Source organism: Mustelus asterias, chromosome 25, assembly GCF_964213995.1.
Source record: "Mustelus asterias chromosome 25, sMusAst1.hap1.1, whole genome shotgun sequence".
Lineage (NCBI taxonomy): Eukaryota > Metazoa > Chordata > Chondrichthyes > Carcharhiniformes > Triakidae > Mustelus > Mustelus asterias.
Window position 1 is genome coordinate 52,180,579 of NC_135825.1, and position 72,089 is coordinate 52,252,667.

General features: G+C 49.4%; 1 protein-coding gene across 1 annotated transcript; it reads left to right on the forward strand.

The window, feature by feature from the left end:
• The first annotated feature begins 22,457 nt into the window (after nucleotides 1-22,457).
• On the forward strand, nucleotides 22,458-30,182 carry LOC144479174 (uncharacterized). Its single transcript, XM_078197779.1, has 2 exons — nucleotides 22,458-22,761; nucleotides 26,401-30,182. The coding sequence occupies exons 1-2, from the start codon at nucleotides 22,658-22,660 to the stop codon at nucleotides 26,837-26,839; spliced, it is 543 nt and encodes a 180-aa protein (XP_078053905.1). The 5' UTR covers nucleotides 22,458-22,657; the 3' UTR covers nucleotides 26,840-30,182.
• The last annotated feature ends 41,907 nt before the right edge of the window (nucleotides 30,183-72,089 follow it).

The window sequence follows — 72,089 nt, forward strand, 5'->3', positions numbered from 1 at the left end:
ATTCATTGCATAAGGAGGTGGAGACTGAACTTGGGTGATGAGAAGATTTGGGCACCATAAAGCCTGTGCAATTTGTGGGGTGGGCAGTTCCCATTGTGCCGGTCGTCAAACCCAATAACACCTTTGCAAATATGCAGAGACTACAAAGTAACAGCAAACCGGGCAGTGAAATTAGACAGGTAGCCTGTACCAAAAATAGAGGACTTGTACGTAAAGTTGATTGGGGGTCTACCATACAGCAAGTTAGACATGAGGCATATATACCAGCAGCTGGAACAGGGTGATGTTTTCAGGCAATTGGTCACTATTAACTCACATAAGGGCTGTAACAGTACACCAGATTGCCATTTGGAATCTCCTCTGCTTGTGCAATTTTTCAATGCACAAGATTTGCCGAAAGTAGTTGTTTACTTGGATGATGTGTTAATCAGGGAGCCCCAGAAGAGGAGTATCTAACTCACCTGGACAGGGTTTTTTAACATTTCCAGAAGGTTGGAGTAAGATTAAAGAGCGAGAAATGTACTATTCAGGCTCCTGAGGTGACTTATTTGGGATTTAGAGTGGATGCACAAGGATTGAATCGATGGAAGACAAAGTTAGGGCCATTAAAGAAGCACCAGTCCAGAAGAATACATCCGAGTTTAAGTCCTTCCTGGGAATGGGAGATTAATTCCACACGTGTCTACGATGCTGGAACCTCTTATTAAAAAAACACCAAAGGTGGTACTGGAAGACACAGCAATACGAAGTCTTCAGAAATGCAGCAAACCTGCCTTTTAGTCCACTTTGGTCCTTCCAAAGAAAGACTCACTTGTGAAGCGTTGCCTTATGGAATTGGAGCTGTTGTGTTCCATAAAATGAATGACTGTCAGAAAAGCCCATTGACCATGCTTCGAGGATTCTAACTGATGCAGAGACGGCATACTAACAGATTGAGAAAGAAAGTTTGGATGGGGTTAAAAAAATTCTACCAATATGTTTATTGGCAGCATTTTATTGTATCTTACCTTGAATTTTCCCGATACATTGCCTGTGTCTATGCAGCAGGTCAAATACTGGACTCAAAGAGATCCAATATCGTCCAAAGTAAAACTACGTGTTTCTTCATGACTGGCATTGTGATAGAATGTCTGAACAGCTAAAACCCTTTCAAACAAGGAAGCATGAACCGATCTGTCCTTCTGTGGGGAGCGAGGGTGGCTGTCCCCTTGCTTGGCAAGGAGTTGTTACTTGAGGAATTACACAGCACCCACCCAGGTGTGTCCAGGATGAAGATGTTGGCTCTCAGGTACACTAGGTGACTTGGGATAGATGCAGACATAGAGAGTGTGCTTAAGCAGTGTGACCAATGCCACGTGCAACAAAAGGTACCATCTTCAGCCCCAGTGCACCCTTGGGAATAGACAGGTTGGCCATGGGTGAGACGTCACATGGATTTTATAGGCTTTATGGGTACAATGTTCTTACTTATAGTGAACACAAGCTCAAAATTACTGGATATTTATGAAATGAAGTCCACCACCTCTTTTACAAAGTTAAGGCAAACCTTCGTCACCCATGGGTTGCTGGAGGTGTTGGCTTCAGACAATAGAACAGCATTTAGCAGCGAGGAATTCCAAAATTTCATATCATCAAATGGCATCAAACGTATTCCATACAGCACCTTATCACCCCTCACTGAGTGGACTCTCTGAGAGGCCTGCACAAACATTAAGGCAGCCATGAAAAAGCAACCACCAGCTTCCCTGCAGACAAAATGAGCCCATTTTCTCATTAACTATAGGATTACACCCCACATAAACACTGGAGTGACTCCTGCCGAGTTGCTGATGGGGAGGAGTTTGAGGACCAGGGTTGGACCTGGCGTTTCCCAAATTGGCGGGGAGGTTGGAGGCAAAGCAAAGTGTTCAAAAGAAGAATCATGATCCAACTGGGATCCAGAGGACATTCAAAGTGGATGATCTAGTGTATGTCAAAGATTCTGGGACCAGGCCGAGTGGGTCCCAAGTGTTTTCGTGGCCAGAATGGGCCCAGTGTTATGTGAGGTGGAGGTTCAAGAGAAAAGCCTGAAAAAGCATTCAGATCGCTTGAGAAGAAGGGGGACACACAGAGAACCAATGGGACAGTCTGCTCCGATTATACCTGTCAGTAATGTTGCTGTGGGTGAAAGAGGTATAGAAGCAAGTCAACCTGAGGAAGGGCCGAACAATGTTCCTGCAGGAAGTGAAGAAATAATAAGCACAAATGCTCCTTTACAAGTTGAAAGTCAAATTTCTGAAAGCTATATCAAAGCGACCTCTGCTGCAGATACCACCTGCTGGACTGTGCCATTCCCAGAGGTGTCTCTAACCGACTGACAATATGTGTTTGTCTGAATATCTTGTGCCAGATTTTATTTGACAGAAATTAAAAAACTGCCTGATTCAAGTAGAATCATAAAATCATACAGCGCAGAAGAGGCCCTTCAGCCCATCGAGTCTGGACCGAGACATTAGAAACATCTGAACTCCCACCTAATCCCATCCACCAGCACTTGGCCCATAGCCCTGAATGTTATGATGTGCCAAGTGCTCATCCAGGTACTTTTTAAAGGATGTGAGGCATCCCGCCTCCACCACCCTCCCAGGCAGCGCATTCCAGACCCTCAGCACCCTCTGGGTAAAAAGGATTTTCCTCACATTCCTCCCGAAACCTCCTGCCCCTCACCTTGAACCTGTGCCCCCTCGTGACTGGCCCTTCAACGAAGGGGAACGGCTGCTCCTTATCCACTCTGTCCGTGTCCCTCATAATCCTGTACACCTCGATCAGGTCGCCCCTCAGTCTTCTCTGCTCCAACGAAAACAACCCAAGCCTATCCAACCTTTCTTCATAAACTTAATGTCTCTGAGACTGGCAGCGTGTTATTGAGTGTGATCACTGCTGTCCGTCAGCTGCTCTGTGACTGCAGTTTTGGTTCCAGACTCAGGCACTGAGCAGTGATCACCTCTGTGCCAGGGCCTCACTGAAAATGTTCCTGTGTTTTTTTTTATAATTCTCATAGAATCATAAAAATCATAGAAACCCTACAGTACAGAAAGAGGCCATTCGGCCCATCGAGTCTGCACCGACCACAATCCCACCCAGGCCCTACCCCCATATCCCTATATATTTTAGCCACTAATCCCTCTAACCTACGCATCCCAGGACACTAAGGGGCAATTTTAGCATGGCCAATCAACCTAGCCCGCACATCTTTGGACTGTGGGAGGAAACCGGAGCATCCGGAGGAAACCCACGCAGGCACGAGGAGAATGTGCAAACTCCACACAGACAGTGACCCGAGCTGGGATTCGAACCCAGGTCCCTGGAGCTGTGAAGCAGCAGTGCTAACCACTGTGCTACCGTGCCGCCCCATTCTTTCATGGGATGTGAGCATCGCTGGCAAGGACAGCATTCGCTGCTCATCCCTTGAGAAGTGGTAGGAAACGAAGGTTGTGTGGGTAAGGGCAATCTCCACAATGATCGTTAGGTTCAGGGTGTCAGCAGTAAGATGCTCTTTCGGTGGGTTGATGCAGACTCGATGGGTTGAATGGCCTCCTTCTGCAATGTAGGGATTCTTTGGTTCTGTGGTCACAAGAGCTGGATTAAAAGATGAAACCAGGGATTGTCTTGGGGCTTGCCAGCCCCAAGTGAGGGTCATGAGGGGGTAGGATTGGGAAGGCAGGAGAAGGCACATGAGAGTGGGTGCACCATTGCTGGGACCCTCCATTAGACTTTGGGTGCTTGAATTGGAGGGACCCCTTCCTCCAGCCCCTGTCAAGGGATCACCCGGCAGCCTCACTACATGGACTGCACCCCCCCCCCCCGCTCCCCCCCCCCCCCAAACCCCTCCACCTCCCCCAAACCAGCAGCAAGTTACCAGCACCGGTGGAAGGAGACCCTTCAATAGCCATTGATTTGCTACATAAGAGTTTCGATTGGCCGAACAGATGTCAGTGGGCAATGGGCATAGTGCCCCTGCCATACCACCCAATTTTACGTGGGTTCCCTCCCACTGGGGGCATAAAACCCGACCCAATATTCCAGCTCAGTGAAATTGCAGCAGAACAAGAAACACAGTTGTGTTAAATGTTGAATCTTGACAATGAAGCGAACAGCGATGTAAATCATATTTACACCCAGACATGTGATCAAGACTCAGTGATCAGTCCTTAATTTATACTTGTGTGTGAATAAATTAAGTTCTTTGAGCTAGCTTTCATCCTGAAGTGGTATATTTTCTGACCACCAGCATCTAGAAAAAGCACGCAGTTATTCAATAGGAGAACATTAAGTGTTTGTTCCTCCCTTGTCCCATCTGAAGGTGGTCTTGTGGCGCAGTGGGTTAGCGTCCCTGCCTCGGAGCCAGAAGCTCCAGGTTCGAGTCCCACCCCAGGACTTGATGGCCAAGGAAGATATGCTCATAATGTGGTCAAACAGGGTGACTGTTTAGCCTTCTAAATTCCAACGAGTACAAACCCAATCTGCTCAGTCTCTCCTCATAATCAACACCCCTCATCTCTGGTATCAACCTGGTGACCTTCTCTGCACTCCCTCCAAGGCCAATATATTCTTCCGCAAATAAGGGGACCAATACTGCACATGAGTTTTGAGTCATCTAGACTCAAAACCTTGGCTCCATAAGTCCTTCCAAACATGCCAATGGTAAGGGTAGGAGAGATTTCTGGTCAGCCACACTTGCTGTAGAGTGGTGTGCCTGAGCCTCTGGTGACAGACTAGAACCTGTTCCAGGAAAAACCTCGATATGGAACAGGTGAAAATCTGCCTTGTGCACCGCTAGGTGCGGGAAGAGAAACAACAACTTATATTTATATAGCATCTTTAACATATGGAAATGGATTTTATACAACGTTAATTGAGAGTTTTACTCCATTTATTCCTCACACCTCAGTTTTCCAGTGCAGTTCTAGTTTGTGTGACAGTTTTGGTCATTTCTGTACGTCCAGGTTTTATCTCTAAAGCTTCATGTTGTGCAGTTCCTTGAGATGGGGCTTAAATCTGCAGACTCTGCTTAAATCCGTAATTATATTTGTGCGAGAAATAAGGTTATTGTGGAATTTTTTTGTTTGTGACTGCATCAAACTACAACAATTGAACTTTGCCCTAGACAAAATTAAACAATATTAAGAAAAAGATTTGCAGTTATACATTGTAGTGCTTTCCATAACCACTAGGTGTCTCACAGCTCCTTAAAGCAAATGAAGTACTTTGTGAAGTCGCTATCCGAATGCAGGAAACACGGCAGGCAATTTGTGCAGAGCAAGCTCCCACAAACAGCAATGGAAATGACCAGATAATCTCATTTTTGTGACACTAACTGAGGAATATATTTAGGTCAAGACTCCGGGATATCTCCCTCGTACTTCTTCAAAATTGTGTCAAGGGGACTTTTACATCCACCCAAACAGGAAGATGGGGTCTGTAATAACTCAGAAAGCCAAAGGAAAGGGACAATGTTTTATTACTCAATACACGAGTTAAACCACAAGCCTGTGGTGCATGTACGTGAGTCCCATCTGGGACGATAGATCATCGTTCCATTTGGTTCGGCAATTTCCTATTACCATGGGAACTTCTACGCCACAGGGTCCCACTGGGAGGTCAATCAGGAACTCCCTATGTAAATCCAGGGGGTCATCACAGGTCTGAGTTTAATATCTCATTCAAAAGATGACGCTTCCCAACAGTGCAGCATGCCCTCAGTGCTACACTGGGTGCCAGCATAGATGTTTGTGCTCAAGCTCTGGAGTGGGACTTGGGCCGAGAAATGTGTAACTCGGAGACAAGGCAGCTGACACTCGAACCAGGCACCATCTGTGGAGAGAGAAACAATCAAACAGCTAGATTTTAAATAATCTGATCTGCCGGGAGTGGTGGTGAGAGGTTTGATTTGGTTTGATTTAGAATAGAACATAGAACAGTACAGCACAGAACAGGCCCTTCGGCCCACAATGTTGTGCCGAGCGTTGTCTGAAACCAAGATCAAGCTATCCCACTCCCTATCAACCTGGTGTGCTCCATGTGCCTATCCAATAACCGCTTAAATGTTCCTAAAGTGTCTGACTCCACTATCACTGCAGGCAGTCGATTCCACACCCCAACCACTCTCTGAGTAAAGAACCTACCTCTGATATCCTTCCTGTATCTCCCACCACGAACGCTATAGTTATGCCCCCTTGTAATAGCTCCATCCACCCGGGGAAATAGTCTTTGAACGTTCACTCTATCTATCCCCTTCATCATTTTATAAACCTCTATTAAGTCTCCCCTCAGCCTCCTCCGCTCCAGAGAGAACAGCCCTAGCTCCCTCAACCTTTCCTCATAAGACCTACCCTCCAAACCAGGCAGCATCCTGGTAAATCTCCTCTGCACTCCTTCCAGCGCTTCCACATCCTTCTTATAGTGAGGTGACCAGAACTGCACACAATATTCCAAATGTGGTCTCACCAAGGTCCTGTACAGTTGCAGCATAACCCCACGGCTCTTAAACTCCAACCCCCTGTTAATAAAAGCTAACACACGATAGGCCTTCTTCACAGCTCTATCCATTTGAGTGGCAACCTTTAGAGATCTGTGGATATGGACCCCAAGATCTCTCTGTTCCTCCACAGTCTTCAGAACCCTACCTTTGACCCTGTAATCCACATTTAAATTAGTCCTACCAAAATGAATCACCTCACATTTATCAGGGTTAAACTCCATTTGCCATTTTTCAGCCCAGCTTTGCATCCTATCTATGTCTCTTTGCAGCCTACAACAGCCCTCCACCTCATCCACTACTCCACCAATCTTGGTGTCATCAGCAAATTTACTGATCCACCCTTCAGCCCCCTCCTCTAAGTCATTAATAAAAATCACAAAGAGCAGAGGACCAAGCACTGATCCCTGTGGCACTCCGCTAGCAACATGCCTCCAATCCGAAAATTTTCCATCCACCACCACCCTCTGTCTTCGATCAGACAGCCAGTTACCTATCCAATCGGCCAACTTTCCTTCTATCCCACTCCTCCTCACTTTCATCATAAGCCGACCATGGGGGACCTTATCAAATCCATGTATATGACATCAACTGCCCTACCTTCATCAACACACTTAGTTACCTCCTCAAAAAATTCAATCAAATTTGTGAGGCACGACTTGCCCTTCACGAATCCGTGCTGACTATCCCGGATTAATCCGCATCTTTCTAAATGGTCGTAAATCCCATCCCTAAGGACCTTTTCCATCAATTTACCGACCACCGAAGTAAGACTAACCGGTCTATAATTACCAGGGTCACTTCTATTCCCTTTCTTAAACAGAGGAACAACATTTGCCATTCTCCAGTCCTCTGGCACCATCCCCGTGATGTGGAGATGCCGGCGTTGGACTGGGGTAAACACAGTAAGAAGTTTAACAACACCAGGTTAAAGTCCAACAGGTTTATTTGGTAGCAAAAGCCACACAAGCTTTCGAGGCTCTGAGCCCTCCATCCCCGTGGACAGCGAGGACCCAAAGATCAAAGCCAAAGGCTCTGCAATCTCATCCCTTGCCTCCCAAAGAATCCTAGGATACATTTCATCAGGCCCAGGGGACTTATCGACCTTCAGTTTATTCAAAACTGCCAGGACATCCTCCCTCCGAACATCTATTTCCTCCAGCCTATTAGCCTGTAACACCTTCTCTTCCTCAAAAACATGGCCCCTCTCCTTGGTGAACACTGAAGAAAAGTATTCATTCATCACCTCGCCTATCTCTACTGACTCCATACACAAGTTCCCACTACTGTCCTTGACCGGCCCTAACCTCACCCTGGTCATTCTTTTATTCCTCACATAAGAGTAAAAAGCCTCGGGGTTTTCCTTGATCCGACCCGCCAAGGACTTCTCATGTCCCCTCCTAGCTCTCCTAAGCCCCTTTTTCAGCTCATTCCTTGCTAACTTGTAACCCTCAATCGAGCCATCTGAACCTTGTTTCCTCATCCCTACATAAGCTTCCCTCTTCCTTTTCACAAGACATTCCACCTCTTTCGTGAACCATGGTTCCCTCACTCGGCCATTTCCTTCCTGCCTGACAGGGACATACCTATCAAGGACACACAGTATTTGTTCCTTGAAAAAGTTCCACTTTTCATTAGTTCCTTTCCCTGACAGTTTCTGTTCCCAACTTATACCCCATAATTCTTGCCTAATCGCATCATAATGACCTCTCCCCCAATTGTAAACCTTGCCCTGCCGTACGGCCCTATGCCTCTCCATTGCAATAACAAAAGACACCGAATTGTGGTCACTATCTCCAAAGTGCTCTCCCACAACCAAATCTAACACTTGGCTCGGTTCATTTCCCAGTACCAAATCCAATGTGGCCTCACCTCTTGTCGGCCTATCCACATATTGTGTCAGGAAACCCTCCTGCACACACTGCACAAAAACTGCCCCATCCGAACTATTTGACCTACAAAGGTTCCAATCAATATTTGGAAAGTTAAAGTCCCCCATGACAACTACCCTGTGACCCCCACACATATCCATAATCTGCTTAGCAATTTCTTCCTCCACATCTCTCGTACTATTTGGGGGCCTCTAGTAAACTCCTAACAACGTGACCGCTCCTTTCCTATTTCTAACCTCAGCCCATATTACCTCAGTGTGCAGATCCCCCTCGAAGTGCCTTTCCGCAGCCGTTAAACTATCCTTGATTAACAATGCCATTCCTCCACCTCTTTTAACAGCTTCCCTACACTTACTGAAACATCTATACCCCGGAACGTCCAACAACCATTCCTGTCCTTGTTCTACCCACGTCTCCGTAACGGCCACAACATCGTAGTCCCAAGTACCAATCCACGCCCCAAGTTCATCTACCTTGTTCCGGATGCTCCTTGCATTGAAGTAGACACACTTCAACCCACCTTCCTGTCTACCTTGACCCTGATACCTTCCCCAATACCTCACCACCCTCACTGACTTCCGGGCTACAACTCCTTTTCCCATAGCATCATAGAATCATAGTATCCTACAGTGCAGAGGGAGGCTATTCGGCCCATCAAGTCTGCATCGACTACAATCGTACCCAGTCCCTATCCCCATAACCTTGCTAGTCCCCCTGACCCTAAGGGGCAAGTTACAATGGCTAATCCACCTAACCTGCACACCTTTGGACACTAGGGAGGAAACCGAAGCACCTGGAGGAAACCCACTGGAGAATTGCAAATGTTACGCACTTGTTCAAAGAATGTTACAAGGATAACACCAGCAATTACAGGCCAGTCGGTTTAACATCAGTGGTGGGCAATCTTCCAGAAACAATTATTCAGGATAGAATTAGTCGTCACATGGAAAAATGTGGGTTAATTAGGAAAAAAGACATCATGGATTTCGAAAGGGGAAATTGTGTTTAATTAACTTGCTGGAGTTTTTTGAGGAGGTAACAGCAAGTATTGATGAGGGTAATGCTGTTGATGTGGTGTACGTGGACTTCCAGAAGGTTTTCGATTCAGTGCCATACAACAGACTTGTGAACAGAGTCATAGCTCATAGAATAAAAGGGACAGTAGCAATGTGGATAGAAAATTGGCTGAATAATAGGAAACAGAGAGTAACTGTCTGTGGATATTTTTCAGGCTGGAGAAAGATTTGTAGTGGTGATCCCCCAGGGAATGGTTTTGGGACCCTTGTTTTCATGTGCAGGGAACAATTTCAAAGTTTGCAGAAGTTAAACTGTGAAGAGGACAGTGTAGAACTTCAGAAGGACATAGACAAGTTGGTGCAGTGGGCCAATAGGTCGTAGATGAAGTTCAATTTGGAGAAGTGTGATCCTTCAGGTAAGTCCTGACAAAGGAGCAGCGCTCCGAAAGCTAATGGCATTTGCTACCAAATAAACCTGTTGGACTTTAACCTGGTGTTGTTAAAACTCTTAATTTATTAATCAGGGCATAGAATACAAGAGCAAAGAAGTTATTCTGAAATTATGCTCGACACTAGTTAGACCTCAGCTCGAGTATTGTGTACAGTTCTGGGCGCCGCACTATAGGAAGGATGTGAACACATTGGAGAGAGTGCAGAAGATGTTTGCAAGAATGGTTCTAGGGATGAGAAACCTCACTTATGAGGATAGATTGGAGAGGTTGGAGAGAAGAAGGCCGAGAGGAGATCGAATGGAGATGTTCAAAATCATGAGTGGGCTGGACAGAGGGGATAGGGAGAAACTGTTCCCCCTCGTAAAAGGATCGAGATCGAGAGGGCACAGATTTAAAGTGCTTTACAAAAGAAACAAATGTGATGTGAGAAAAAGCTTTTTCACGCAGAGAGTGGTTTGGGAAGTGTGGAGGAGGCGGGTCCAATCGAAGCATTCAAGAGGGCACTAAATGATTACTTGAATAGAAACAATGTGCAGGAGTACGGGGAAAAGGCAGGGGGAATGGCACTAGGTCATGATGTTCATCTGGAGAGCTGGCATGATGGGCCAAATGGCCTCCTTCTGCGCTGCAACAATTCTGTGATTCTGCTTTGAGACTGATTCATCAGCACCAGAGACAGTTCCAGGAGTATCAGATGTTTCCTGAATAACCTTTTGATGCCTTGCCCAGCATAAACCAGGACAATTAATGATCGCAATGGGCAATCTCAACTATGATTCAACAGGTTCCCGCCTGATGTTTCTACTCATACATGTTCTAGTACTGCGCTAATGATGAGCAAGAAGGATATTTTCCCCTGTCGCTAACTCAGAGACACAGAAATTAGCCATAGCGGCCTCAGACTGAGGTCTGCCAACTGCACTGACTTTGGGCTCTTTTTCCACCCCTCTTGCTCAGTATTTGTGCTGGCAATTAATTCAGGAGGAGCTTGTGAGCTTGATTTTGAATGGGAAAGAAGTTTTCGAAGCTGGGACAAGAGGACAATCTGTATCACTTACACCAGACACGGGGAATTTTCCTCATCTGCAATCCATTGCGTACCGCACGTTCCCACACATACTGTACACAGTGTACAGATAAAGCACTCCGGATGCTGCAGTGCTTCTTTTAGCAATCACGTTTAATTTATATCCTCTGACAGCGAACAATCTCTCTCTGTCTACAATGCCTTGATCCTTCATGATTTTGAATACCTTTATCAAATCTCCCCCTCTGAGGAGAACAACTACTGCTTTTCCAATCTATCCACATAACACAAGTCCCATTTCATAGAATCATAGTGCAGAATGAGGCCATTCAGTCCATCGAGTCTGCACCAATACAGCATCTTACCCAGGCCCTATTCCCATAACCCCATATATTTACCCCACTAATTCCCTTAACCTATACATCTTGGGACACTAAGGGGCAACTTAGCATGGCCAATCCATCCAGCCTGGAATGTGTGGGAGGAAATCGGAGCACCCGGAGGAAACCCACGCAGATGTGGGGCGAAGGTGCAAACCCCACACAGTCACCCAAGGCTGGGACTGAACCCGGGTCCCTGGCGCTATGAGGCAGCAGTGCTAACCACTGTGCCGCTGTGCCAGTAGTAGTTAGAAATGGTCCAGCCCATTTTTTTCAAGTGCTATGTGCACAAGATTGGGCTTAAAAACGCACCCAAAAAACAGATCTGCAACTCTTTCATTTTCACGCTAGCTGGACACTTCGAATCATTCTCGTAAAGTTCTGCCCTGGATCTTAGTTCATCTCCCCTGTACAGTTCCAATGTGTGGAGATGCCGGCGTTGGACTGGGGTAAACACAGTAAGAAGGAAAGACTCGCATTCCAACCATTATTTTGTAAATTGAGTTTGTGTGTTTATATGCCCCGTTTGTGAACACAACTCCCACTTACCTGATGAAGGGGTAGTGCTCCGAAAGCTTGTGGCTTGTGCTACCAAATAAACCTGTTGGACTTTAACCTGGTGTTGTGAGACTTCTTACAGTTCCAATGTGTCAGGTGATGGCCAGATGTTCAAATTTCAGCTATCTCAAAGATTTGTAAATTGTGTCTTTTCCCTAACTTTAGAATCCCTACAGTGCAGGAGGCCATTCAGCCCATCAAGCCTGCACTGACAACAATCCCACCCAGGCCCTATCCCCGTAACCCCACTTATTTACCCAGCTAGTCCCCCTGACACTAAGGGGCAATTTAGCATGGCCACCTGCGCATCTTTGGACTGTGAGGGGAAACCGGAGCACCTGGAGGAAACCCACGCAGCCACGGGGAGAACGTGCAGATTCCGCACAGACAGTAACCGAGGCCGGAATTGAATCCGGTTCCCTGGCGCTGTGAAGCAGCAGTGCTAACCACCGTGCCACCGTGCCACCCTATTTAAAATCCAACCGCTGTGGTGCGATTTGAACCCTTGTCCGTAAAGCATAATCTGGATGATTAGTTCAATGACATTCCCAGTATTCCATTGCTCCCCTTTATTTCCTATCTCCTCACATCATTTTACATCCGCATTTGTTACTGTCTTATTCTGTGTGTCTGGAGAGACTTTATAGTCTAATAAGATACTCTCATAATTTCCTTCGAACAGAAATCAAGCATCTCTATTTAATTCCAGGCATTAACACATTTTGATTCTTGGCCCTTGGTCCCTTAGACAATGATTTATTTCAAAGATATTCCACTAGATTATTGTACCTGACTTCCCTTGAAATTTTTAAATCGCTTCAGCCAAGGTTTTGAGCTGTTTACTGTAACTCTGACAACATTTTAAATACAGTAAAAAGTTTCACAACACCAGGTTAAAGCCCAACAAGATGGACCTGTTGGATTTTAACCAGGTGTTGTGAAACTTCTTACTGTGTTTACCCCAGTCCAACGCCGGCATCTCCACATCATGACATTTTAAATAAACAGCTCCTATTGTGCGCGAGATCTATAGTTCAAGCTGTCATCAGGTCGAGTTAACTCCCTTTTTGTGTTGTGGGCGAGCCTAGTTCAAAGTAGCTCTTGTTCCTTTAGAACAAAGAAGAACAAAGAAAATTACAGCACAGGAACAGACCCTTCGATCCTCCAAGCCTGTGCTGATCTTGATGCCCTAACTAGACCAAAGAACCTTCTGCCCTTAGTCCATATCCCTTTATTCCCTCCCTATTCATGTACCCATCCAGATGCCTCTTATATGTTGCTCATGTGCCTGCTTCCGCCACCTCCTCTGGCACCTACCACTCTCTGTGTGAAAAACTTCCCCCGCACATCTCTCTTAAACTTTCCCCCTCTCACCTTGAACCTGTGCCCCCTTGTAATTGACACTTCCACCCTGGGAAAAAGCCTCTGACTATCCACCCTGCCTATGCCTCTCATCATTTTGTAGACCAGGTCTCCCCTCAGCCTCCATCTTTCCAGTGAAAATAATCCTAGTTTATCCAACCTCTTCTCATAGTCAACACCCTCGAGACCAGGCAACATCCTGGTGAACCTTCTTTGCACTCTCTCCAAAACTTCCACATACTTCTGGTAGTGTGGTGACCAGAACTGCACAAAATACTCCAAATGCGGCCTAACCATGGTTTTATAAAGCTGCAACATGATTTCCCAACTCTTGTACTCAAATTGTCTCCTTGGTGAGTGAGCAGCTCTGCCTCTGACACAGATCAAGGTAACATTTACACAGAATCGATGGGCAAAATCTTTCCAAAAAATGAGAATGTGTTGTTTCAGAGAAACCAGCTGGTTTTCTCTCCCTGCCAAAGAAAAATCAAGGAGGCGTGTTTCACGCTGTAATACAGAGGGGCAGTATCTCAACACTCTGACAAAACCCGGCTGCTCAGAGATCAGGCGCCATCTTTAAATGGTGCCCTGATCAGAATCTGAGTAAACCTCCCTCTCCCAGTCCACCATGGAGATCTCAGGGGCCCCCCTCCCCGCTCCTATCAGAGTCAACACTTCATCAGAGTCACCACCCCCCTCCTCAATCATTGGCCCCTTCTCCGCCCCCTCACACGCCCCATCCAAAACAATTGCCCCTTCTCCCCAAAGGCCCTTCAATCATCAGCCCCTTCTCCTCACTCCCCAAAACATCAGCCCCTTCTCCCCACCCCCCCGGACATCAGCCCCTTCTCCCCACTCCCCAATCATCAGGCCCTTCTCCCCACTCCCCCAATCATCAGCCCCTTCTCCCCACCCCCCCAATCACCAGCCCCTTCTCCCCACCCCCCGAACATCAGCCCCTTCTCCCCTTCCCCCCCAAACACCAGCCCCTTCTCCCCACCCCCCCGAACATCAGCCCCTTCTCCCCACCCCCGATCATCAGCCCCTTATCCCCAACCCCCCCAATCATCAGCCCCTTCTCCCCACCCCCCCCCGATTACCAGCCCCTTCTCCCCACCCCCCCCGAAGATCAGCCCCTTCTCCTCACCCCCCCGAACATCAGCCCCTTCTCCCCACCCCCCAAACATCAGCCCCTTCTCCCCCCCCAATCACCAGCCCCTTCTCTCCCCCCCCAATCACCAGCCCCTTCTCCCACCCCCACCCACCACTCCGATCATCAGCCCCTTCTCCCCCCCCAATCACCAGCCCCTTCTCTCCCCCCCACAATCATCAGCCCCTTCTCCCACCCCCACCCCCCCTCCGATCATCAGCCCCTTCTCCCCGCCCCCCCCCGCCCCCCCCCCCGCCCCCCCGATCATCAGCCCCTTCTCCCCACCCTCCTGATCATCAGCAACTTCCCACCCCCTCCCCAGTCTGAGCCACTGCCTAGCCGAGTCCCTCTTCCCCGGAGCTACTCCTGCCTTTGTGCCCCGGGGAGACCCCCACAACAGATTCACGTCAAGGTGAAGCTTTTCAAGAAGGGAGACCAGCTACAGCTGAGAGTCCTCACAGGCTGAGAGCCACTCTTCACTCTGCTGTCACAGCGGGACCGCCTGGTGAATGTGCCTCTCTGTGAATCCCCATATTCCTCTTGTCCATCTGCCCACCTTCCTCGCCAGCCGGGTACAGCCACAAAGTTGGGAATTGCACCGAGGTCAATGATGCCTTCGGAATTTGGACCTGCAAACGGCAGGACACAGTGACTCAAGCTGGACGGTAAGGGAGCAATCCTCCACCTTCCTTCCAGCTCCACTTTCAGGGGAAGACGCGCTGACCTTACCTACAGCCGGCAGCCCGAGGTTTGCCGTTCCTGCGGAGAATCCGGTCACGTGGCAGCCAGCTGCGGCATTGCCACCTGCAAGAAGTGTAAGCGAGAAGGACATCAGGCAAAGGACTGCGAGTGGGTTAGCGCTGCAACCTGTGTGGAAGGGTAACCCCATCCCCACAAGGCCAACCCCAAATGCTGCCTCACTTATGCACAGGCGACAAAAACCAAGAAGGGCTAAGCAGACAGAACTGCGAGCGTGAGTACCGTCAAGGAGGTTTGTAAACCACCACCCATCAATGTCTGCAGAGAGCAATGTCTGCTAAAGGAGGGCAGACGGAGAGAGAGAGAGAGGAAGGAAAAGAGTGAAGCAGCAGATCGCCAAATAGCAGTACCATCCGCTGAACCTGGCACTTGTCAGCAGGCCGAGTCACTGGAACAGGAACCAGCAGAGGGTCAACCGGTGAAGAAAACCAAAACAAAGAAGGAGCCAAGAAGGGACTAAGTCACTGCCCAGACAGCAGCGTGAGGTGACTCCTCTCCCATCCCACACAGGCACTGCTTATCTTTTGATTTTTTGATTTTGATTTTGATTTGATTTGATTTATTATTGTCACATGTATTAACATACAGTGAAAAGTATTGTTTCTTGCGCGCTACGCAGACAAAACATACCGTTCATAGAGAAGGAAAGGAGAGGGTGCGGAATGTAGTGTTACAATCATAGCTAGGGTGTAGAGAAAGATCAACTTAATGCGAGGTAAGTCCATTCAAAAGTCTGACAGCAGCAGGGAAGAAGCTGTTCTTGAGTCGGTTGGTACGTGACCTCAGACTTTTGTATCTTTTTCCCGACGGAAGAAGGTGGAAGAGAGAATGTCCGGGGTGCGTGGGGTCCTTAATTATGCTGGCTGCTTTGCTGAGGCAGCGGGAAGTATAGACAGAGTCAATGGACGGAAGGCTGGTTTGCGTGATGGATTGGGCTACATTCACAACCTTTTGTAGTTCCTTGCGGTCTTGGGCAGAGCAGGAGCCAGACCAAGCTGTGATACAATCAGAAAGTGGTTGTATGGTGCATCTGTAAACGTTAGTGAGTGTCGTAGTCCTCTGAGAAAGTAGAGGCGTTGGTGGGGCTTTCTTAACTATAGTGTCGGCATGGGGGGAACCAGGACAGATTGTTGGTAACCTGAACACTTAAACCTTGAAGCTCTCGACCCTTTCTACTTCGCCCCCATTGATGTAGACATGGGCATGTTCTCCACTACGTTTCCTGAAGTCGATGACAACCTCCTTCGTTTTGTTGACATTGAGGGAGAGATTGTTGTTGCCGCACGAGTTCACCAGATTCTCTATCTCATTCCTGTACTCTGTCTCATCATTGTTTGAGATCCGACCCACTACGGTGGTATCATCAGCAAATTAGAAAATCGAGTTGGAGGGGAATTTGGCCACACAGTCATAGGTGTATAAGGAGTATAGTAGGGGGCTGAGAACACACTCTTGTGGGGCACCGGTGTTGAGGATGATCGTGGAGGAGGTGTTGTTGCCTATCCTTACTGATTGTGGTCTGTGAATTAGGAAGTTCAGGATCCAGTCATAGAGGGAGGAGCCGAGGCCCAGGCCACGGAGTTTGGTGAGTTTTGTGGGAATAATGGTGTTGAAGGCTGAGCTGTAGTCAATAAATAGGAGTCTGACATAAGTGTCCTTGTTATCTAGGTGTTCCAGGGTTGAGTGCAGGGCCAGGGAGATGGCATCTGCTGTGGACCTGTTGTGGCGATAGGCAAACTATAGTGGATCCAGGTCGTCCGGGAGACTGGAATTGATTCGTGCCATGACTAACCTTTCGAAGCTCTTCATAATGATGGATGTCAGAGCCACCGGACGATAGCCATGAAGACACACTGCTTGGCTTTTCTTAGGTACTGGGATGATGCTTGTTTTCTTGAAGCAGAAGGGACCTCAGATTGGTGTAAAGAGAGGTTGAAGTTGTCTATGAATACCTCCGCCAGCTGATCCGCGCAGGATCTGAGTGCACATCTTTGGGCAAAGGGGAGTAAAGACGATATCTTCAGAAGGAGTGGCAAAGCTCCAGGGAGCTGGAGGAGGAGACGCTTAAGCTGCAAAACATTGGAAATAACAGAGGCCAACTCACCCTGCCCTTTGATCTCAAAGTGAAGAGGCCGGCACGCCCCAGGTCTGGGAAGCCGGGACTTGAAAGGTCCCTGCGAGGAATAGATTGGAGAACTTCTCTCACAGACAACAATCGAAACCTTGGTATTGGCATGAAAACGCCCCTGTCCCCGGTGTCACCCAGGCAGAATGTTCTCAAAGGGGCAGTTCAGGCCTCTTTGACATCTTTCCCTGAACACCAAGGCCTGGGCAATGGGGCCGATTCTCCCATCCCGCTGATGTTTTAGCACAGTGGCCCGGGAGATTTAAACGGTGCCCGATCCGTGGGATTCACGCTGGGTGTCCAGCCCCGAGCATGTCTCCCAACAATGGATTTCCAGCGGCGCCAGCTCCGCACCGATTTCCAACGTGCAGCTGTATTAGATACGCAGGGGACAATTTGAATTAATTTAAATGGCATGACCATGGATGTCTCCAGGTCCGCTAGCCTCTACCGCCCCCCCACCAGGTGTACCTCACTCCGGGGGACATTACTTTCCACTTGCGGGGAGCTGGCAGCCCAACCCACTGAAACGAATGGGGGGGACAATCGAGGTCACCCCCAGAAGATTAGGCGCCGGGGTCTTCACCCCAGGCATTGGTACCTTGGCAGTGCCAGCCTGGGCCCCCAGAACTGCCCAAGGGGCAAAGTGCCAATGCCCAGGGGGCACCTTGGCACGGCCCATCGGGCATCAGGCAGTGCCAAGGGGGTGGGGCCTAATGGGAGATGGGGCATAATGGGTCTGAGGGCCTGATGGGGGGCTATCGGTGGGGGTGCGGGGGATTCTGCAGTCGGGATCGGTGGGGGAGGGAGGCCATTGATGTCTGGGTCAGAAGGGGATGGGGAGGGGCAGCGATGTCCGGGTCAGAGGGGGATGGGGAGGCCAGCGATGTCCGTGGGCGGTCGGGAGAGGCGGGGGGCATGGGGTGGGCAGGGTGGGGGGGGGGCAGCGATGTCCGGGTCAGTGGGAGAGGGAGGCCAGCGATGTTCGGGTCAGAGAGGGAGAGAGCCCAGTGATATCTGGGTCAGTGGGGGATGGGGAGCGTCAGCGATGTCCGGGTCAGTGGGGGATCGGGCGGTCAGCGATGTCCGGGTCAGTGGGGGATCGGGCGGTCAGCGATGTCCGGGTCAGTGGGGGAGAGAGACCATCGATCTCCGGGTCATTAGGGGATGGGGAGGCCAGCGAGGTCCGTGTGAGGTCGGGAGAGGCGGGGGGCAGCGATCTCCAGGTCAGTGGGCGATGGGGAGGCCAGCGATGTGACGTCGGGAGAGGTGGGGGGCATGGGAGGTTGGGGGGGGGGGCAGGGTGGCAGCGATGTCTGGGTCAGTGGGGGATGGGGAGCGTCAGCGATGTCCAGGTCAGTGGAGGAGGGAGGCCAGTGATGTCCAAGTGAGTGGGGGATGGGGAGAGCAGCAATATCCGGGTCAGTGGGGGAGGGAGGCCAGCGATGTCCGGGTCAGTGGGAGAGGGAGGCCAGCGATGTCCGGGTCAGTGGGGGATAGAACAAAGAACAAAGAACAATACAGCACAGGAACAGGCCCTTCGGCCCTCCAAGCTTGCACCACTCATGTGCCCACTAGACCATTCGTTTGTATCCCTCTATTCCCAGTCTGTTCATGTGACTATCTAGATAAGTCTTAAACAATCCCAGCGTGTCTGCCTCAATCACCTTGCTTGGCAGTGCATTCCAGGCCCCCACCACCCTCTGTGTAAAATACGTCCCCCTGACATCTGTGTTGAACCTTGCCCCCCTCACCTTGAACCCGTGACCCCTTGAGTTCGTCACCTCCGACCTGGGAAAAAGCTTCCCACTGTTCACCCTATCTATGCCCTTCATAATTTTATACACCTCTATTAGGTCGCCCCTCATCCTCCGTCTTTCCAGGGAGAACAACCCCAGTTTACCCAATCTCTCCTCATAGCTAAGAACCTCCATACCAGGCAACATCATGGTAAACCTTCTCTGTACTCTCTCCAAAGCCTCCACGTCCTTCTGGTCGTGTGGCGACCAGAACTGGATGCAGTATTCCAAATGTGGCCTAACTAACGTTCTATACAGCTGCAACATCATATGCCAACTTTTATATTCTATGCCCCGTCCAATAAAGGCAAGCATGCCATATGCCTTCTTCACCACCCTCTCCACCTGTGCTGCCACCTTTAAGGATCTGTGGACTTGTACACCCAGGTCCCTCTGTGTGTCTATACTCCTGATGGTTCCGCCATTTATTGCATAGCTTCCCCCTACATTAGATCTACCGAAATGTATCACTTTGCATTTATCTGGATTAAATTCCATCTGCCATTTCTCCGCCCAATGTTTCAGCCTATCTATATCCTGCTGTATTCTCTGACAATTTTCATCACTATCCGCAACTCCAGCAATCTTCGTGTCGTCCGCAAACTTGCTGATCACACCAGTTACATCTTCCTCCAAATCATTTATATATATATCACAAACAGCAGAGGTCCCAGTACAGAGCCCTGCGGAACACCACTAGTCACAGACCTCCAACCGGAAAAAGACCCCTCCACTGCTACCCTCTGTCTTCTATGGCTAAGCCAGTTCTCCACCCATCTAGCTAGCTCACCTTTTATCCCGTGAGATTTAACCTTTTGCACCAGCCTGCCATGAGGGACCTTGTCAAACGCTTTACTAAAGTCCATATAGACGACATCCACGGCCCTTCCCTCGTCAATCGTTTTTGTCACCTCCTCAAAAAACTCAACCAAATTTGTGAGGCATGACCTCCCTCGTACAAAACCATGCTGTCTATCGCTAATGAGATTATTCAGTTCTAAATGCGCATATATCCTATCTCTAAGAATCTTCTCCAACAACTTCCCTACCATGGACATCAAGCTCACCGGCCTATAATTACCCGGGTTATCCTTGCTACCCTTCTTAAATAACGGGACCACATTTGCTATCCTCCAATCCTCTGGGACCTCACCTGTGTCCAGTGAAGAGTCAAAGATTTCTGTTAGAGGCCCAACAATTGCATCTCTCGCCTCCCTGAGGAGTCTAGGATAGATGCCATCCGGCCCTGGGGATTTGTCTGTCTTAATGTTTCCTAAAAACCTAACACGTCCTCCCTTGTAATTGAGCTTTTTTCTAACGGGTCAACACATCTCTCTGAGACAATACCAGTCAACATGTCCCTCTCCTTTGTGAATACTGATGCAAAGTATTCGTTTAGGATCTCACCTACTTCCTTTGGTTCTCAGCATAATTCCCCTCCTTTGTCCCTGAGAGGTCCGATTCTTTCCCTAACAACCCTCTTGTTCCTAACGTATGTATAAAATGCCTTAGGATTCTCCTTAATCCTGTCTGCCAAGGACATTTCGTGACCCCTTTTTGCCCTTCTAACTCCCTGTTTGAGTTATTTTCTACTTTCTCTGTATTCCTCCAGTGCTCCATCTGATTTTAGCTGCCTGGACCTCATGTATGCCTTTTTTTCCTCTTTGATTAGACCCACAATTTCACTGGTTATCCACGGCTCCCGAATCCTACCTTTCCGATCCTTCCTCTTTACAGGCACATGCCTGTCCTGCAGTCCTATCAACTGCTCCTTAAAAGACTCCCACATGCCAGATGTGGATTTACCCTCGAACAGCCCCTCCCAATCAACAGCCACCAAATCCTGCCTAATCCAGCTGTAGTTAGCGTTCCCCCAATTCAGCACCTTACCCATAGGACAACACTCATCTTTTTCCATTACTAAAGTTTACAGAATTGTGGTCACTATTTGCCACATGTTCCCCCACTGAAACTTTGATGACCTGACTGGGCTCATTCCCCAGTACTAGGTCCAGTATAGCCCCCTCTCTAGTTGGACTGTCAACATATTGTTCCAAAGAACCTTCCTGTACGCATTTTATAAATTCTTCCCCATCCAGGCCCCCAGCCCTGAGCGATTTCCAGTCCATGTGAGGGAAATTAAAGTCTCCCACTACAACAATCCTATTTTTTCTGCACCTGTCCAGAATCTCCCTACATATCCGTTCCTCAACTTCCCGTGGGCTGTTGGGTGGCCTGTAGTACACCCCCAGCATAGTGACTGCGCCCTTCCTGTTTCTGAGCTCCACCCACAGTGACTCGTTACCTGACCCTTCCAAATTGTCCACCCTCTGTACCGCTGTAATATGCTCCCTAACCAGCATTGCTACTCCCCCACCTCTCCTAGCCCCTTCTCTGTCTCGCCGAAAACACTTATACCCCGGAATATTCAGCTGCCAGTCCTGTCCTTCTTTTAACCAAATCTCCGTCACTGCAACCACATCCAAGTTCCGTGCCAGCATTAAGGCTCTAAGCTCGTCTGTCTTGCCCGTGACGCCCGGGATGGGGAGGGCAGCAATGTCCAGGTCAGTGGGGGAGGGGGGCCAGCGATGTCCGGGTCAGAGGGGATCTGGAGGTCAGCGATGTCCGGGTCAGTGGGGATCTGGAGGTCAGCGATGTCCGGGTCAGTGGGGATCTGGAGGTCAGCGATGTCCGGGTCAGTGGGGGATGGGGGGTCCAGTGATATCTGTGTGAGGGTGTGGGGGGGGGGGGGGGGGGGGGGGGGGTGGGGGTTGTGGGCGCAGGGTGAGGTGAGAGGCCAGCACTCAGGCCAGTGATGCCCGTGGGGTGTTGAGGCCAGTGATTTTAATGCTGGGAGGACTTGTTTAGCGATCTCCCAGAGATGTGCGTATCCGCGGGGTCCACTCAGCGCGCCGATTCCAGCCGGAGAGGCTGGAATCGGACATTTGGACCGATTCACGCCCGTGACCTCTGCAGTGCATTTTGAAAACCTCACTGAAAAAACCAGCGCGATTTACTCCAGTTTTCACGCAAATTCGACTCTTCGAATTTTTTGGGGGAGAATTCCAGCCCCTATGTATATGATGAAGGGGCAGCGCTCCGAAAGCTCGTGATTCCAAATAAGCCTGTTGGACTTTAACCTGGTATTGTGAGGCTTCTTACATGTGTATATGGTTCAATCTACAGAACATGGACTGCAGTGATTAAAGAAGGCAGCTCACCACCACCTTCTCAAGGGCAACTAAGGATGGGTATGAAATGCTGGCCTAGCCATGGACACCCATGTCCCAGGAATGAATAAAATAACAGCCTGCAGATAATCATCTCTCTTTGGGAAAGAACAGAGCAGCAGTATGGCAGCATAGGCATGCGTTCCTCTGCCGGAAGTGACTCAGCACATCAACAGGAAGGGGATGAGTCTGGGCTGGTTTGGAGCTGGTTTCTGATCAGTTTAATCGCTCCTCTATTTTAACTGCGGGTGAGAGTCGAGGGGAGTGGGGATCAAGCTCCAGACTCTGGACTGTGTGAGATTGACCCTGCGTCAGGCTGGGGAGTTGCTGCAGTTTGCTGTTAATCTCTGTTACTTCCATTTACACCGGTGCCTTGAACATTACGCCCTGATGGCAACTCCAATTGAAGAGATTATTAAAACGATCGACTCCAAGATAGTTGTGGGGATCGAGATCACAAACGGCAGCAAGCACTTTGATCTGACTTCAGCAGCGTAAGTATAAAGAGCTTGGTTATACAGCCTCAAACTGAAGGTGGGAGCAGCTCGTTATAGAATTATTCTCCTCTCCCGAGTTATACTTGTCGAGCTCAGCCCGCCCTCCCTGCTTGTAAAGTATGAACAGTTGTATTTGCTGCCTCTGGCAATGTACAGGGCTGTGCGGAGCAGAAAATTGGCAGCAATTTACAGAATTCCTAAATGAAATGTAGTGAGACCACATTTGGAATATTGTGTGCAGTTCTGGTCACCTCACTATAAGAAGGATGTGGAAGCGCTGGAAAGAGTGCAGAGGAGATTTACCAGGATGCTGCCTGATTTGGAGGGTGGGTCTTATGAGGAAAGGTTGAGGGAGCTAGGGCTGTTCTCTCTGGAGCGGAGGAGGCTGAGGGGAGACTTAATAGAGGTTTATAAAATGATGAAGGGGATAGATAGAGTGAACGTTCAAAGACTATTTCCTCGGGTGGATGGGGCTATTACAAGGGGACATAACTATAGGGTTCATGGTGGGAGATATAGGAAGGATATCAGAGGTAGGTTCTTTACGCAGAGAGTGGTTGGGGTGTGGAATGGACTGCCTGCAGTGATAGTGGAGTCAGACACTTTAGGAACATTTAAGCGGTTATTGGATAGGCACATGGAGGACACCAGGATGATAGGGAGTAGGATAGCTTGATCTTGGTTTCAGATAAAGCTCGGCACAACATCGTGGGCCGAAGGGCCTGTTCTGTGCTGTACTGTTCTATGTTCTATGAAATAGTTGCAGTTGGATTCTCGCCGCCTCTATAGTTTTTTTCTCACCTCACCAGCACTGTTTCTATCAACTTCTTTGATTCCGTCACACTAGTTGGTGGGGTGTGAGCTGGGAGCAAGGGAGTCTGATGGGATCTTAAATGAGGGGTGAGCAGGGCATGGTGGGGGTCTGATAGGGTATCGGGAAGGGGAAGGACGGTATGAGCTGGGAATGAAGGGGTCCCGGGGTGGGCGGGGGGCGTATTGGAGGGTGGAATGGGAGTGAGCTGGGAATGAGGGGGTCTGGGGAAGGGGGGGTATTGGAGAGTGGGGTGGGAGTGAGCTGGGAATGAGGGGGTGGGGGGGGGGTATTGGAGGGTGGGGTGGGAATGAGCTGGGAATGAGTGGGTCCGGGGGGTGGTATTGGAGGGTGGGGTGGGAGTGATCTGGGAATGACAGGGTCCGGGGGGGGGGGGGGGGGGGGAACGGTATTGGAGGGTGGGGTGGGAGTGAGCTGGGAATGAGTGTGTCTGGGGGACGGTATTGGAGGGTGGGGTGGGTGTGAGCTGGGAATGAGTGGGTCCGGGAGGCAGTTTTGGAGGGTGGAGTGGGAGTGAGCTGGGAATGAGGGGGTCCTGGGGGCGGGATTGGAGGGTGGAGTGGGAGTGAGCTGGGAATGAGTGTGTCTGGGGGACGGTATTGGAGGGTGGGGTGGGAGTGAGCTGAGAATGACGGGGTCCGGGCGGGGCGGGGGGGGGGGGGGGGCGGTATTGGAGGGTGGGGTGGGAGTGAGCTGGGAATGAGGGGGTCCTGGGGCGGTATTGGAGGGTGGGGTGGGAGTGAGCTGGGAATGAGGGGGTCCTGGGGCAGTATTGGAGGGTGGAGTGGGAGTGAGCTGGGAATGAGGGGGTCCTGGGGCGGTATTGGAGGGTGGAGTGGGAGTGAGCTGAGAATGATGGGGTCCGGGAGGGTATTGGAGGGTGGAGTGGGAGTGAGCTGGGAATGAGGGGGTCCGGGGGGCGGTATTGGAGGGTGGGGTGGGTGTGAGCTGAGAATGATGGGGTCCGGGAGGGTATTGGAAGGTGGAGTGGTTATGAGCTGGGAATGAGAGGTTCCAATGGGATGTTGGTGGGTGGAGGTGGGGAGTGGGTGAACTGGGAACAAAAGGCTCCGATGGGATGTTGGTGGGCGGGGGGGGGTATGAGGTGGGAATGAGGGGGTCCGGGGGGGTTATTAGTGGGTGGGGAATGGGAATGGGTGAATTGGGCACAAGCGGGCAGTGTTCGGAATTGAAACCTGTTTGTTGTTTCTTGGTTAGTCCAGAATTCTGAACCATAAAAAAAGGGCGGGAAACATTTCCCAATTCTTGTAATTTAAATAAAAGTCAAAGTGATGGCAATGCGTTAATCAGCAACTGTGTGGCGAGGTGTACATTTCTTCACAACTTTGCTGCCTTGCAAGTCAGGCTAAGGACTGAGGGAGCTCAACTCTGTTCAAACCCGGACTCAGTGACTGCTGTATAATGTGATTAAATCATAAAGAATGTGTTTGTTTTGGCAGAAAGCAGTTGTGTGTCCCTGTTTGACCAGGAAATGGGGGATGGGAAGCATTGCAATCTCTCAGCACTTGGCAGAGGAGCGAGGGAGGGAGGGGGGAAGCGAGGTAAGCATGAGAATGCTGCCTTGCATGTAAGGAAACTTGGCACTGAGAATATTGGCATGCGCGTCCACGTCAGCCCCTGAGGGAATAATCGAGACAAAGATTCATCTTAAAAGGTGGCACGAAAGGGGAGGGAGCCAGTATTCAGCTCAGCATTAATGGTGCTGAGTTCTCGGATGAGGAGTTTGGCAGGTGGCTGTTACAATATCAGGCAAGACTGATTTCTGCCCTTCATAGAATCCCTACAGTGCAGAAGGAGACCATTCAGCCCATCGAGTCTGCACCAAAAAAAATCCCACCCAGGCCCTATCCCCACAACCTTGTGCATTTACCCTCGCTAGTCCCCCTGACACGAAGGGTCCATTTAGCATGGCCAATCCACCTAACCCACACATCTTGGACTGTGGGAGCACCCAGAGGAAACCCACGCAGACGCGGGGAGAATGTGCAAACTCCACACAGACAGTGACCTGACGCCGGAATTGAACCCAGGTCCCTGGCGCTGTGAAGCAGCAGTGCTAACCACTGTGCCACCATGCTCCCTGGGAATGGAAGAGTCCCTTCGCTCTCCTTTGAAATACTGCCATGGGAATTTTTACATCCACATTGTCGGGATAAATTTCCTTTTCTGTTACACCCAGGCTGAGGAAGGTAGGTCACACCTGACTTTATAGATAAATCACTGTTCAGTGTGCTACAACAACCAGTACAGTCCAAGGTTTGATTGTTGATCTATCCAAAATTACCCAATCTAATCAGAGGTAGCAATTGAGATTATTGTTGATGTGCGCGCATTTCTTCCAGGTGCTCCAGTTTCCTCCCGCAGCCCAAAGATGGATAGGTTAGGTGGATTGGCCATGCTAAATTGCCCCTTTGTGTCAGGAGGTAAATAAATGGCATTACAGGGATTGGGCCTGGGTGGGATTGTTTTTGGTGCAGGCTCGATGGGCTGAATGGTCTCCTTCTGCACTGTAGGGATTCTATGATTCTATCTCTTCTATGAATCTATCTCTTGGCCAATATTTAGTCTCCAATCAGTAAAGCAGGTTTGTGGGATCTGGCTGCGTGAAAATTATTTTCAACATGACTACACTTCAAAAAAGTATTTCATTGGCTGTCGAGTTCTTTGGAAAATCCTTAGAAAGCCTGTACGTAAGTGCACATCACCCTTTCTCTTCGCAAACTTTGTTCAGTTTTTTTTATTGGGTTGTGATATTTTTACACATGCGACCTCTCATTTTGCAGGACGTATGCTGAATGCGGTGTTGCACAAAGTCCACCACCACCCACGATACAGAAGGATAAGAAAGGAACATGTGTGTTCATCAAGACCCCATTTTCACTCTACGGCTGCGCTGGGGTCCTCAGTTACACCTTGGGCGACCACCAGATCTCCCTCCTGTTTTCCAATCCCTTTGATTGCTTCAAATATGACACCGAGTTTTCTCTGCACATCCCTGACACGAAAACAACGACTAACCGAGATTTGTACAACAAGATGTACACACAACTGCATGAATCTAGCTCCTTCACAAAAGCTGCAATCGGAAGAGGGAATTCAGCATTGCAACTCAATAAAGATGGGATGGAGATTTCAGCGACCATGTCAAATGTGCATCACAAAGCTATAATCAAATTGGAGGTCCGAGATCATCTCTCTTCTCCGTACAAGCCCAATAATTAAAAGATACCACCATTGGAAAAATACACTCGTCCCGAAACCTTAAAATCTCGCCTGAGGTCAACGGACCTTTCCATGGTCCGCCCCCCGCCCACTCCGATTCCCAGGGTGACCGGAACGGTAAAACTCTGGCCAGTGTCTCAAAATTCCATCACTTACTTTCATGGAGTGTTTTATTTTTCTTATTTTCTAGTGCTATGAAATCCACACCAAAAGTAACTGGTTGTCATAGGACTACAGGGTCCAATTATATGGAATAATAGTGTCAGGATTTGATTCAAGTCCAATGTCGTAAGGATTCTGTGCATTCTTCATAAGATCACTATGCTATCCCCCACTTGCTAGAAAAAGAAGCATTAAGTATAATTTTTGGCTTTCAAAGGTTTCACCATTTTTTATAGAATCATAGAATCCCTACAGTCAGAATGAGGCCATTCGGCCCATCAAGCCTGCACTGACAACCGTCCGATCCCAGTCCCTACCCACATAACCCTGTGTATTTACCCTGCTAATCCCCCTGACACTAAAGGGCAATTTAACATGGCCAACCCACCTAACCTGCACATCTTTCGCACTGTGGGAGGAAACCAGAACATCCGGAAGAAACCCACGCAGACACAGGGAGAACGTGCAGACTTTGCCCAGACAGTGACCCGAGACCGGAATCGAACCCGTGTCCCTGGCGCTGTGAGGCAGCAGTGCTAACCTCTGTGCCACCGTGCCGCCCCATGCGGTCATCAGTTCACATTACTGACTGATCGTTGACATTTTACAATTCTTGGGCCATATATAGGCAGACCTGTTAGTGCGAGCCGATTGCAAAGATGGCCACTTACGTTGGGTGGGATTCTCCAGCCGCGCCCGCCCCAAAACTGGAGAATCCCGCACAAGGTCAATGGACCTTTGCATGGTCAGCCCCCTGCCCGCGACAATTTCCATGGCGAGCGGGACTGGAGAATTCCCCCCATTATCTGCACAGCCGATACGATATAAACTATCACCAATCAGAGTGCCATGTTAATGCTGATGCATTATCACACTTAACTTTACCTGATGACACCAACTAGTTTTACGAATGTTCTTTATTTTCCGCTGGTAGATCATTGGCCTGAGACAGCTTCTCAAGTTCAGAGACGTAGCAAAATTGATCCTGCAATGGGGAAGATGGTGAATGTGGTTTTAAAAGGAACAACAGCTGGAATGCGTTGTATACATCCTGATTTGAAACGATGGCCGCGATTCTCCCAAAAGTGCTGAATTGGCGGGAAAACTGTCCCAGATCATGACGTTCTGTCAGATCAGTTTCTCACCTGAATCTCCGCAGAGGTCCCAGTCGTGTTTCTCATTCAAAGCTTGGCGGCCAGTTCACGCCAGAGTTTGACAGTTCTGGAAGTCTGCACATGCGCAGTGGTCCCGATCTGTCAGTCTCCCCGATCCCTGGCCAGCCCGGGACCCCCGCAGTGCTGCCCCTCCACGGCCCGATCGCGGCCCCCAGAACGATTCCCGGGCCAGCCCGATGTCCAGCCCACCCCTCCAGCAGTGGCAATCACCCTCCCCCCCCTCACCCCAGCAGAAACCCCACCCCCAACCGGCGCTGACTCCACCCCCCCCCGCCCCGGGGTCAGACTCCCCCCCGGAGATAGGTTTCACCCCGGCGAACCATTCACCCCCCCACCCCGCAGCCCATCCCAATTGCTAACCTTCCTTTATCCTAGACTGATCCTGTCTGCAGTGTGGCAGTGGAACCTCCCACCCTCAGCGATTGCCCCTATGCCCCGCCCACAATAGGCCTTGCCCTCTTGGCACTGCCCGATGCCCAATGGGCAGTGCCAAAGTGCCTCCTGGGCATGGGCACTTTGCCCCTTGGGCAGTGCCAGGGTGCCCATGCCCAGGGGGTACCACGCCCCTGCCGCCTGACCCACTGGGGGCCTCGATTGCTCCCTCCTTCATTCCGGTGGGGTCTCCCGCTAGCTCCCTGAATGTGGGGGGCTAATCTGAACCCCTCCGGAATGAAGTACTCCTGAAAGGTCCCGATAATTAACTAGTATGCATATTTAAAACAGATTATATAAAGATTTAAATGACTTACCTGCCTTCCCCCGTCGGTTTCCAGTGTGGTCCGACCGGCGACTGTTCTCCCGCTCTGGGAGATGCGCATGCGTTCCCGGCACATGCGCAAATCCCTGTTCAAGGCCGCAGACGCACGTCTCCCACCGCGACCCAACAGAAAAGCTGCGGGTCACAATGGGAGAATGGTGCTGTCTCTCGCCGATGGGAAACATGTGTCTAGGAGGCCAGAGAATCTCGCCCATACACTCCATGCAAGCCAAGCATCCCCTCTGAGACTGCACCTTGTATTGTAGCATCGGTCAGGGTTTACATGTTAAGACCCAACTTCCAACAAGGAGCCTTGCAGCTGCTGTAGAATCATCCAGAGTAGAAGAGACCCTTCAGCCCATCGAGCCATGAGCTGTGTTGTCACCTTCCCCTCATATATATAGTCTAAAGAATGTATCACATTGTAGCAATAAAAACAGAATCCGGTGAATGTCGATGATCATTAAAATATGAGTTGCGTTAACAAAAAAGATACAAATCAATTTGGAGTTGAAAGCTTGAGGGTTTCATCATGTTTAGCAATTTAATCATAGAATCCTACAGTGCAGAAGGAGGCCATTCGGCCCATCGAGTCTGCACCGACCGCAATCCCACCCAGGCCCTACCCCCATAGCTTCATGCAGTTTGATAAAGTTTGATTTTGTGCCGGTTAACTGACAAATTTCAATCGGTAAATTGCCTTTCCTCTGCCTGTCTCTGTTCTTTTCAGTTGTTGTATATTGACCTGAGTGGGTTCGTCATCTGTAGTCCTTTTGGTATCTTGTCTGCTTTCTTGCATCTTTGTAGAAACTTGACGTCCAACGTCGGCATCTCCACATCATGTTTCAGTAGAGCAGACAGGACAAAACAAATTCGGTCATCTTTGGGTTGGCTTACGTCAGTGACTGGTTTATGCACATTTCCTGTCTTCACATTTTCACAGTTAAACTCTTGCAATCATTTATTAGAAACTAGTCTGTAAATCTCTGCTTATGCAACGCAATCATTGAGGATGTTTGTAACCCTGATATATCACTGCATTTTTGTAAAAGAAGCAATGTTGGAGATAAAAACAGCTGTTGATGGGACATGGAAAGAGTTAAAGATAGGTTAATGTATTGGGTTTGACCTTAAACTCTTCAACTGGTTAAAAAGTCTCAACCCTGAAACGTTAGTCTATTTTTACACTGAGCTGTTCCTTCCAACATTTTCTTTTTGTACTTTTCCAATAAAAACATCTGGTGAATATCATATGTTTGTGTGGTTAATAATGGGACATTCCAAGTTGGTTAAGTGTTTGAGTTCTGTGACTTGTAATCTCATACCTGTTCTCCTGGGAGTTGATAGAACAATTCTAGCTTGGAGAAGATGAGAGATTCGATAGTGGTATTCAAAATCATGAGGGGTCTGGAGCGATTAGATAAGGATAATGTTCCCTTTGGGAAAAGAGCAGAGAAAATGATTGGCAAAAGACTCAATGTTGACATGAGGAAAAGTGTTTACCCAGCACGTGTTTAGGATTTGGAATGTGCGGCCTGAGAGTGTGGCATTGGGAGATGCAGCCAAGGCTTTCAAAAGATAATTAGAAACATAGAAACATAGAAAACTACAGCACAAAACAGGCCCTTCGGCCCCACAAGTTGTGCCGAACATATCCCTACCTTTTAGGCCTACCTATAACCCTCCATCCTATTAAGTCCCATGTACTCATCCAGGAGTCTCTTAAAAGTCCCTAAGGAGTTCGCCTCCACCACCACTGACGGCAGCCGATTCCACTCGCCCACCACCCTCTGTGTGGAAAACGTGCCCCTAACATTTCCCCTGTACCTACCCCCCAGCACCTTAAACCTGTGTCCTCTTGTAGCAGACATTTCCACCCTGGGAAAAAGCCTCTGAGAGTCCACCCGATCTATGCCTCTCAACATCTCATATACCTCTATTAGGTCTCCTCTCATCCTACGTCTCTCCAAGGAGAAAAGACCGAGCTCCCTCAGCCTATCCTCATAAGGCATGCCACTCAATCCAGGCAACATCCTTGTAAATCTCCTCTGCACCCTTTCAATCTTTTCCACATCCTTCCTGTAATGAGGCGACCAGAACTGAGCACAGTACTCTAAGTGGGGTCTGACGAGGGTCTTATATAGCTGCATCATTATCCCTGGACTCCTAAACTTAATCCCTCGATTGATAAAGGCCAGCACACCATATGCCTTCTTAACCACCTCCTCCACCTGCGGGGCCGATTTTAGAGTCCTATGGACCCGGACCCCAAGGTCCTTCTGATCCTCTACCGTACTAAGAGTCTTTCCCTTTATATTGTACTCCTTCATCCCATTCGACCTGCCAAAATGGACCATGACGCATTTATCTGGGTTGAAGTCCATCTGCCACTTCTCCGCCCAGTCTTGCATCCTATCTATGTTCCTCTGTAACTTCTGACATCCCTCCAGACTATCCACAATCCCACCAACCTTCGTGTCGTCAGCAAACTTACCAACCCATCCCTCCACTTCCTTATCCAGGTCATGTATGAAAATGACAAACAACAAGGGTCCCAGAACAGATCCCTGGGGCACACCACTGGTGACCGACCTCCAATTAGAAAAAGACCCATCTATACACACTCTCTGCCTCCTTTGGGCAAGCCAGTTCTGGATCCACTGGGCAGCAGCCCCTTGGATCCCATGCCCTCTCACTTTGTCGAGAAGCCTTGCATGGGGGACCTTATCGAATGCCTTGCTAAAATCCATATAAACCACATCTACCGCTTTCCCTTCGTCAATGTGTTTAGTCATATTTTCGAAGAACTCCACCAGGCTCGTAAGGCACGATCTGCCTTTGACAAAGCCATGCTGAGTATTCTTGAGCATACTAAACCTCTCTAAATGCTCATAAATCTTGTCCCTCAGGATCTTCTCCATCAGCTTACCAACCACTGAGGTTAGACTCACCGGCCGGTAATTTCCTGGGCTATCCCTATTCCCCTTCTTCAAAATAGGAACCACATCCGCAATCCTCCAATCCTCCGGCACCTCTCCCGTCTCCATCGACGACGCAAAGATCATCGCCAGAGGCTCTGCAATCTCTTCCCTCGCCTCCCACAGTAACCTGGGGTACATCCCATCCGGACCCGGCGACTTATCTATCTTGATGCCATTCAAAGATTCCAGCACAACCTCTTTGCTAAAGTCCACATACTCAATCTTTTCAGTCCACCGCAAGCCCACAGTACATCCACCCAGGTCCTTTTCCTCTGTGAAAACCGAGGCAAAATACTCATTAAGCACCTCTGCCATTTCTACCGGTTCCGTACAGATTTTCCCGCCTTCACCTTTTATAGGCCCTATTCCTTCACGTCTCATCCTTTTACTCTTCACATATTTATAGAACGCCTTAGGGTTTTCCCTAATTCTACTCGGCAAGGCCTTCTCGTGACCCCTTCTGGCTCTCCTAATTTCCTTCTTTAGTCCCTTCCTACAAGCCGTATACTCATCTAGATCCCTATCTTCACCAAGCTCTCTGAACCTTTTGTACGCTTTCCTTTTCTTCTCGACTAGGTCCCGCACAGCTTTCGTGCACCACGATTCCTTTAACCTACCAACTCCTCTCTGTCTGCTCGGAACATTGTCCTGTCGAACCCTGGACAGACATTCCTTGAAAAACTGCCACCTCTCTTCTGTAGATATCCCCGAGAATACCACCTTCCAATTTACTCCTCTAATTTGCTGCCTTATGTCTTCATATTTCCCCTTACTCCATATAAACACTTTCCTAGCTTGCCTGATCCTCTCTTTTTCTAATGCAAGCATAAAGGAGACAGTTATGATCGCTATCCCCAAGATGCTCTCCCACTGAGAGATCTGACACCTGTCCAGGCTCATTGGTCAGTATCAGATCAAGTACAGCCTCTCCTCTTGTTGGCTTGTCCACATGCTGTGTCAGGAAACCCTCCTGAACACACCTAACGAACTCCTCCCCATCCAATCCCCTTACCCTAGGGATATTCCAATCTATGTTTGGGAAATTAAAATCTCCCAACACAACAACTCTGCTATTATTGCAACTCTCCAGGATCTGTTTCCCTACCTGCTCCTCCACCTCCCTGTCACTATTGGGCGGCCTATAGAAAACTCCCAGCAAAGTGATCGACCCCTTCCCACTCTGAATTTCCACCCACAGAGACTCTGTGGACAAACCCTCCACAGCATACACCTTCTCTACAGCTGTGACACCATCCCTGATCAGCAGTGCCACTCCACCCCCTCTCTTGCCTCCCTCCCTGTCCTTCCTGAAACATCTGAATCCCGGCACCTGTAGTATCCAGTCCTGTCCCTGAGACATCCAAGTCTTTGTAATGGCCACCACATCACACTTCCAGGCATCGATCCACGTTCTGAGCTCATCCCCTTTATTCACTATACTCCTGGCATTAAAGTAAACACATCTCAATCCTTTGATCTGAGCTCTCCCCTTCTCTATCCCCCGTCCATCCTCCCTCTTGCACCGTCTATAACCCTTCTCTGTTTGCGAGCTAACTTCCTCACTCCCAGTCACCTCATCTCGATCCCCTCCCCCCAACCTATCTAATTTAAACACTCCCCAGTAGCCTTAGCCAACCTTCCCGCCAGGATATTGGTCCCCCTGGGATTCAAGTGCCACCCGTTTTGTGTGTACAGGTCACACCTGCCCCTAAAGAGGTCCCAATAGTCCAGGAACCTGAATTCCTGCCCCCTGCACCAGTCCCTCAGCCACACATTCATCCTCCGCCTCACTCCATTCCTGCCCTCACCCTCCTGTGGCACAGGCAGCAATCCTGAGATTACTACCTTTGCTTTCCTCCTTCTCAGCTGTCTCCCTAATTCCCTATACTCTCTTTTCATGACCCCTTCCCCCTTCCTTCTCACATCAGCGTTACCAATATGTACCGCTACCTCTGGCTCCTCTCCCTCCCCCCCTCAGGATTTCCGGGAGTCGACCAGCGACATCCTGGATCCCGGCCCCAGGGAGGCAGACACAGGCAGACACAGGCAGACACATAATTATCAGAAGAGAAAGAAAATGACTCTACTGGTGAGTGGGACTCGGCAAATTGTTCATGCAGAGAGCTAGCAGAGACTCAATGGACCAAATGGCCTTCTTCTATGCTGCAACCATTCTATGATTCTGTGCGTAAACCAGGTCAAAGGTTTGGTGTTGGTTCAGGAGTAACCAGCAGAGCAACTTAGAGCTCGTGAAAACCACACCGTGGTGCATTGATTAGCACTGCTGCCTCACAGCGCCAGGGACCTGAGTTCGATTCCCAGCTTGCGTCACTGCCTGTGCGCAATTTGCACGTTCTCCCCGTGTCTGCGTGGGTTTCCTCCAGGTACTCTAGTTTCCTCTCACAGAATGAAAGATGTTAGGTGCATTGGCCATGCTAAATTCTCCCTCAGTGTACCCGAACAGGCGCAGGAGTGCAGCGACGAGGGGATTTTCACAGTAACTTTATTGCAGCGTTAATGTAAGCTGACTTTTGACACTAATAGATAAGCTTAAAACCATTCATCTGCTATTTTTTCTGATAATATGCGAAGCCTTATTTCCTATAAAGCCTTCTCACAATCTTGCCTCGCCTTAGGTACATGCAGTTTACAATGGAACTGCAGCAGCTCAGTTCAAAATTCATAATTTTAATTTTACAGAAGCATTGCTCTGTATATATCAGAATCATTTACACTCAGGACATGTCAGGAACCATGGGGAGTTGCTGCTGTGCACAAGGTGACCAACTGTTCCAGGTTTTCCAGGGTTCTCCTGGAATTTGGTTGACATCTGGCACCTCAGCCATGAGAGTCTTCTGGGCCACAAGGGAGGAAACTTCTTTTTATTCATTCGTGGGACATGGGCGTCGCTGGCTGGCCAGCATTTATTGCCCATCCCTAGTTGTCCGAGGGCAGTTGAGAGTCAACCACATTGCTGTGGCTCTGGAGTCACATATAGGCCAAACCGGGTAAGGACGGCAGATTTCCTTCCCTAAAGGACATTAGTGAACCAGATGGGTTTTTGTGACAATCGACAAAGGCTTCATGGTCATCAGTAGATTCTTAATTCCAGATATTTTTTATTGAATTCCAATTCCACCAGCTGCCGTGGCGGGATTCGAATCCAGGTCACCCTGAACATTAGCTGAGCTTCTGGATTAATAGTCTAGGGATAATTCCTCGAGACCATCGTCACACCTACTGCCCAAGGCGCCCTCTCGTTGCTGCCCAGTTATTGTTGGTGTCTGAGCATGCTCACTGCGCAGCGGCACAGGTGTAATCCAGAGCTGGCACAGTGTGTTTGTGCAGACACGGCCACGGGAGAGCAGCAGCAGTGGTGATTGGCACTGCTCTCCTTCCGCCTTCCACAGCTGGGTAGTTGGGGTGGGGGTTGAGAGGCCTGGCGGCGCCCAGGGATGGGGGTGTGTCCCATGATGTCTGGCAGCACCCATCAGGTGGAGGAGCAGCATTCACGCCCCACTCGCTGAGGGGATGTGCTCTGAGGTCCATTGGGGAAGGGGTTCTGGGGAGGCATGGGGAAGGAAGTGGGTTTTCCATATGGCCTGGGGAGGTTGTGGGGAGGGGCTGTGTGTTGAGGGAGGGTGGGGATGGGTCAGAGAGGGCTTGAGGTCGGTGTGGGGTGATCCTGGAAGGACGGGTTGTGGTGGGAGCGGGGGAGGTGGTTCGTAGGGGACGTGGGATCTGGGGAAGTGTTTCTCTGTAGGACACATGGAATATATGCTCCCTGGTGATTGGTAATTACCTTACTAGGTAGAGCTCGTACACTGAGCCCTTTATATAAGCAGGCCTCTGAGTGGGTCCATTGATGTATTGTCCCAGTTGGGACCTGTTTGTGTTCACCACAGGCTTGTGGTGTTTGATTTACTTTATTTTGTGCAATAAAGCACTGTTCCTTTACAGCTAACTCCTGGAGTTGTTATAGGAAGGCAAAGAAGGAATCTGGTGAGAATCTGGAGACGTCTTTTGGGGGCAGGTCAGGGAGGGATAATTGGGCTAAGAAGTGAAACGTGGTGGTCTGCTCCCTAAATCTGTCTACAACCACTGCTGCTAAGGCCTTGTCAGCAACCACCACCCCCCCCCCCCACCCCCCGCTGCTGCCTCGCTTCTGGTCTTGACAGAACAATCCTTTCTCTGCTCTCCAGTAAAGTGTCCCTTATTTTCCCTCCCAGAGTCGGACAGGCTTGCAAGTCAGGAAGTGAATTACTCACCACCGGATTGCCCTGACCAGCTCTTGTAGCCAGAGTGTTTATGTGGCTGATCTGGTTCAGTTTCTGGTCAATGGTAACCCCTCCCACTCCCCCCCCCCCCCCGGATGTTGACAGTGGGGGATTCAGTGATGGCAAGACCATTGAATGTCAAGATGCCTAACACATTTTAAGTATACATTCCAAAGCGAACTCTAAATCACCAAGACCAGGGGCAGCTCCCACACTGGCTCTGATTAAGCCTGGCCAAGAAAGTTTGGCAAGGATGACTGAATCAGTCTTAAAGAAGACAGATTAATAAGCAATGTAGATAGACCAGAGCTGGTTGGAATTTAATGTATTATGCAAGGGTTTAATCCCTTATTAACAACAGGATAGGACATGACAACAGAAGTTCAGTTTTGGAGCTACTTTGCCGAGATAAAGTCAGAACAAACTTGTCCACTTAAGGTCAACTTCAGAACAAGTTCAAACAGCAGTTTTCAGAATAATATGTGCGACATACTTTTCCCATGTGAAGTCTGGAAGGCAGAGCACACTTCCTCTTCCTCTTCGACAGTTTTTATTCTTCACTCCTCTTTTTCCTGAGAGAGCCTCTTCATATCCTGGTGTCCTTCCAGTTGCCTCACCGAGACCACCACTGAAAACAATCCCCCTATTCGACCAGGCAACCCTTGTCCATTCACGTGGGGAGTTCACATTACTGCAATCATTCACAGTTTCTGCTTTCTTTATCTCAGCATTAAATCACTACAATCTCCTCACTCTTGTAGTCACTGTTTAGCTGCGTTCCCACAATCATGAGCAGGACACAATCCCCCATAATTCCTTCAACTTGACGTAACTTTGGAGCACGGCGCATTTTCCTTGCACAGTCAAGCTACAGAAGCCTTTAGTTAGATTCCAGAGGGGCCCACAAGTGACATTAATATATTACAGCGAGCTGACTGGACATCATGAGAGGAAAAGCAAAGGGTGGAATTTTACCTCAAATTGGCAGAGTGTGCCAGCGGGCGCGAAAATGGTTTTGTTGTCGCCAACGTCAATGGCGGCTTTCTCCGTGGTATTGTTGGGAACATTGAAGGATAAAAGACAAGGGCGGTCACGCTGGCTCGGACCGAGCCTGGCCAGTCGGTAACTTTATTTTTTAAAGACCAGGGTGCCATTTTTAAAGGCAGTCCGAGTGCAAAACAGTTCATCTGGAACCCCTCCTCCCCATGCATCCCTACCCCGACACAATCCCCCCCCCCACCCCCCCCCCCCCCCCCCCAGCACTGCCTGGACATTGTCCTCTGGCCTGGACATTGACCACTGGCACTGCCTGGACATTGTCCCCTGGCACTGCCTGGACATTGTCCCCTGGCACTGCCTGGACATTGTCACCTGGCACTGCCTGGACATTGCCCTCTGGCCTGGACGTTGACCCCTGGCACTGCCTGGACACTGTCCCTGGCACTGCCTGGACACTGTCCCTGGCACTGCCTGGACATTGTCCCCTGGCACTGCCTGGGTAGTGCCCTGTTGTGACCCTCTGCCCCTGCCCAATGCATTCACCTGAGCTCCTCTGGGAAGTGTGCACGCCAGGTGCACGGCATTGGAGACCACTCGCCATTCACGCCAGTCTGACTTCATGCCCACGTGAATGGATTTTCCTACGGGGGAGGTGTGGGGCGGATGATTCTGGCACAGAGGGCTGATAATGATAATGATATGTAAATGTATTACAATGAGGATCCCAACACTGAACGTCGGAATTCCCATGACATCACAGTCGGGGGTTTGGGGTGAGCGATTTCACGCTGATGTAAAACGTGATTTGGGCCTTGCGAGATTTCCTGTTCCTGTCACCAAATCTGCTCGAAAAGAACGGGAGAGAAAATGCCGACCCAGGAATGGCCTCGAACACTCCGGCAGTGTCGGCGATACGAACGAGCAGAGCAACTTAGGAACTCAAGTCATAATTCCATGAAAGTGCAAAGCCCTATTAGAATTTAGGGGTTTATAATTTTGGGGCGACACAGTGACACAGCGTCTATGCTAACCACTACCTCACAGCGCCAGCGAGGCCTCAGGTGACTGTGTAGAGTTTGCACATTCTCCCCATATCTGCGTGGGTTTCCTCCGGCTGCTGCGGTTTCCTCCCACAGTCCAAAGATCTGCAGGTTAGGTGGCTTGGCCATGGTCAATGTGTGGGGTTACAGTGCTCGGGTGAAGGGGAGGGCCTGGGTAAGATGCTTTGTCAGAGAGGTGCTGCAGACTCAATGGGCTGAATGGCCTTCTGTACTGGAGTGACTCTATGATTCTATAGTTAGAGGCACAGAGTGTAAATATGCAATGATATGTTTGCCATTACATCACAGCCGAGGGGTGCGAATGGCGGGGGGGGGGCCTCTCGCCAATGTAAAACGTGATTTGGGCCTTGCGAGATTTACTGTTCCTGTCCCAAAACCTGCCCGAAAATAATGTGTCTATTTTAATAAAAGCAAATTACTGCGGATGCTGGAATCTGAAACCAAAAGGGAAAATGCTGGAAAATCTCAGCAGGTCTGGCAGCATCTGTAAGGAGAGAAAAGAGCTGACGTTTCGAGCCCAGATGACCCTTTGTCAAAGCTAAAAGGCACAGAAAGTGGGAGATATTTATACTGCAGGGGGAGGGAATGAAAGATGAGTCGTAGCCCCAGAAACCAGGGGAAAAGACTGCTAATAGCTGTCCACAGAGAGAATAAAGGTTGTGAATGACCAAATGGCAGAGAAGCTAAAATGAGAGGGTAAACTGTGCCAGATGAAGATGTTGGGGGGCGGGGGGAATGGGACAGAGGTAAAATTTAGAAAAGGGGAAGCAAAAGGGGAGAAAAGGTAAGGGAAGGGGGATAAAATAGGGGGAAAGAGTGGGGGAAGAAAAATGAAGACAATAAAGAAATAAAAGGTTGAGAAGAGTAAAAAATTAAATAAAATAGAATGAAAACAAAGGGGTGGAGGTGGGGTAGAGAAAATCATCTGAAGTTGTTGAATTCGATGTTGAGGCCGGAAGGCTGTAAAGTGCCCAGCCGGAAGATGAGATGCTGCTCCTCCAGTTTGCGTTGAGCTTCTCTGGAACATTGCAGCAGGCCAAGGACAGACATGTGGGCATGGGAGCAGGATCGTGTGTTAAAATGGCAGCAACCGGAAGAAGTTTAACAACACCAGGTTAAAGTCCAACAGGTTTATTTGGTAGCAAAAGCCACACAAGCTTTCGAGGCTCTGAGCCCCTTCTTCAGGTGAGTGGGAATTCTGTTCACAAACAGAACTTATAAAGACACAGACTCAATTTACATGAATAATGGTTGGAATGCGAATACTTACAACTAATCCAGTCTTTAAGAAACAAAACAATGGGAGTGGAGAGAGCATCAAGACAGGCTAAAAAGATGTGTATTGTCTCCAGACAAGACAGCCAGTGAAACTCTGCAGGTCCACGCAACTGTGGGAGTTACAAATAGTGTGACATAAACCCAATATCCCGGTTGAGGCCGTCCTTGTGTGTGCGGAACTTGGCTATCAGTTTCTGCTCAGCGACTCTGCGCTGTCGTGTGTCGCGAAGGCCGCCTTGGAGAACGCTTACCCGAATATCAGAGGCCGAATGCCCGTGACCGCTGAAGTGCTCCCCAACAGGAAGAGAACAGTCTTGCCTGGTGATTGTCGAGCGGTGTTCATTCATCCGTTGTCGCAGCGTCTGCATAGTTTCCCCAATGTACCATGCCTCGGGACATCCTTTCTTGCAGCGTATCAGGTAGACAACGTTGGCCGAGTTGCAAGAGTATGTACCGTGTACCTGGTGGATGGTGTTCTCACGTGAGATGATGGCATCTATGTCGATGATCCGGCACGTCTTGCAGAGGTTGCTGTGGCAGGGTTGTGTGGTGTCTTGGTCACTGTTCTCCTGAAGGCTGGGTAGTTTGCTGCGGACAATGGTCTGTTGAACAGAATTCCCACTCACCTGAAGAAGGGGCTCAGAGCCTCGAAAGCTTGTGTGGCTTTTGCTACCAAATAAACCTGTTGGACTTTAACCTGGTGTTGTTAAACTTCTTACTGTGTTTACCCCAGTCCAACTCCGGCATCTCCACATCATGACTACCAGCAACAGGAAGGTCAGGGTCCTGATTGCGCACAGACCGAAGGTGCTCAGCAAAGCGGTTGCCTGGTCTACGCTTGGTCTCTCCGATATCAGAGAAACCAAGCGTAGACTATACTTAATCACTTTATTGTCTTTTTTCATTTTTCTTCTCCCCTTTTCCCCCTACTTTATCCCACTTCCCTTACCTTTTCTCCCCCCCCACTTCCCCTTTTCTAAATTTTACCTCTGTCCCATTCCCCCCGCCCCCAACATCTTCATCTGTCACAGCTTACCCTCTCATTTTAGCTTCTCTGCCATTTGGCCATTCACACCCTTTATTCTCTCTGTGGACAGCTATTAGCAGTCTTTTCCCCTGGTTTCTGGGGCTATGACTCATCTTTCACTCCCTCCCCCGGCAGTATAAATATCTCCCACTTTCTATGCCTTTTAGCTTTGACAAAGGGTCTATTTTCATTGGAGCAGAGAAGGTTGAGGAGATTTATTAAATCTTTTTCAAATAATGAAAGGTTTTGATCTGGCAAATAGGGAAAATCTATTTCCTCTGGTTGGAGGAGTCAGCGATACAGTAAAAAATTCCACTGAAAATGAATCAAAGGCTGGAATCTTACCACCGTTCACACCGGCGGGATTTCCTGTCCCGCTGCAGCGAATGGGTATCTGGCTGGCCGCAAAATTGTCCGACCTCGCTGCACCTGGAGTGTGGCATGAAGAGGCGGCAAGATCGCACCCCTGGGGTTAAGAGAAACTCAGTTATGCAGAATCGTTAGGGAATGGGGTGCATTGTCACAGGGTCTAGTTAGGCTGAACACGATCACATTTTTAAGAGAAAAGCAGATACATATTTGAAGCAGATGAAGATACAAGATACAAAGGAGTGAGTCGGAGTGTTCAATTAATTCCTAACTATTCTAACAAGGACATGATGGGCTGAATGGTCTCCATACGTGGCAGAAGCCTTTAGAGTGTGTCCATCTAGTGGCCCAATATAGAAACTGCAGCATGTAGAAAACAACCTCTGGCTACGCTTGAGGCTGGAAAATTTAACAATAATTAAAGTAAGGCAGCTCACAAATAATTTTTAAGCACACACAAATAAATAATGCATTTAACTTTTTCACCAGCCACACATGAACAATATCCTGTTTTTAGAATTTAGCTTTCCAAATATTTGAAAGCATTCTTTCCCTTTCAATTGACGGTTCTCCCATGATGCAGCAGATGAGTGTTTGGGAAGGAGACCCAACTGTCCATCGTCTAGGCTGGTGTTGTCTTGTATGTGCTGTAAAACCAAATCATGATTATTTTCGTATTCATTCGTGGGACATGGGCGTCGCTGTCTGGCCAGCATTTATTGATGTGGAGATGCCGGCGTTGGACTGGGGTAAACACAGTAAGAAGTTTAACAACACCAGGTTAAAGTCCAACAGGTTTATTTGGTAGCAAAAGCCACACAAGCTTTCAGATTCAAAACTAAAGGGGCTTGGAGCTCCAAAAGCTTGTGTGGCTTTTGCTACCAAATAAACCTGTTGGACTTTCACCTGGTGTTGTTAAACTTCTTACAGCATTTATTGCCCATCCCTAGTTGCCCCTTGAGAAGGTGGTGTTGAGCTGCCTTCTTGAATCGCTGCAGCCCCCGTGCTGTGGGTTGACCCACAATGCCGTTAGGGAGGGAATTCCAGGATTTTGACCCAGCGACTGTGAAGCAACGGCGATATATTTCCAAGACAGGGTGGTGAGTGGATTTGCAGATCTGATTGCAGATATTCCATCTGAAATCACTGATGGAGGGGTGGATGAAGGTATTGCCTTTGTGACATGCTTGCTTCATCATCTGCGGGGACCTCACTCTGCTCTCCTCAAATTCTGGGATCGCTCGATGACAGAGACTTCCCCAGCTGGAACTGTCGAGGTTTGTTTTTTACCCCCTGTAGTGGGGCCCACCCTATAGGCGTGACACTGTCTTCCTAAACCACTTTGTGTGTGAGCTTGGGATGCCCTGTGTTGTGGGTTCTGGTGTTCAGCTAGCTGTGAACTGCTGCCTTGTGAAGGAATAGGGGTCAGATACTATGGAATTAACCCAGGGATATTAGGTTAAAAGTTACTTGGGGTAAACTCACACCAAAAAAATATTTTAACAGGATTCAAAACTAGCTTGCGAAAATGGCAAGTTTAATCCCTCCCCAACAATGTGAATTCATCAATAAGAAATACACACATCTAAAAGAACAGTAGACTATGGTTCTCACCCTTGCATTAGCACACACAATGCTGCCCCGATAAGTAAACCACAATCAGATAAAAGAACACTAGACCTCAGTCTTACTGGCCGCAATTTTACCGTCCCACTCGTCACGGGAATCGGAGAGGGTGAGGGGCGGGCCATGGAAAGGTCAGTTGACCTTGGGCGGGATTTTACAGTTTTGGGATGAGCGAGGATGGTTTGAGGATAAGGGGTAAACCATTTAGGACTGAGGTGAGGAGAAATTTCTTCACCCAGAGAGCGGTGAATGTGTGGAATTCACTGCCACAGAAAGTAGCTGAGGCCAAAATGTTGTGTGATTTCAAGAAGAGATTAGTTGTAGCTCTTGGGGCTAAAGGGATCAAGGGATATGGGGGGAAGGGGGGATCAGGATATTGAATTCGATGATCAGCCATGTTCAAAATGAATGGCGGAGCAGACTTGAAGGGCCGAATGGCCTCCTCCTGCTTCTGGTTTCTATGAGGCTGCCAAATCTGCCCATTATCTTGCTGGACACAATCGCTGAAATCTTGCTGCCATTCTTGCCGGCAAGATCGACCGCCGATCGTGCACCCCTGCCGTGGGTTTCCCGGCTCTGAGGGGTGCGGTCACTGGGAAACCCCATTGGCAATGCCGGAACAAAAGGATCCTGCCACCTCCTGCTACCATGTAACACATCGCAGAGAGGGAGAAAAACCCCACCCATTGTCCCTTGATTCAGCAACATTGACCAACATAACTGCTGTGTAAAGTCCAGCTTTCAGCAATAAATTCAAGATAACATTTCCGAGAAATTGAACTGGGAGCCTCCTTGCAATCAATGACCCTTTCACCAAATATAGGATTCTAATTAGGAGTGGTCTATTAGTGATCAAATTAATATCTTCTATGTAACCATTAATTATATGACCGCAAAATTAATTAGGAATAGCTGAACACAAAATGACATTTTCAGGTTCATTCGATTCTTGTAGATTGACTTCAGATCTGTTCTGGATCCAATGTAAGAAGTTTAACGATTTTACGGCCTCTCTCAGGGAAGACCGGAAATTCCCGACCGGGGTCAACGGAGATTTCCGTTGTCGGACCCTCACCCGCTCCGATTCCGTGGCGGACAAGGTGGTAGAGTTCGGGCCAATGAATTACATACGCGGGGATGAATATTTAGTTTAATATTTGGTGGACACCCTTGCTTTTGTTTAAAATGTTATCTGTAACAAGTCGAAACCTGGGATTTTTCTTATAGAAATAAGAACTAGCTATCTTTTCTTTTCAGGTTTGATTTATTTTTTATTCAATCGTGTGTTGTGGGTGTCTCTGGCTAGCGCAGCATTTATTGCCCATCCCTAGTTGCCCTTGAGAAGGTGGTGGTGAGCTGACTTCTTGAAGCGCTGCAGTCCATGTGGTGTGGGTACACCCACAGCGCTGTTAGGGAGGGAGTTCCCAGATTTTGACACAGCTTATACCTTTCGCATAACCTTATTGTACTAAATTTGTGTGTGCTTAAAACTTTAATCATCTCATTTGGATTTGCAGCATGGTAGCACAGTGGTTAGCATTGCTGCCTCACAGCGCCAGGGACCCAGGTTCGATTCCCAGATTGGGTCACTGTCTGTGTGGAGTTTGCACATTCTCCCTGTGTCTGCGTGGGTTTCCTCCGGGTGCTCCGGTTTCCTCCCACAGTCCAAAAGACATGCTGGCTAGGTGCATTGGCCATGCTAAATTCTCCATCGGTGTACCCGAACAAGCGCCAGAGTGTGGCGACCAGGGGATTTTCACAGTAACTTCCTTGCAGTGTTAATGTAAGCCTACCTGTGATGCTAATAAATAAACTTTGAACTTTAAACTCACAGACCCCCATTCCAGTTTTCCTGTGGTGAGAGAACATTTACTGACAAGTTTTACCCGGACACTTATAATATCTGGGAAATTACAATCTGATTAAGAAATTGTTGTAAAAAGTCTCTCTGGGTGTAAATAATAACTGTGGTCAATTTCAATCCTTCATCTGGAAGTAGAGCAGGGCCCAGAACCCAGTCACGTATTCTTGAGTCTAACTCCCACCGACTGCAGCTGAGAAGAATTAAACAGAAAGTACATTGAACCTTGGATAAAGGGCAATTATTAATACAGGTTGTAATACAGCACAGCCTCTGGTATTCGAGAATTCTCCATGAGAACCACATAACCAGCCCAGCAAAGCTTCCCAATACCTGGAATGTGACACCTGGCAAGAAATCTGGAATTAGGAATTTTGTTCGGCCCCCTGAAGGTGAAGATAGGGTGAACAGTTGGAAGCTTTTTTCCCACGGTAGAAATGACAATTACAAGGGGGCACAAGTTAACGGTAAGGGGGGAAAGGTGCGGGGGGGGACGTTTCTTAGACAGAGGGTGGAATGCACTGCCAAGTGAGGTGGTTGAGGCGGACACGTTAGTGACATTTAAAAGTAAAGTTTATTTATTAGTCACAAGTGAGGCTTACATTAACGCTGCAATGAAGTTATCGTGAAATTCCCCTAATCGCCACACACCGGCACCTGTTTGGGTCCATGCACCTGTTAGCGCGAGTGGGCGAACACGACCACTTCGGACTCAGAGTCAGATTCAACAGCGGTACAGCTTTATTAACGTCGACGGAGGTGCAATCAGGGCATACAAACAGCACTGTCCCGAAAGCACTCTGACAGCCCGCCGCAATGGGCTACAGTTATACCCGAACTTTGACACGTTGTATGATTCAAATGTTAATGTTTTGTTTACAGTATTTGACTCTGACCATTCTGTTTTGATGTTTTAAGTACAGTATCAATGTTTAGGTATGGTAATCGTTTCTGTCCGATGGGTTTATCAATGGGTGTTTGGCTGATCTCAGGAAGTCTTTTGAGGCTAAGAAGGCTTCCTGATATCACTTGATTACGTGGAGGTGCCGGCGTTGGACTGGGGTGAACACAGTAAGAAGTCTCACAACACCAGGTTAAAGTCCAACAGGTTTATTTGGTAGCAAATACCATAAGCTTTCGGAGCACTGCTCCTTCGTCAGATGGAGTGGAAATGTGCTCTCAAACAGTGCAAACAGACAGAATCAAGTTGCAGAATACTGATTAGAATGCGAATCCTACAACCAGCCAGGTCTTAAATGTACAGACAATGTGGGTGGAGGGAACATTAAACACAGGTTAAAGAGATGTGTGTATTGTCTCCAGACAGAACAGCTAGTGAAATTCTGCAAGTCCAGGAGGCAAGCTGTGGGGGTTACTGATAATGTGACATAAATCCAACATCCCGGTTTAGGCCGTCCTCATGTGTGCAGAACTTGGCTATCAGTTTCTGCTCAGCGACTCTGCGCTGTCGTGTGTTGTGAAGGCCGCCTTGGAGAACGCTTACCTGAAGATCCAAGGCTGAATGCCCGTGACTGCTGAAGCGCTCCCCCACAGGAAGAGAACAGTCTTGCCTGGTGATTGTCTGATGCGCGTCAATGAGCACCTGGAATCAAGGCTTTAGTATTGAAGGCTTTAATACAGTAACAATGAAACTACTAACACGAATACACCAGTTCAGACTGAAGGGGTCCTGCCGGAGCAGGGGGTCTTATACCCTGCCACCGGAGGCGGGACCCCACTGGAATGTGCCATGATAACACTTATAACAGGTAAACACCCTAACCCAACAACATAGTACAACCCCCACAGTAATAACACCCTAGCCCAACAGTAACATAATAACAACCCCCAGTGGTGAACCAACGATGGTTCACCACATTGTCGAGCGGTGTTCATTCATCCGTTGTCATAGCGTCTGCATGGTTTCCCCAATGTACCATGCCTCGGGACATCCTTTCCTGCAGCGTATCAGGTAGACAACGTTGGCCGAGTTGCAAGAGTAGGTACCGTGTACCTGGTAGATGGTGTTCTCACGTGAGATGATGGCATCCGTGATTACTTGATTCCCGGGAATCGGGAATCACTTGATTAGGTCAGTGGTGCTAATTTGATGAGATGAGTTTCCTTTGGTGCCATCCTGTCTGGCCCCCTTTAGTGTGTTAGACCTTGTTTGCATTTTAAAAGACCTGCTTGTCTGTTCACACTTTGTGCCTGGGTGCTGCTTTGTCCTGTTTCATTTATTTGATTTTATTCTAAGAAATATTTAATCTAAGGAATCACAGAAATTTGTGTCCGCTTACACACCTAACCAGCACATCTTTCAAACTGTGGGAGGAAACCAAAGCACCTGGAAAAAACCCACGCAGACACGGGGAGAATGTGCAGACTCTGCACAGACAGTGGCCTGAGCTGAGAATTGAACCCGGGTCCCTGATGCTGTGAGGCAGCAGTGCTAACCCACTGTGCCACCGAGACATTTAAGACTGGATAGACACATGAACAGGCAGGGAATTGAGGGACACAGGTGGTTGGTCTAGACAGGACAACATGATCGGTGCAGGCTTGGAGGGCCGAAAGACCTGTTCCTGTGTTGTACTGTTCTTTGTTCTTTGTGTAGATCTTAAATAACCACGGTGGAATGAATCTCATTGTTTTATCTGACACCTATAGGTCGCCGTAAGGAAGCGATGTGAGAACCACTGCCTGCTAGACTTTGATCTTTGTTTTGAGACAAATTCCACGCTCCCTCCAAAAGCTGAGGGTGAGCTGGACAAATACTGAGTTTTCTTTTGCCAGGCGATGGGCAGTTGCATCATTTTTGGAGAGGATAAACTCAAAATGGCAGAAGATCTGAACTGAGTTAAGGGGTGTATTGTCGATTGTAACATTGGAGTTTGGGGTTTGTGCCCAGTTGTTGCAAAATCTCATATTTTTCCAGACCTATTGTAAGGCTGAAGCACTCTAGGCCGTAAGAAGGCCCACAGGCAGTTGCCTGTCCTAAACGGAATGTCATAAAGATGTACAGCACCGAAACAGGCCCTTCGGCCCAACTCATCCATGCTGACCAAGTTTCCTAAACTGAATCATAGAAACCCTACAGTGCAGAAGGAGGCCATTCGGCCCATCGAGTCTGCACCGACCACAATCCCACCAAGGCTACCCTAACCCGTGACCCCACATATTTCCCATGCTAATCTCCCTGATACTAGGGGCAATTTAGTATGGCCAATCCACCTAACCCGCACATCTTTGGATTGTGGGAGCACCCGGAGGAAACTCACGCAGACACAGGGAGAATGTGCAAACTCCACACAGACAGTGACCCAACCGGGAATCGAACCCGGGTCCCTTGTGCTGTGAGGCAGCAGTGCTAACCACTGTGCTACTTTTAGAGAGAGTGCAGAGAAGGTTTACCAGGATGTTGCCTGGTATGGAGGGCCTTAGCTCTGAGGAGAGATTGGGTAAACTGGGCTTGTTCTCCCTGGAAAGACAGAGAAAGAGGGGGAGACCTAATAGAGGTGTACAAAATTATGAAGGGGATAGATAGGGTGAACAGTGGAAAGCTTTTTCCCAGGTCGGAGGTGACGATCACGAGGGGTCACGGGCTCAAAGTGAGAGGGGCGAGGTTATAACTCAGATATCAGAGGAACGTTTTTACACAGAGAGTGTTGGGGGCCTGGAATGCGCTGCCAAGTAGGGTGGTGGAGGCAGACACGCTGGCATCATTTAAGACTTACCTGGATAGTCACATGAGCAGCCTGGGAATGGAGGGATACAAACGAAAGGTCTAGTTGGACGAATGAGTGGCACAGGCTTGGAGGGCCGAAGGGCCTGTTTCCTGTGCCGTACTGTTCTTTGTTCTTTGTACCTGCCACTCTAATCCCATTTGCCTGCGTTTGGCCCGTATCCCTCTAAACCTTTCCCACCCATGTACCTGTCCAAATGTATTTTAAATATTGTTATTGCACCCGCCTCGACCACTTCCTCTGGCAGCTCATTCCATACATGCACCATCCTCTGTGTGAAAAAGTTGCCTCTCGGGTCCCTTTGAAATTTTTCTCCTCTCACCTTAAACCTATGCCCTCTCGTTCTGGACTCCCCTACCCTGAGGAAAACACCTTGGCTATTCACCTTATCGATGTCCCTCATGATTTATAAACTTTTATAAGGTCACCCCTCATCCACGTACGCTCCAGGGAAAAAAGTCCCAGCTATCCAGCCTCTCCTTATAAGTCAAACATTCCAGTCCCAGTAACATCCTTGTAAATCTTTTTTGCACCCTTTCCAGTTTAATAACACCCTTCCTATAGCAGGGTGACCAGAATTGTACACTGTACTCCAAATGTGGCCTTAACAATGTCTTGTACAGTTGTAATATAATGTCCCAACTTCTGTACTCAATGCTCTGATTGATGAGGGCAAATGTGCCAAGCGCCTTCACCACCCTGTCTACCTGTGACGCTACTTTCAAGGAACTATGTACTTGTACCCCTTGGCCTCTCTGTTCGACAACACTCCCCAGGACCCTACCATTAAGTGTAAGAATGCGTACTCCTATGTTCAGATCGATGACCGCATACAGCATCATGACTGAAAAGAAGGTGGCAAATGGAACTGGAACCATTACATAGCCTTGCTTGGTGACAATGGTGACAGGAAGATCAGTTGAGGCACCAATGTGGCTGTGATACATGATGGGAAACAATGGCCGAGTGGTATTATCGCTAGGCTATTAATAAAGAAACTCAGCTAATGTTCTGGGGACCCGGGTGATGCGCGATTAAATCACTCGGGAGGCTGGAGCGTACCCGGGAAATAAAGGCTTTTATTAGTAACAAGAATGGAGCATACTGCTTAACAATACAATCCCAGACTAAAGGGTCACGAGGCAGTGCAGTGACCTTTATACTCCTACAGGTAGGCGGAGCCAACCGGAGTGTACCACAGAACAATACCAACAGGTAGAACACCCCAACCCTAACCCCAACAGTGACAACAGTAACATATGTACAAGTACCCATAGTGCTAACCATCTATGGTTCAGTACCCATAGTGGTAACCATCTATGGTTCACCACATTCACCCCTCCTTTAAAAACAAAGGCCGGTGGGGCAAAAAAAAGTACGAACTGTCCATATATTCACAAGTTCAGTCGTATCAGAGGGCTGCACCGTCTCTGCGACCTCCTCAACACTGGCGGTAGCGCCGGTTCTGGTGACCGTGATGACGCTCTCTCCAAGGCGGTGTCCAGTGACTCCTCCAGTTCCTCACGGACGGGTGGACCAGGAGGTGGCGACAATCTCCTGGACTCAGGAACGCCCCGAGGTGGCGACAATCTCCTGGACTCAGGCAAGCTGTACACGGGAGTAAGAGGATTAAGTGGTGGTCCTGATACTGCCCGCGCCGTGTCAGGAGGGGAGATAAAGGGCAAGGGGTCCCTAACCAGGGGTGGGGGAGCGACGGGAGTTTCCAGGTCCCCTGCCGGTGCCAGATCTCGAATAGAGACCATGTCCTCTCGCCCGTCAGGATATGCTACATAGACATATTGAGGGTTGGCGTGGAGGAGATGGACCTGTTCAAACAAAGGGTCGGACTTGTGGGTCCTAACATGCCGCCGCAGGAGGACAGGTCCTGAGTACGTCAACCAAGACGGCAGTGAGGTCCCAGAGGAAGACTTCCTAGGGAAGGTAAACATCCGCTCATGTGGGGTAGCGTTGGTTGCCGTACACAGGAGGGACCGGATTGAATGGAGCGCATCAGAAAGTACCTCTTGCCAACGGGAGGCTGGAAGACCCTTAGACCTCAACGCCAGTAAGACAGCCTTCCAGACTGTAGCGTTTTCTCTTTCGACCTGCCCGTTACCCCTGGGGTTGTAACTCGTAGTCCTACTTGAGGCAATCCCTTTTGAAAGCAGGTATTGCCTCAAGTCGTCACTCATAAACGACGAACCCCTATCACTGTGGATATAACTGGGGTAACCAAACAGGGTGAAAAGATCCCGCAATGCTTTGATAACCGTGGCAGCGGTCATGTCTGAACAGGGAATGGCAAAAGGAATCGGGAGTACTCGTCAATCACGTTGAGGAAGTACACATTCCGGTCTGTCGAAGGAAGGGGGCCCTTGAAATCAACACTCAGTCTTTCAAAAGGGCGAGTGGCTTTAATGAGGTGTGCCCTGTCAGGTCGGTAGAAGTGCGGCTTGCATTCAGCACATACCTGGCAGCTTCGAGTTATCGACCTGACATCCTCTATGGAGTAGGGTAGATTCTGGGCCTTTACAAAATGGAAGAGCCGAGTGATCCCCGGATGGCAGAGATCACTGTGGAGGGCCTGTAGCTGGTCCTCCTGCACACTGGCACATGTTCCACGCGACAGGGCATCTGAGGGCTCATTGAGCTTCCCCGGACGGTACATGATATCATAGTTGTAGGTGGAGAGTTTGATTCTCCACCTCAAGATTTTATCATTTTTGATCTTACCCCTTCACGTGTTGTTGAACATGAACGCCACGGACCGCTGGTCCATGAGCAGGGTGAATCGTTTTCCAGCCAAGTAATGGCGCCAATGTCGGACGGCCTCCACAATGGCCTGGGCCTCCTTTTCCACCGCAGAATGTCGAATTTCAGGGCCTTGGAGGGTGCGAGAGAAAAAGGCGACGGGCCTGCCCGCCTGGTTAAGTGTGGCGGCCAGGGCGAAATCAGGTGCATCACTCTCCACCTGGAAGGGGATGGACTCATCGACAGCGTGCATCGTGGCTTTCGCGATGTCAGCTTTTATCCCTTCAAAGGCTAAGCGAGCCTCTGCTGCCAGGGGAAAAGAGGTAGACTTTATGAGCGGACGAGCTTTGTCCGCATAATTGGGAACCCACTGTGCGTAATACGAAAAGAAACCTAAGCATCTTCTCAGTGCTTTGATGCTAGTGGGTAGGGGAAGTTCAAGGAGGGGACGCATACGGTCTGGATCAGGGCCAAGGACCCCGTTTTCCACCATGTATCCGAGGATTGCTGGGCGGCACTTGCTGAACACACACTTCTCCTTGTTATAGGTCAGATTCAGGCGAGACGCAGTGCGTAAAAACTTTAGGAGGTTGGCATTGTGGTCCTGCTGGTCATGGCCGCAGATAGTGACGTTGTCCAGGTACGGGAAGGTAGCCCGTAGCCCGTTTTGGTCCACCATTCGGTCCATTGCACGCTGGAAGACCGAGACCCCATTAGTGACGCCAAATGGGACCCTTAAGAAGTGGTAGAGACGGCCATCTGCCTCAAAGGCCGTGTATTTTCGGTCCTCTGGGCGAATGGGGAGCTGTGATAGGCTGACTTCAAGTCGATGGTGGAGAACACCCGGTACTGCGCAATCTGGTTGACCATGTCAGATATGCGCGGGAGAGGGTACGCGTCCAGCTGCGTGTACCTATTAATGGTCTGACTATAGTCTATGACCATCCGGGGCTTGTCTCCAGTTTTAACCACCACGACTTGTGCTCTCCATGGGCTAGTGCTAGGTTGAATGATCCCTTCCCTGAGGAGCCGCTGAACCTCAGATCGAATAAAGATCCGATCCTCAGCGCTGTAACGCCTGCTCTTAGTTGCGATGGGCTTGCAGCCTGGCACGAGATTCTCAAATAAAGATGGCGGGGTGATTCTGAGTGTCGAGAGACTGCACGTGGAGCGCGCTGGGCAATTTGGAGGCTGCGGTTCTCCCACTGAAAGTGGAGGGAGTGGCCCATCGTACTGCAGGGTCACACTCCTCAGGTGGACCATAAAGTCTAGTCCCAGGAGTATCGGAGCGCAAAGGTGCGGTAACACGAGGAGCCTGAAGTTCTCATAAACTGTGCCCCGCACCGTTAGGTTTACCACGCAGCTCCCAAGAACGGTAACAGATCGGGACCTCGATGCCATAGAAATTGTCTGTCTGACAGTCAGTACTCAGAGACCACACCGTTTCACGGTGTCTAGATGAATGAAACTCTCCGTGCTCCCGCTGTCAAACAGACAATGTATCAGGCGTCCGTTTACCTCTATGTCCATCATGGACTTGTCGAGTCTGTGAGGCTTGGCCTGGTCCAGGGTGATTGACGCCACCGTTGAATCTTGAGTGCAACTGCAGGCAGCTGAGATGGTCGATGATGATGACCCCTGCTGGTCGTCTGCGGTCGGTGTCGACCAAAATGGCTGCGCCCATGGATCGCACGTGGTCGATGGCGTTGAAAGTGGCGGCACTCGCAGGTCGCACGTGTCTTGCGTCGTCGTCCTCAGGAATGGCGGCGCTCGTGAATCGCACGTGGTGGAAGACCTCGACGAAGCCGGAGACGAGGAGACAGATCCTGGGGAGTCACACGCAGCACTGCTTGGCTTCGAAGGTGGTTTAGCTTGGCACACTTTAGCATAGTGCCCTTTCTTCCCACACGCGGAGCAAAATACCATTCTGGCTGGACATCGCTGACGAGGGTGCTTTGCCAATCCACAGAAATAGCACCGCGGGCCACCTGGAGCTGCCGCCGCCGTCAGGTCTAAGGTTGAAAGCACGATCGCGCAGTTCCTAGGAGCCGCTGGGTAGAGTTGAGTCGGTGGCTGTACTTGCCACGATGTTCCCACGTGGTCGGTGGGGTAAGTTTCAAGACTTCTGGAGGCCGTTTCCATCGCATCAGCCAATTCCACCGTCTTAGCTAGGTCTAAGTTACCTTGCTCTAGCAGCCGCAGGCGAATATAGGATGAGCCGATTCCCACCACGAACGCATCTCGGATCAAATCGTTAGTATACTGGGTCGTCGACACTGGCTTGCAATTGCAGGCTCTGTCTAGCTGCTGACGTTCGCGCAGGTACTGTCCCGTCGTTTCGCCGGGCTGCCGCCGTCAAGTGGCTAGTAGGTGCCGAGCATGAATCTCATTTGGCCGTTTGTTGTGCAGTTTCTTAAGCAGTTCGATGGCCCCTTTGTAGTCTTGGGCATCGCGGATTGTTGCATACACAGTGTCGCTTACCCTTGCGTGGAGGACCCGCAATCTATCGGCGTCGTTTTGAATGGCTATTGAGGCGTCGATATAATCTTGGAAACACTTCAACCAATGGTCGAAAGTGTTCGACGCTCCAGCTGCACGCGGATCTAAGGTAAGCCGATCGGGTTTTAACATTTGCTTCATGGTTTTTTTTTCAACCAAAAATTGTTACTAATAAAATTGATGCGCGATTAATTCACTCGGGAGGCTGGATCGTACCCGGGAAATAAAGGCTTTTATTAGTAACAAGAATGGAGCATACTGCTTAACAATACAATCCCAGACTAAAGGGTCACCAGGCAGTGCAGTGACCTTTATACTCCTACAGGTAGGCGGAGCCAACCGGGGTGTACCACAGAACAATACCAACAGGTAGAACACCCCAACCCTAACCCCAACAGTAACAAGAGTAACATATGTACAAGTACCCATAGTGGTAACCATCTATGGTTCACCACACTGGGTTCAAATCCCGCCACTGGAGATGGTGGAATTCGAATTCAATAAAAAATATCTGGGATTAAGAATCTACTGATGAAAATGAAACCATTGTCAATTGTCAGAAAAACCCATCTGGTTCATTCATGTCCTTTTAGGGAAGGAAATCTGCAGTCCTTACCTGGTCTGGCCTACATGTGACTCCAGAGCCACAGCAAGGTGGCTGACTCTCAGCTGCCCACGAGGAACGAGGGATGTGTGGTAAATGCTGGCCAGCCAGTGACACCCATGTCCCACGAATGAATTTAAAAAAAGAATAAAAAATTATCATCTTGACAAGGCAGCCATATTTGTAGAGCACTTTCTACAGCCTTCATGGTTTACACGATCAAGGGCCTTGGTCAGGTCAAGAAACACCATGTCCTTGTTCTGTTCACTGGACTTTTTTTGAATTTGGCATGCCACAAAGATCATGTTGACTGTTCCTCATCTGCCATAAAAGCCACACTGTGATCCTGTCTGTAAGAAGAGTCACAACTCTGTTAAGGTTAACCCTTGCAAGAAATATTTCCGTTGTGGAAAAGGGTTGAATTACTCCGACGATTGTCACATTTGGACTTAAACTTTTAATTACGTATAATATGATAATCCAAGATCAAATTAGTATACTGTATTCGCTGTTCATGATGTGGTCTCCTCTACAATGGGAGGACCAAACGCTGAGTTGGATGACTGCTTTGCTGGGCCTCCACTCAGTCCATTGAGTGACCCCGAGCTGCTGGTCATTTGTCATTTGAATTCTCTGCTTCTCTCGCACTCTGACCTGCCTCCTTCCAATGTTTCACTGAAGCTCAACATAAGTTCAAGGAGCAGCTAACCTTCTTTCGCTTGTGAACTTTACAAACTTCTGGACTTAAATCATTGAGTTGAACAATTTCCTTCACAGGTAGATTTTCACAGTAACTTCTTTGCAGTGTTAGTGTACGCCTACTCTAAACATTGAGTTAAACAATTTCAGACCATAACCATTTTATTTCTTCTGGGTTTTTTTTGCTTTCAGACAACCGCAGTTCATTATTCTGCCATTCACAACTCCTCTCATCATATCATTCATTTCTTTCCTGTCCTGTTATTACTCAGTAAGAAGTTTAACAACACCAGGTTAAAGTCCAACAGGTTTATTTGGTAGCAAAAGCCACACAAGCTTTCGGAGCTGCAAGCCCCTTCTTCAGGTGAGTGGGAATTCTGTTCACTCACCTGAAGAAGGGGCTTGCAGCTCCGAAAGCTTGTGTGGCTTTTGCTACCAAATAAACCTGTTGGACTTTAACCTGGTGTTGTTAAACTTCTTACTGTGTTTACCCCAGTCCAACGCCGGCATCTCCACATCATGACTGTTATTACTCCCCTTGGTTTACAGCATTAACCCTTTTGTCATTTAATCTCTCCTGTCTTCTCCCATAGATATTCCCTTCTGATGCACCATCAATCCAGCAAAGACTAGTTGGTATGCAAGAACAAATAGGCTTTTATTAACAAGAACGTGGAGCCATTCCTGTCGGAGATCTGGTCCGTACTAAAGGCTAAGGGGAGGAGCCATCGCCTTTATACCTGGATCAGGGGGAGGAGTCTTGGGCGGAGCCGGCAGGGATGTGCCACATATACAGGTAATAACAGATACTAACTAACCACTACAGATAACAGCTAACAGTGGTTTACCACATTCACCCCCTGTTTAAAAAAAGAGTCCGTCGGTGGTGAGGCAGAATGAACAATATTTACAGGTTCAGTCTATCCGGGGGCTCGCTCTGCCGCTGCGATCGCCGTAGTGCCGGTTCCGATGTAGTTTCAGGTCGCGGTCTTGTTTCAAGCGCCAGGACGTTGTTGTCATCAGTAGTCTCTTCCGATCGTCGAGTGCATGGTGGCGACTCCTGGGGCTCAGGCGAGCTGTTTACGGGGGTGAGAGGAGTGAATAGTGGTTCTGATGTGGTAGGGACAAAGTTGGGGATTGGGGGTGAGGGGTTGGGGGCCATAGTGGTCCCTGAGTCACCTGTGGGTGCTAGGTCTCGGATAGATACCGTGTCCTCCCGCCCATCGGAGTACGCCACATAGGCGTACTGGGGATTGGCGTGGAGGAGTTGAACCCTTTCGACCAGGGGGTCAGACTTACGGGTCCTGACATGCTTCCGAAGCAGGACAGGGCCCAGGTATGCCAGCCACGATGGTAGTGAAGTCCCTGAGGAAGACTTCCTGGGGAACACGAACATCCGTTCGTGGGGAGTGGCATTGGTTGCCGTGCACAGGAGGGACCTAATGGAGTGTAGTGCCTCCGGTAGGACCTCTTGCCAGCAGGTGACTGGAAGGCCTTTAGACCGTAGCGCTAGTAAACCGGCCTTCCAGACTGTTGCGTTCTCTCTCTCAACCTGTCCGTTTCCCCGGGGGTTGTAGCTAGTAGTCCTACTCGAGGCTATACCTTTGGAGAGCAGGTACTGTCGCAGTTCATCACTCATGAAGGAGGATCCCCGGTCGCTATGGATATAGCTAGGGAAACCGAACAGGGTGAAGAGGCTGCGCGGGGCCCTGATGACTGTGGCCGAGGACACATCTGGGCAGGGAATAGCGAAGGGGAAACGTGAGTACTCGTCAATGACATTGAGGAAATATATGTTGTGATCAGGTGAGGGGAGGGGGCCTTTGAAGTCAATGCTTAGGCGTTCAAAGGGGCGGGTGGCTTTTATGAGGTGTGCCCTGTCTGGTCGGTAGAAGTGCGGGTTGCATTCCGCGCAGACCTGGCAGTTCCGAGTTACGGATCTGACATCCTCAACTGAGTAGGGCAGGTTTCGGGCTTTAATGAAGTGAGAAAACCTGGTGACCCCCGGGTGGCAGAGGTCATTGTGGAGAGCCCGTAACCGGTCCACCTGCGCACTGGCGCATGTTCCACAGGACAGGGCATCAGGTGGCTCATTGAGCTTCCCGGGCCGATACAAGATATCATAATTGTAAGTGGAGAGTTCGATTCTCCACCGTAATATCTTAGTGTTCTTGATCTTGCCCCGCTGCGTATTGTTGAACATGAAGGCAACGGATTGTTGGTCCGTGAGTAGGGTGAACCGTTTACCAGCTAAATAGTGGCGTCAGTGCTGTACAGCTTCCACTATGGCTTGGGCCTCTTTTTCGACAGAGGAGTGTCGAGTTTCGGGGCCTTGGAGGGTTCGTGAGAAGAAGGCCACAGGTCTGCCCGCCTGGTTAAGAGTGGCGGCTAGGGCGAAGTCAGATGCATCGCTCTCCACCTGGAACGGGATGGATTTGTCTATAGCATGCATCGTGGTCTTCGCGATGTCTGCTTTGATGCAGTCGAAGGCCAGGCGGGCCTCCGCCGTCAGGGGAAAAGAGGTGGATTTTATGAGCGGACGGGCTTTATCCGCATAGTTGGGGACCCACTGTGCATAGTACGAGAAGAAACCCAGGCATCTTCTCAGTGCTTTGAGGCTAGTGGGGAGGGGAAGTTCCAGGAGGGGACGCATACGGTTGGGATTGGGCCGATGACCCCATCCTCCACTATGTACCCGAGGATGGTGAGGCGGTGTGTACGGAATACGCACTTCTCCTTATTGTAGGTCAGGTTAAGGAGACTAGCCGTGTGCAGGAATCTGTGGAGGTTGGCATCATGGTCCTGCTGGTCATGGCTGCAGATGGTGACGTTATCCAGGTACGGGAAGGTAGCCCGCAGCCCGTTCTGGTCTACCATTCAGTCCATTTCACGCTGGAAAACCGAGACCCCGTTGGTGACGCCAAAAGGGACCCTAAGGAAGTGGTAAAGGCGGCCATCCACCTCGAAAGCCGTATATTGGCGGTCCTCCGGGCGGATAGGGAGCTGGTGGTACGCCGACTTCAAGTCAATGGTGGAGAACACCCGATATTGTGCGATCTGATTGACCATGTCAGATATGCGGGGAAGAGGGTACGCGTCCAGCTGCGTGTATCGATTAATGGTCTGACTGTAGTCAATGACCATTCTGTGTTTCTCCCCAATCTTAACGACTACCATTTGTGCTCTCCAGGGGCTGGTACTGGCCTGGATGATCCCTTCCTTGAGGAGCCGCTGGACTCTCGGACCTGATAAAGGCCCTGTCTCCAGCACTATACCGCCTGCTCTTGGTGGCGATGGGCTTGCAGTCGGGAGTGAGATTCGCAAACAAGGAGGGAGGGGCGATCTTAAGGGTCGAGAGACTGCAGGTGGTGCGCGGTGGGCAATTCAGACGCTGCTGATTGCAGACAGAGAGCGGGGGAAAAGGCCCATTATACTGTATAGTGACACTCTTCAGATGGGTCATGAAATCTAGCCCCAGGAGCACAGCAGCGCAGAGATGTGGCAGCACGAGGAGCCTGAAGTTCTTGTATACTGTGCCATCAGGGTCAGCACGCAGCAGCCGAGGACATTTACAGAGCGGGACTGCGATGCCATGGAGATCATTTGCTTGACGGGCCGCACGGAAAAGGCTCACCGTATCAGGGTGAATGAAGCTCTACGTACTCCCACTGTCAAACAAACAATGCTCCCTGTGCCCGTTTACCTCAATGTCCATCATGGACTTGGCGAGTCGGTGAGGCTTGGACTGGTCCAGGGTAACCGACGCCACTGTTGGATCTTGCAGATAGTCATAGGGGGCTGATGAGGTAGGAGATGGCGGCCCCTGCTGGTCGCTCACGGCCGAAGTTGTCCAAGATGGCGGCCCCCGCGGGTCGCTGGCGGCCGATGACGACATCCAAGATGGCGGCTCCCGCCGGTCGCACGCGGCCGGGGTCGTCCAAGATGGCAGCCCCAGCGGGTCACACGTGGCTGGGGTCGTCCAAGATGGCGGCCCCCGCGGGTCACACGCGGCGCTCATGGATTTGGAGATGGACTTACGGCAGACTTTGGCATAGTGTCCCTTCTTCCCACATGCGGAGCAGAATGACTCCCTCGCCGGGCAGCGTTGTTGGGGGTGCTTACCCAGGCCGCAGAAGTACCACTTTGGGCCTCCAGAGGCTGCTGCAGCAGTCAGATCACCGGTGAGATGTGGTGCGGCGTAGGTCTGTGGCCCTCCCGAGTACAGGGGTAGCGACGGCTGCGGTGTCCACGATGCACCCACGTGGTCAGGTGAGTAGGCCTCGAGATATTGGGAGGTCACCTCTAAGGATTCGGCCAGTTCCACCGTTTTCTTTAAGTCCAGCGCACCCTGTTCCAGTAGCCGTTGCCGGATATAGGTCGTCCCGATGCCCGTGACAAAGGCATCCCTGATTAAGTCCTCTGTATATTGGGTGTCAGTCACAGTCTTGCAGTAGCTGTTCCGGGGAAGCAGTCGCAACGCGCGCAGGAATTGGTCAACCGATTCTCCTGGCTGCCGTCTGTGCGTAGCTGGGAGATGTCTCGCGTAGACTTCATTAGGCCGTTTGTTATACTGGCCCTTTAAAAGTTCGATGGCGTCCTTGTAATTTTCTGCGTCCCGAATCGTAGAATATACTACATCGCTTACCCGGCCGTGGAGCACTCGTGGTTTGTCGGCATCCGAACGGGCGACAGCGGAGGCATCGATGTAGTTTCAAAGCATCTCAGCCAATGATCAAATGTGTTTGACCCTCCTACAGTTTGAGGATCAGATTCAATCTGTCGGGTTTTAACATCTGCTCCATTTTAAAATCTTGTTAATAAAGTTGATGCACCATCAATCAAGCAAAGACTAGTTGTGAGCAAGAACAAATAGGCTTTTATTAACAAGAACTTGGAGGCATCCCTGTCGGAGATCTGGTCCGTACTAAAGGCTAGGGGGAGGAGCCATCGCCTTTATACCCGGACCAGGGGGAGGAGTCTTGGGCGGAGCCGGCAGGGATGTGCCACATATACAGATAATAACAGATACTAACTAACAGTGGTTAACCACAACAGATAACAGCTAACAGTGGTTTACCACTCCTTCTTCTCACCATTTTCCTATTCACTTGTTTAAAACCGATTATATTCCTACATTTTCCCAGTTCGGATGAAAGGTCACAGTCCTGAAATGCGATCACAATGTTTCTCTGTACAGGTGCTGCCTGACCTGCTGAACATTTCCAGCATTTTCTGTATTTGTGTTTATTCTAGTAATCTTGGACTTGATATCATTTTATTTCTGAATGAATTTATTGACAATCAACCGGTAACTTCATGCATATCATTAATAAGACCAGCAATGTATTCAAGATATTGCCTTTTGTTCTTTTCTCTCTATCTACAGGGTGGCACAGTGGCACAATAGGTGGCACGGTGGCGCAGTGGTTAGCACTTCTGCCTCACAGCACCAGGGATCCGGGTTTGATTCCTGGCTTGGGTCACTAGTGGTCTGTGTGGAGTTTGCACATTCTCCCCGTATTTGTGTGGGTTTCCTCCGGGTGCTCCGGTTTTCTCCCACAGTCTGAAAGACGTGCTGGTTAGGTGGATTGGCCATGCTAAATTCTCCCTCAGTGTACCCGAACAGGCGCTGGAGTGTGGCGACTAGGAGATTTTCACAGTAACTTCATTGCAGTGTTAATGTAAGCCTCCTTGTGACACTAATAAATAAACTTTAAGCTTTATCTGTTGTGTTCAGACATATTTGCAATTAATAGAGTTTCTCACACTCTAATACCTCAAATAAAGGCATCTCTCATCGAATCATAGAATAAGTACAGCACAAAAAGGAGGTCATTCGACCCTGTCAAGATTGTACCTGCTCCCAGTAAGAGTAATTTAGCTAGTACCACTCACTATTCTGAACTTTCCACCCAGTGATTGCGATTAACCTGACTCAGTTTGTCTAACAGTTGACACAGTTGCTGGAACATTCCTCCATCCTTACAATAATCAGCTGTGCCCACAAATCGCTAACCGTCGTAAACTCAAGTGGGCAAAACCTGTGGTATGTGTTTGCTAGAATGCTGCTCTGTGCCTCTCTTTCTCTAACCGTTCAGTTAGGAAGCCAGAGTACATTGTGCTTGTAGCGTCTGTGTTGAGTGGAGTTGGGAGATGAGAGTTGAATCGCAGCTGTTTTTTCCCTCCATGCACGCTCTTATCACACTTCTTGCCAAGCTGTTCATGCATTAAAATGAATCGACTCAATGATATGGGGATTCAGGCCCCCCACCAGGAGGAGGTACCCACCAGATTGGGACGTTTGGTGGTTGATTGGTGGGTGAATGGTATAACCAGGTTTGCTCAAGAATGAGTTAATACAGCTTTCCTTGGCCTTTTGGCTAAGATGTGGAGATGCCGGCGTTGGACTGGGGTAAACACAGTAAGAAGTCTCACAACACCAGGTTAAAGTCCAACAGTGTATTTGGTAGCAAAAGCCACTAGCTTTCGGAGCGCTGCTCCTTCGTCAGGTAAGTGGGAGTTCTGTTCACAAACAGGGCATATAAAGACACAAACTCAATTTACAAAATAATGATTGGAATGCGAGTCTTCACAGGTAATCAAGTCTTAAAGTAACAGACAATGTGAGTGGAGAGAGGGTTAAGCACAGGTTAAAGAGATGTGTATTGTCTCCATCCAGGATAGTTAGTGAGATTTTGCAAGCCCAGGCAAGTCGTGGGGGTTACAGATAGTGTGGCATGAACCCAAGATCCCGGTTGAGGTTGTCGCCATGTGTGCAGAACTTGGCTATCAGTCTCTGCTCAGCGGCTTTGTGCTGTCGTGTGTCGTGAAGGCCGCCTTGAGAACACTTACCCGAAGATCAGAGGCCGAATGCCCGTGACCGCTGAAGTGTTCCCCAACAGGAAGAAAACATTCTTGCTTGGTGATGGTCGAGCGGTGTTCAATCATCCGTTGTCATAGCGTCTGCATGGTCTCCCCAATGTACCATGCCTCGGGACATCCTTTCCTGCAGCGTAACAAGTAGACAACGTTGGCTGAGTTGCAAGTGTATGCACTGTGTACCTGGTGGATGGTGTTCTCACGTGAGATGATGGCATCCGTGTCGATGATCCAGCGCATCTTGCAGGGTTGTGTGGTGTCGTGGTCACTGTTCTCCTGAAGGCTGGGTAGTTTGCTGCGGACAATGGTCTGTTTGAGGTTGTGCGGTTGTTTGAAGGCAAGAAGTGGGGGTGTGGGGATAGCCTTGGCGAGATGTTCGTCTTCATCAATGACATGTTGAAGGCTCCGGAGAAGATGTCGTAGCTTCTCCTCTCCGGGGAAGTACTGGGTGACGAAGGGTACTCTGTCCGCCATGTCCCGTGTTTGTCTTCTGAGGAGGTCGATGCAGTTGTTCGCACAATTTACAAAATTGCCCTCATAAGAACAGGATATGGCGCGCCACTCATCAATCGACAGTTCTGACGCGCCACAGTGAAAAACTGCACCGACCTCCTCAGAAGACAAACACGGGACACGGTGGACAGAGTACCCTTCATCGTCCAGTACTTCCCCGGAGCAGAGAAGCTACGACATCTTCTCCGGAGCCTTCAACATGTCATTGATGAAGACAAACATCTTGCCAAGGCTATCCCCACACCCCCACTTCTTGCCTTCAAACAACCGCACAACCTCAAACAGACCATTGTCCACAGCAAACTACCCAGCCTTCAGGAGAACAGTGACCACGACACCACACAACCCTGCCATAGCACCTCTGCAAGAGTGCCAGATCAACAACACGGATGCCATCATCTCATGTGAGAACACCATCCACCAGGTACACGGTACATACACTTGCAACTCGGCCAACGTTGTCTACCTGATACGCTGCAGGAAAGGATGTCCCGAGGCATGGTACACTGGGGAGACCATGCAGACGCTACGACAATGGATGGATGAACACCGCTCGACAATCACCAGGCAAGAGTGTTCTCTTCCTGTTGGGGAACACTTCAGCGGTCACAGGCATTCAGCCTCTGATCTTCGGGTATGCGTTCTCCAAGGCGGCCTTCATGACACACGACAACGCAGAGTCGCTGAGCAGAGACTGATAGCCAAGTTCTGCACACATGAGGATGGCCTCAACCAGGATCTTGGGTTCATGTCACGCTATCTGTGACCCCCACGACTTGCCTGGGCTTGCAAAATCTCACTAACTGTCCTGTCTGGAGACAATACATAGAAACATAGAAACATAGAAACCCTACAGTGCAGAAGGAGGCCATTCGGCCCATCGAGTCTGCACCGACCACAATCCCACCCAGGCCCTACCCCCACATATTTTACCCGCTAATCCCTCCAACCTACGCATCTCAGGACTCTAAGGGACAATTTTTAACCTGGCCAATCAACCTAACCTGCACATCTTTGGATCTCTTTAACACATCTCTTTAACCTGTGCTTAACCCTCTCTCCACTCACATTGTCTGTATCTTTAAGACTTGATTACCTGTAAAGACTCGCATTTCAACCATTATTTTGTAAATTGAGTTTGTGTCTTTATATGCCCTGTTTGTGAACACAACGCCCACTTACCTGATGAAGGAGCAGCGCTCTGAAAGCTAGTGGCTTTTGCTACCAAATAAACCTGTTGGACTTTAACCTGGTGTTGTGAGACTTCTTACTTTTGGCTAAGACCAAGTGTAGTTTTGCTGTCCTGCACTTGATAGAAGTCAAAGAGGTTCCACTGAGGCTTCATTTGAAGCAATTTTTTCAAATGGCATCTCGGCCTTTTGGCTAAGATACAAATGAGATCAAGCACTGGAGGGGATGCAATGCCTGCTCCAATCAGCTTGGATCATGTAGATCAAGCCTCAAGACAGGAAGTGGTGAGCCTGTCTTGTCAGCTTGGATCGGGAATGTCTCACTTGTTGAGACTTTGAATTGGACTTTGATTGGATTTGATTGGATAAAGCTAAAAAACAAACTGCTTCCGAAGCCTTATGTGGCCATGATAAACAAGCAAGTATTACAATAATATCACTGCACCATCCAATGCATAGCAACCTCTTGTGACCTGTCCTCAGCATACCTTCTAATTCTGTATTTTATCTCGTTCTCTGCTTTAAAACTCTGTTTTAAACTGTCTCTGCCATCAGACTTTTGAATGGGCCTCCCTTATATCAAGCTGATCTTTCTTCACACCCTAGCTATGACTGTAACACTATATTCTGAACCCTCTCCTTTCCTTCTCCTCTATGTATGATATGTTTTGTCTGTATAGTGCGCAAGGAACAATACTTTCCACTGTATCCCAATTCATGCGACAATAATAAGTCAAATCAAATCAAAATGAAGGCAGCCTTTGTCTCAATGCTATGAATTAGCCACCATCATTACTGTGTACCGTGGACTCCCATCATCATTGACAAGATGTTGGGCAACAGATACATGGGGGCGGTGAATGTTTTTTATGCAGTGCATAGTAATGATCTGGAACACATTGTGTATGAGGAGCAGAGACAATGAATGATTTCAAAAGGAATTTGGGTGGACACTTGGGGAAATGTAACTTATAGGGCTACAGGGATAGAACGTGGGAATGGGACTGACTAGGTTGCTCTACAGAGAGCAGGCATGAACTTGATGGCCCGAACATCATCCCTCTGTGCCGTTACGACTGTATGATTCTACTGTTAGATGTGTTCACATTGGTGACTGGAATCCATTCACACTCCACTTGACGGTGTGGAAATTCACATTCTGAGCTTCATTCATGAGTTTGGCTGATGAAAGTTAATGTGGAGAAATTTGAAGTGAAATGTTTTGGTAGGAAGAATGAGAAGAAGTGATATAAAAGAAGGGATATAATTCTAAAAGGGCAGCAGGCACAGAGAGACCTGAGACAAAGGCTGCCTTCATTTTGATTTGATTTGATTTATTATTGTCGCATTATTGGGATACAGTGGAAAGTATTGTTTCTTGCGCGCTATACAGACAAAACATACCATACATAGAGTACATAGGGAAGTAGGAAAGGAGAGGGTGCAGAATATAGTGTTACAGTCATAGCTATGGTGCTGGAGTACAAATTGTTGCAGGACAGGGTGAGAAAGTGATTCATGAGGAATATGGGATCCGGAGCTTTATAGAGACAGAGGGCAGGATATTCTGGACCCGCTCTCTCCAAAACTGGAAAATCCCACTCGAGGTCAACGGACCTTAGCGAGGTCCATGCACCCCCCTCTCCCCAACCCCACCTGCTATGATTCCCATGGCGGACAGGAATGGAAAATTCCCCCCAGAGAGTACAAAAGCAAGAAAGGATATGTATAAAACACTGGTTATGGCTCAACTGGGGTATAACGGAGGATGTGAAGGCTTTAGAGAACGTGCAAGAAAGATTTACAAGAATGGTCCAAGAGATGAGGGACTTCTACATGGTTAGTTTGGTATTCTTCTCCTTAGAGAAGGGAAAGTTGAAAGGAGATTTGATAAAGATGCTCAAAATCATGTGGTGTCTGAACACAGCAGATAGAAAAGAACAAAAGGCAACATGAGGGAAAACATTTTTACACAGCAAATGTTGGAGATCAGTGAGTCTGGTGGAGACAGATTCAATTATGCCTTTCAAAAGGGAATTGGAAAAGCAGCTGGAAAAACATTTGCAGGGCTTGGGGAGAGGGGGGAGTTCAGGATAGTCCCCCAGACGCCCTGTCCCGTGGGACATGTGCCAGCGCCCAACTGGTTCAGCTACAGTCTCTCCATAATGATCTCTGTCACCCGGGTGTCACCAGATTTTTCCACTTTGTCAAAGCCCGTAACCTGCCCTACTCCCTCGAGGAAGTCAGGTCGGTTACCAGGCAATGCAGGGTCTGCGCAGAGTGCAAGCCGCAGTTCTATCGGCCAGGTAGGGTGCACCTTATAAAAGCCACTCGCGCGTTTGAGCGCCTCAGCATTGATTTTAAAGGCCCTCTCCCTTCCTCTATCAGCAATATTTATTTTCTGAATGTCATCGATGAGTATTCGCGTTTCCCTTTTGCCTTCCCCGGCCCGGACATGACCTCGGCCACGGTGATTCGGACCCTGAACACGCTCTTCACCCTGTTCGGTTTTCCATCCTTTGTTCATAGCGACCGTGGGTCCTCATTCATGGGTGACGGGCTGAGGCAGTACCTGCTCGCCAAAGGCATTGCCTCCAGCCGCACCACTAGCTATAACCCATGGGGTAATGGTCAAGTAGAGCGGGAGAACGCAACTGTCTGGAAGGCTGTTCTATTAGCGCTACAGTCTAGGGGCCTTCCAGTCAGCTGTTGGCAAGACGTCCTCCCGGATGCACTACATTCAATTAGGTCACTCTTGTGTACAACGACCAATACGACCCCTCAAGAGCGGATGTTCACTTTCCCCAGAAAGTCCTCCTCGGGTACCTCGCTCCCAGCTTGGCTGATGTACCCTGGGCCCGTTCTGCTTCGGAAGCATGTCCGGACCCATAAGGCAGACCCCTTGGTTGAGAGGGTCCAATTGCTACATGCTAATCCTCAATACGCTTATGTAGCGTACCCTGATGGGCGGGAGGATACAGTCTCTGTCCGTGACTTGGCACCTGCAGGTGCCCCTGAGGCCACCACGTCCCTCCGCCCCACTGTCCCAGTCCCTTGTGTTGTGCGCCCAGAGACCGCTACGCCCCTCCCCCCTTCAGTCCCAGTCTCCCATATTGTGCGCCCAGAGCCCACTACGGCCCTCCACCCCCCAGCCCCAGTTCCCACTGTTCTCCATACACCACCAGGGCCACAGCCCACTCCTCTCACCCCTATGTACAGCTCGCTTGAGTCGCCGGTGCCGTCGCCACGCAGTCCCCGACTACTGGACGGGGCGACGAATGGGTCTGCCTCACACCACCCAGCGCCTCCTCTCGACGCTCAGTGCCTGGAGCCTGGGCCGACATCGCTCTCTGCTCGGACGACTCTGCGACCTGCACTACGACGATCGCGACGGCGGATCAAGCCACCAGATCGTCTGAACTTGTGACATTGTTTCCACTTCACCCTGTTTTTTTTAAAGGAGGGGTGAATGTGGTGGATGACAGTTGCGCCTTTGTCCTGCCTGGACCACCGTTGTTGTGTTTGTCATGCCTGGACACATCCCCTGCCGGCTCCTCCCCTTGTCACCTAGTATAAAGGTGGCTGTTTCCTCCCCCTTGTTCAGTTCGGGTCGGTTATCTGTTGGGATGTGCTCCTAGTTCTGTAATGAATAAAAGCCTACAGTTGTATTGGCACACAAGTAGTCTTTTGCCTAATTGATAGGCGGCACGGTAGCACAGTGGTTAGCACTGCTGCTTCACAGCTCCAGGGTCCCGGGTTCGATTCCCGGCTCGGGTAACTGTCTGTGTGGAGTTTGCACATTCTCCTCGTGTCTGCGTGGGTTTTCTCCGGGTGCTCCGGTTTCCTCCCACAGTCCAAAGATGTGTGGGTTAGGTTGATTGGCCAGGTTAAAAATTGCCCCTTAGAGTCCTGAGATGCGTAGGTTAGAGGGATTAGTGGGTAAATTTGTGGGGGTAGGGCCTGGGTGGGATTGTGGTCGGTGCAGACTCGATGGGCCGAATGGCCTCCTTCTGCACTGTAGGGTTTCTATGATTCTATGATAGCGCTTCAAAAGGCACAGAGCAGGAATGTGATGGAATACTCCTCACTTGTCTCGACAAGTGTGGCTCCAACAAGATTCAAGCAATACAATACCATCCAGGAGAAAAGCAATCCACTTGATTGGCATCTTAACCACCGGCTTATTTACTCCCTCCGCAACGGTACACACTGGCTGCAGTGTACACTATCTACATGATGCAAAGCACTAACCTGTCAATTCAATATCTCCTTCAATAGCCCCTTCGAAATCCACAACCTCTACCAGCAAGAAAGACAAGGGCAACAAACGCAAGGGAACACCACCACCTGCCGCTTTCCCTCTGAGACCCACAGACTTGTTTGGAATTATACCACCATTCCTTAACTGTGATGGGATCAAAATGCTGGATCTGCCCACCTAACAGTGTACTGTGTGTGTACCGTGTAAACACCTACACCAGGTAGACCAGAGCAGTTCAAGAAGGAGAGTTTTGCTGTCACCTTTGCGAGGACAATTAGGGATGGGTAATAAACGTTGCCAGTAATGTGCATATTTCAAGGCTGCACTTTTAAAAAATGGGTAGAATGAAAGCTGTGTCTAGGAACACTGACCGAGTGAAACTAGACTGGGAGATGTTTGGCAACTTATTAGTTCCTTTAATCTTCAACAGGATTCATTTTGCAAAAATATACTTCATTCATAACATATCTGAAAGAGACATTATAAAACATTTCAAATTGTTACAACAGGAAAGTGCCATAATATTTACATTTTCTCCACAGATCAAGATGCGTTCTGAGGTGTTTCAGTTCAGTAATGAGAACATTATAAACATTTCAATATTTTCGTTACAGAGAGTACAGTTCTGTTCAAACTGTAGTTACATCAGTCATGTTGCACTCTGCGGTGCTTCAATACAGTTACATACGGTTAGGATTAAGCACACAGTCCGAGGGGTTTTACCCAGTTACTAGCCCCCTGGCCTACATTGGCTGAAAGGCCTTACACAGTGGCCATTCCCGATTGTGCCTTGGTGGCGGCTTACCCAAGCTTGAATGCGTCCCTCACCACGTAGTCCAGCACCTTGGAATGTGCCAGCCTGCAACAATCGGCATTTGTTACCCCCATCCCATATTGCCTCTGAACTAAGTGGCTTGCTCCACCATTTCAGAGGGCGGTTAAGATCTGGAATCACATGTAGGCCAGGCCAGGCAAGGATGGCAGATTTCCTTCCCTAGAGAGCATTATAGTGAACCCGATAGATTTTTACAACAATCCATGATATTCTCGTGGGTCACCATTACTGAGACTGACTTTATACTCCAGATTTATTCATTTAATTCAAAGTTGACAGCTGCCATGGTGGAATTTGAATCCACACCCCCAGCACATCGGCCTGGGCCTCTGTGACATAACCCCCTAGACGTAACCTGAGAGGATTCTGCCTCTGTTTTTAACCAGTTCTATTGCATGATTTTACTGAATGTTATTAGAATTTCCTGCAATGAATATTTACTGAGATTATTTCAAGCCACAGTTATATATTCTGTGATAAAACAGACAGCTGTATGATCAAACCACCAAATCGCAAACAATCTGGGAGTTCGATCAGGCTAATGAATGAGATGAATTTGTTTAAATAATGGCTGAAATTTTCCACCCTTCTTCTTGGCTGGGATTTTCTGGTGCCGCTGAAAGTGAATGGAGTTCTGGGCTGGAACGCCAAGTTTTCCGTTCTCGCTCGCTACAGGGCTCCCACCATGGACGAGACTGGAGAATCCCACCCAATGTCTTTTCTTCCTTGTGTTAACTCTGGGGTGTCGTTTAATAAAGTTCCTCATCCTCTAATACCTCAAATAAGGGCATCTTTCATAGAATCATGGAATGGTTACAGCACAGAGAGGAGGCCATTCGGCCTGTCAAGATTCTACCTGCTCTCAGTAACGGTCACCTTATCATTTTTGATCTTGCCCCTCTGCCTGGTGTTGAACAGAAAGGCAACGGACCGCTGGTCCGTAAGTAAAGTGAACCGTTGGCCCGCAAGGTAATGGCGCCAGTGCCGGATGGCTTCCACGATGGCCTGGGCCTCCTTCCCAACCGAGGAGTGTCGAATCTCAGGGCCTTGTAGGGTCCGGGAAAAAAAAGCCACCGGACGGCCCCTTTGGTTAAGGGTGGCGGCTAGGGCAAAATTAGATGCATCACTTTCCACTTGGAATGGGATGGATTCATCCACAGCATGCATCGCGGCCTTCGCGATGTCCGCTTTGATGTCGTCGAAGGCCAGACGGGCCTCCTCCGCCAGGGGAAAAGAGGTCGATTTGAGAAGCGGACGGGCTTTATCCGCGTAATGGGAACCCACTGGGCATAGTAGGAGAAGAAGCCCAGGCATCTCCTCAGTGCTTTAAGAGTAGTAGGGAGGGGAAGCTGCATAAGGGGACGCATACGGGCTGGATCGAGACTAAGGACACCATTTTCCACCACGTACCCAAGGATAGCGAGGCGGCGTGTCCGAAAGATACACTTCGCCTCATTATATGTCAAATTCAGGAGAGTGGCCGTACGGAGGAATTTTTGTAAGTTGGCATCATGGTCCTGCAGGTCATGGCCGCAGATGGTGGGATTATCCAGATACGGGAAAGTGGCCCATAGCCCGTGCTGGTCCACCATTTGATCCATGGCCCGCTGAAAAACTGAGACCCCATTGGTAACACCAAAAGGGACTCGGAGGAACTGGTAGAGGCGACCGTCCGCCTCAAAGGCAGTATATGGGCGATCCTCCGAGCGGATAGGGAGCTGGTGGTAGGCCGATTTTAAATCAATTGTGGAGAAAACCCTATAGTGCGCGATGCGATTGACCATATCCGAGATGCGGGGAAGAGGGTACGCATCTAGTTGCGTATACCTGTTTATGGTCTGGCTATAGTCAATCACCATGCAGTGTTTCTCCCCCGATTTAACTACGACCACCTGCGCCTTCCAGGGGCTGGTGCTGGCCTGAATGATCCCTTCCTTGAGCAAACGTTGTACTTCGGACCGAATGAAGGCCCGGTCTTCCGCACTATAGCGCCTACTTTTGGTGGCTATAGGCCTGCAATCCGGGGTGAGATTATCGACTAAAGGGGGGGGCAATCTTGAGGGTCGAGAGACTGCAGGTGGTGCGCGGGGGGCGCTTAAGTAACAGCGCATTGCAGACAGAGAGCGGGGGATAAGGGCCATCATACTGCAGGGTGACGCTCCTATGATGGGTGAGAAAATCTAACCCCAGGAGTACAGCTGCACAGAGTCGCAGCAGCACGAGGAGCCGAAAACGCTCGTAGACTGTGCCCTGTACCGTCAGCGTCACCACACAGCACCCAAGGACCTCCACTGAGTGAGAATCCGAAGCCATGGAGATTGTCCGTTTCCAGGGCCGCACGGGAAGGGCATATCGACGCACCGTGCGAGGGTGTATAAAACTCTCTGTGCTCCCGCAGTCGAACAGGCAGTTTTCTGCATGGTCGTTTACCTTAATCTCCATCATTGACTTGGAGAGTTGGTGAGGCTGAGATTGGTCCAGACGAATCGATGCAACCATCGAACCCGGTGAGTATTCATATCCGTCCGCGTCTGATGACATCGCAGATGAAGTTTCCCGCTCGGCGCGCCTTGATGACGGCATCCAAGATGGCGATTCCCGCGCAGCCACTGACTGCATCAAAGATGGCGATTTCCACGCAGCCACTGACTGCATCAAAGATGGTGATTCCCGCGCAGCCACTGACTGCATCAAAGATGGCGGCGCCCGCGGAACACACGCGGCGCCACAAGACTTCGCGATCGACTTCGCCCGGCAGACTTTGACGAAATGGCCTTGCTTACCGCATCCGGAGCAGATCGCATCCTTCGCCGGGCAGCGACGCCGAGGGTGCTTGGCTAGGCCGCAGAAGTAGCATTTGGGCCCCGCTGGAACAGCCGCCACGGTGGAACCGTCGATGGAACGGGGTGCATTGTAGGCTCCGAGATTGCGGGAGGCCGCTGCTAGGGATTCAGCCATCGTGGCTGCTTGCTGGAGATCCAGGCCACCCTGTTCAAGCAGGCGCTGCCGAATGTAAGTAGACTCAATACCCGCGACGTAGGCGTCCCGGATCAGGTCCTCCATGTTCTGAGCGGCTGAAACAGCCTTACAGTCGCAAGCTCGAGCTAGGACCCGCAGGGCGCGCAGAAATTGGGCGCACGATTCTCCTGGCTGCTGCCTGCGAGTAGCCAAGAGATGTCTGGCGTAGACCACGTTAGGGCTCTTTCGAAACTGCCCTTTTAAGAGTTCTATAGCGTAGCATCCCGGAATATACAGTAGACTGCATCGCTTACCCGGACGCGGAGCACGCGGAGCTTATCGCCGTCAGAGTCGACGACCGCAGAGGCGCTGATGAAAGCTTCAAAACAGTCCAGCCAATGGTCAAAACTGTCAGACGCTCCAACCTCTTGAGGGTCCAAGATTAATCTGTCAGGCTTCAAAAGCTGCTCCATATCGGTCAAAGGTAATGAATAAAATTGAAGCGCTATCAATTAGGCAAAAGACTACTTGTGTGCCAATACAACTGTAGGCTTTTATTCATTACAGAATCAGGAGCATATCCCAACAGATAACTGACCCGAACTGAACAAGGGGGAGGGGACAGCCACCTCTATACTAGGTGACGAGGGGAGGAGCCGGCAGGGGATGTGTCCAGGCATGACAAACACAACAACGGTGGTCCAGACAGGACAAAGGCACAACTGTAGTCCACCACACCTTT

Coding starts and splice junctions, on each gene's coding strand:
- LOC144479174 (XM_078197779.1), top strand. CDS start 22,658: ATGGCAACTCCAATTGAAGAGATTATTAAAACGATCGACTCCAAGATA. Junction 22,762..26,400: donor TTTGATCTGACTTCAGCAGC/GTAAGTATAAAG, acceptor CTCATTTTGCAG/GACGTATGCTGAATGCGGTG.